The 72,089-nt window shown below is 35.7% G+C and overlaps 2 pseudogenes; both read right to left on the bottom strand.

Annotated features, from left to right (window-relative positions):
• Positions 1-31,036: 31,036 nt before the first annotated feature.
• LOC143649150 (serine/threonine-protein kinase PLK4-like) lies at positions 31,037-35,229 on the bottom strand (annotated as a pseudogene).
• A 16,415-nt stretch (positions 35,230-51,644) lies between these two features.
• LOC143651062 (U6 spliceosomal RNA) lies at positions 51,645-51,745 on the bottom strand (annotated as a pseudogene).
• Positions 51,746-72,089: the final 20,344 nt, after the last annotated feature.

Genomic DNA, 72,089 nt, shown 5'->3' on the forward strand with positions numbered 1-72,089 from the left:
TTAATGTATTTATTCTTTTCTGGGATACATGACTCCATCTGCCATACTTACGCAAATGTTCTAATTTCACCTCATACATGTAGATGTGTAACTGAAGTTTGAACAAGGTATTTCCAGATCTGTATTTTGTGATTTTTCAACTCAAATTAAATGCATCAAAGGCAATGTGAGCTATGGCTTCATTTCCATATTTTGATAGCATTTCTATACTCACCCTCTCCCAGGGCCCCACCCCTTCTAATGAAGTGAAAAGAAATATTTGTTTGTGATGCTTACATAATTCCCATAAAAAAATCCATGGAGGCTGTTCTAGTTTGCTAGCTGCTAGAATGCAATATACCAGAAACAGAATGGCTTTTAAAAGGGGAATTTAATAAGTTGTTAGTTTACAGTTCTAAGGCCGAGAAAATGTCCCAATTAAAGCAAGTCTATAGAAATGTCTGCTCTAAGGCATCCAGGGAAAGATAGCTTGGTTCAAGAAGGCTGATAACGTTCAGGGTTTCCCTCGTACCTGGAATGGCACGTGGTAAGCACAGTCAGGGTTCCTCTCTCATCTGGAAGAGCACATAGTGAACACGGCATCATCTGCTAGCTTCTTCTCCTGGCTTCCTGTTTCATGAAGCTCCCGAGGAGGCGTTTTCCTTCTTCATCTCCAAAGGTCGCTAACTGGTGGACTCTGCTTCTCGTGGCTATGTCATTCTTCTCTGATCTCTCTGAATCGCTTTCATTCTCCAAAATGTTTCCTCTTTTATAGGACTCCAGGAACTTATCAAAACCCACCCAAATGGTTGGAGACGTGTCATCACTTAATCCAGTTTAACAACCACTCGACTAAATCACATCATCCAGGGACATGATCTGATTACAGTTTCAAACATATAGTATTGAATAGGGAATGGGATTTTGATTAAAACATGGCTTTTCTAGGGGACATACAACCAGCATAGAGGCGAAGCTCAGAGGAACCCCACCATCTAGCCGTCCAGTGTCCACTGAGCAAACTGTGGATAGTCCATATAGACTGTGGACCCAGCAATGCAATCACCACTGCAGAGAAGAGACCGTCCGCATGGGGCTTACATCCTAATGTGGGGGAGAGGCAGTCAACAGACCACAGACAAGAAAACAAAAGAGCCAAGCAAACAAAAATAAGAATATATTGATATTTATAAGTTAAAAATGAAGAATGGTGATGAAAGCTGACTCTGTTGGGAAGAGATTATTTGGGCTGAGAATGGAAGAACACAAAAGAATCCTGTCGAGCAGAGAAGGAGGAAAAGTGCATTTTGAGAGGACGAGTCACACATTTGCAACCAAAGTTCTTTTCAACAGGTAAGGTAAATGTGTACGCCTTTCTTTGTCTCTAATTTTAAAACATTTCATCTCCACCGCATGGTGAAGGAAGCAATATCTTATTTGGACGCTGTCTGCTTCATTATGTAGACTCACGTGGTTTAAATCAGAAGCTTATTAAATGGATACTGGTAAGTCAAGGTCAATCATTAAATCAGCAATAGTAAAAAATAAAAAGCTAAAACACTAAGGCCAAGAAGCAAATATTGGGTTTTGATTTGCGATCATCATTCAATGTTTAGTTTACCAAAATCAGTATCCTACAACCAAGAACTATCGACTTTTCAGAACTAGAATCTCTATTAAATATTTTAAAAGGTCAAATATAACATCAATATCACTAGTGGAAAATGTAATATTCACTGGGTTCTATTATCTTAAAGTCTCCATGAGAACCAAGGTCCTGGGAGAGACAACATATGATCAAGTGCAAGAAAAAATCATAGAGGGTGATCTGTATTTCCCTAGAGTTAACCCAGGGTGAAAGGGGAATAGAAAATTCAATGCAGAAATTTGAAATATATGAGGCACTTGCTTTGAAAACCAATGCCTGAAAGAGTTCCTGTTAGAAATACACGTTCCTTTTCAGCAGGCAAAACAGCCAGCCACGTCCTAAACGCATCCTTGGCCAGATAAGCATTTCCTGAAATTCTTTATCTACGAAATCTCTTTTTTTCTTAGATTAGAGCTTTATCACCTTCCCAAAGGACAAAAAAATGTGGAAAGTGTGATATAAACAATTATCAGTCTCTCATAACTCCACATTAATTAGTCTACAAAACTTTCCCCGCAGACAAAGTTTTAACAGACTGAAAAAAGGAGATTAGCAGTGTGTTAATATTCAGAAATGTCACAGCACTCAAGAGGAGACAGAGGGTGGGAAATTTATAGGCTGTTTCCTTTACAACAGCCTCAATTCTGGGTTTCCTATAGGAGTAAATGAAAGATAAAGTTGCAAAGCTCTATATCATACAATCAGGCAAGCAAAACTCTTTTGTATTACTGCCCTCTGTGCTAAATATATGATAATCCAATGACAAATTGCCTAGATTATCTGGTTCTATCTCTCCCTTTGAACATGCTCTGGAAGGATATGCAATGATAACTGCGATTATCTTAAAAGGATGAATACAAGAAGATCATTTGGATCTAAAAGATAGCGTTACATCAATTCCATTTACTTGTGGATGCATTGATTTTCAGTTACTGAATTACGACAGCAGAGAAAGACTAACCAAGGGATTAGTTTATGTCCCCGGAGATTGATAGGAGCTGCGGCAGCGGGTCTTTGTGAACAGCGGGCAGCTAGCCCTGTGTTGCATTCAAGCCGAAGTGGGTTCTGGGTGAGGCTGCTCAAATGTTGACAATGAGGAGGAAAGCTCTTTTTTTCTGTCACCTGCTTCAAGGGACCTCCCTGTTACATTGTGATGTGGGTAAATAAGGACGCATCAATCAGCTTCTCACAAAAGACCATCCAGGTCAAAATTTTGTTTCTGACAGACCCTAATTTTTTAAAACTGTATTTTAAATGATTAATAGTAAAAATAACAATGGATGATGAAAATCTTCAAGAAAATAGTACTGCAGTGAAAATGCTATTAGCATAATCACCGTGGGATTTAAATTACAGGGGTGAAAAAATGCCACACGTAATATTGAACAGCAGTCGCCTTGGGTATACATAATTCGCTTGCCCACATCTCTGACAGATTATTTTAACAAGAAATGTACATCTTTTGATAGAGCTGTCTTTGGATACTCCTGGAGAAAAGAGTAAGATGTGGCTTTACAAAAAGTAGAGATGAATTGTTTTTTATTTTCCCTTGCATTAGTGACATGCCTGGTGGCATAATAAAGGTTCAAGACCAGATAATCCAAGAGAAAATGCTCCCAAAGTTCCTATCTTTTGCCAAGAAATCCTGTGGGAAAGAGAGATTAATAATTGTGACATGTTACATAGGTTCATCCTCTCTCTGGAACTTTCTAGGCAGTAATTCTGTGAATTCAATTATAGTTGTATCAGTCTCACAATCCCTAGAAATGATTCATCTGTAGGATACCATAAAGCAGAGTAAGTATAGACAAAGCATTGCACAGAATAACTCTGGGTCTTTCCTAAATCATCTGTTGTTCTGTGTAGATATAGCCAAGTGTTGATAACTTGAAATAGTATTTCATTATAAATTCAATAGAATTGCCTTTTATTGAACACTGAATTTTTACTTACTATTTGGATGCAATTTCAAACGTAGAGAACAACCATTAAAATAAGCCCAACAGAGAACTCCAGTATACACCAACCCTCTCACCCAAATTTACCCATTTTTAACACTTTACTGCAGTTGTTATATCATTCTATCTATCCATCGCTCTAGCTAGTTGGTTTTCCAGAATCCTTTTTCTATCTATATAGCTTCAAAACATTTGAGACAAAGTTCTATATTTCATGCTCTTGGAACACTTAATATGTCCATGTATATTTCCTAGGAACATGATACACACTCGTATGACCCCACAAAGTAAATTATCAAAAAAGTGGACATTGATATAAAGTATACAATTTATATTCCATTTTTCAATTGTCCCAATGATGTCCTTTTAAGCATTTTCACCTCCATTATTAGATAAAATCTAGGATCATGTATTGTCTCTTTCTCATCATCTCTTTAGTTTCTCTCTCTCTATCTTTTATATACAATTAAAATTTCCAATCTCCATCACACCCAACGCCAATAGGCTTTTATCAATGAGCAGTGGCAGACCACTTGCTGGCAAGCTTCCAATCCGTGTTAATTGGATACGGCTACATTCTTTGTCCTTGTAGATAGAGAGCAAAGAGGAACCATGGTGGCAGTGGATTGGAGATGAAAGGATTTCAGTTTGGGGGCCAATCGCTATAATTGTACAACACCCTTGAATGAGTCACTTCACTTTTTACTGAACCTCAGGTTTTTAATATATGAAATTCCTGCCTAAAGAATTTGACTAAGAAAGTGTTTAAGGAATTCTGGTGAGAATTCACCATGGCACTTAAGTAATGTGCCAAAGTACATTACCTGGTGCATAAATATTTAGTAAGTACTAGTTTCCTACCTTTCAGCACAACTTAAGTTCCTATTTATACATTTCATAAACTAGTTTGGTAAATGAAGACACATTCCCTGAAACACATTAGACTGGCCTACTTCATTCAGTTATAATGCAGCAATTTGTGTCTTATATCAGAAGTGAAGCTTTGTTAAGAATAAATTATGTAAGGGAGGAGCCTTCTCACAAGAATACTATGAAAGAACCTCTTAAAAAAATCACTTGTCATTTCCAAGTGTGAAATGCTCTAAGTCCTAGATTTCCTTTAAAATCTGTTGGCATGCTTCAATGTCATATTGTTCTAACAGAAGGAAGAACCTACACAAAATAAAGATGAACCAATTTGTCCCCAAGAGAACTTGTGGAAACCATCCACCCATCCCCAACCTTTGTGATGAATGGAACTGGTTGGGTGAAACAGGCATACATCTTATCTCCAGAATCCCTTCTCATCCTATCAGTATTTTGGACTTAACCTTATGTTAAACTTTAGAGCGTTGGTCATGTTTTGTTCCTTAGTCTGGGAGCACGGATTTTTTTAAAATTCAGTGGGCTATATTAATGATAGGTACAGTTTATCTGATGTATTTTATACATCAATTTTTAAAAAAATACTTATAAAAGGACCCAGTAGCCAGATTGTAGAGGCTCTCACTGGCCAAAAATGGTCAAATTGTAAACATCAATGTGTCTTAACTGCAGTGAACTGAATACAATATGTTCAAATCTGTTTGTTTCTTAAAAAATTCTAAAAGAAATACTGAAATAACCTTTTTGGTCATCTTGTCTGGGTACTATGGAACCCTCTCACTGGTTTGAAAACTGGTAATGAAAAGAAAAAAAAAAATCAAGCAATTTATCTTGCCCTACTTTTATGAAACGGATCTTAGTATAAACAAATGTTATGAGACATTTTCTTGATAGAAATGTCTCAGCTGATTAATAATGAACAAATAAATAATAAAGAATCAAATGATCATTATTTATGACATCCAATGAAATAAAGAATCAAGACTATAAACCTGAGTGGATGCTCTTATGTCAAAAGAAAGATAACCAGGCATTTTGTGATTCCTGATGGAAGTAGCCAACACCATCTAAAAAGCATTCTGCCAAAATGTGTATTTGAATTCAGAGTGAGCCTCTAGGTCTAACTGCCAATTTACAGGAAATCAGGAACAGGAACATATGAAAGAGTCTCGCAGGGATGCAATGGGCAGTTTCCCCCACAACGGTCTACTGGGCAAATGACCCAATTTAATCAACACATAACATTTCAAGGAAAAGAAAATGAAGGGGTCATATACATTTAAAGAGACTCAAGAGTCACATCCCCGAACTTCAAAATGAAGGAGCCATATAGATTTAAAGAGACTTAAGGGTCACATCCACTAACTTCATTGTGTCAGTATCATTTTTATACTGATTTGAAAAATTTACATTGAAAATGTATAACACAGCTGAACACTCACCAGGTGAGTGTTAATATTAAAATTTGTGTTACTGTTTTATATGTGATAATAACATTGCCATAAATTTATTAAAAAGTCCTTATCTTTTAGAGATTCATATTGAAATTTTTGCAGATTTAATAATTTGATCTCTTGGATTTGACTTTTAAAAATCTTGGATATAGAACAATTGTGTATGTGTTGTTCTATGAGGATGAAACAAGATTAAACAAGTTGACAATTTTGGAAGTGCTGTGCTTAGTATGTAGGAACTTCCTACTTTTCTGCGTGTTTGTAATTTTCTATAATAAAAATACAGAAGATTGCTAATCTTTTTCAAAAATAAGTAAAAAATATCCTTTGCATAGTGAAATATCCTTTGTGACTTGACTTCACGTTGCAAACGCCACTCTTCCCAGATGTCTTTTGTTCATATCGCACATTATCACTTGTTCTTCCACAATCATGTCATGCCTCCTCTTAGCTGCGCTCTCTGCCTTGCTGCACTCCAATGAGAACGTCCATCTCTTCCCTGTGCACTCGTTTATAAAGCTCACATCAAATAATATGTCTTCTTCCTTCAGTTCCTGCAATATCTCTCCCCCCACACCAATAAGTACTATTTGTTTATGCCTTTAAGTTGTGTAGCTATTTATATTCTCTGTAGTTACCGTTTTGCCATATTGCATCTTAATGATCTAGTTATGCGTATGCCCCGCTTGGAGCTCTGAGCTCCTTGAGAGAAAGCAGAATTGCCTATAGGAATGATGGGTATGCCAATTCCAGAATCACCTTTTTCCTACACTCGTAGGTACCCATGTGCACCCCTGCAAATACTGCAAAATCCTGGGGTGTCCTGCCAAAGGAATTTTGATTCTGATTTTGATTCTGGTACACCTGATTTTCATTATAAAATGAACAATGCTCCTTATACGACAGACAATTTGCTTCTAAAAGCGGTTCCCAGGCTGCACTCTAAGGGAATGAAATGTAAGCCTTCTTTGTACAGAATCTTATTATGCTTGCTTTATCCTGCAGGCAACCCAGGTGAAGCAGTCTGCCTTCCGAGTAAATGTTGGTATGTCTGAAATTGGCCTGAAAATATAGTGGAATCAGATTCCTTAGTTCTGATGTGTTTGTGACAAGACCTCTCTGCCTACGAGTCATAACCGTGACATATATTAGAAGCTGTTCCTTTAATTCCTGTCACAGGGAGCCAGACACTCTCACTCTCAAGGGCTTTTTCTAGAGCCTGATATTAAATGTGGTTCAGCCAAGGGGCAAAGTTAGAAAGTTTAGGTGGAATTCACATCATATAAACATACCTAAAATAAGAGTCTACAGACAGATGGCACGGCTCTGGAGGTAAGCAGTCCTGTTCCCATCAGCCTGTTTATTCTTTCCCAGGGATTTAAATCCCAGTGCAGTGGCTCATACAAATTGCAGCACTAAATGGGGTAGTGGTAAAGCATAATGCTTGATTTTTTAAATATAGCTGTTATAAATGTATATACTTTTATATAGAGTATAGTTTCTTACTAATTATAAACCAACAAATATCTGCTAAAAGAGTATTAAAATATTAATAAATGAGTACATAATCCATTAAACTGGTCAAGTAAGTAAAGTAAAATAATAAATATATCTGCCATTCAATTATATTGGCCCAATTTCATTTTTTAAAAATAGCACTTTATTGCGCTATAATTTAAATACCGTATTTTCAGATTTTAAAGTTTATGTTTCAGTTACTTTCAGTTTATTCAAGAGTTGTGTAGCCATCACGGCTATCTAATTTCAGAATATTTCCATGACCCCCCAAAAAAATCCATACTCATTAGCAGTCACTTCCCAACCCCACCAATACCCACCCCCAATCACAGCCACCACTTCTCTGCCTTTTGTCTCTGTGGAATTGCCTATTCTGGACCCTTCATATAAATGAAATGATACAATATTTGGTCTTTTATGACTGGGTTCTTCCAGGTAGCATAAGGTTTTCGAGGATCATTCATGTCGTAAAGTGTAATAGTACTTCATTACTTTTTATTGCCAAATAATATTCCATTGCATGGATATGCCACATTTTATTTCTTTAGTTATCATTGAAGGAACATGTAATTGTTTCCACCTTTTGTCTCCTATGGATAATACTGCTATGACTATTCCCATACAGAATTTTATGTGGACATGTGTTTTCTGTCCTCTTGAGTATATGCTAGGAGTGGGATTACTGGGTCATTGATAACTCTATGTATAACATTTTTGGGAACTGATAAACTATTTTCCAATGTGGCTTCATCAATTTATAGTCACAGTAACAATGCACCAGGGTTCCAATTTCTCCATATCCTTGCCTATATTTGTTACTGTCTATTTTTCCCCCAATGGCTATGAAGTGCTATCTCCTTGTGGTTTCCATTTGCATTGCCCTAATAACTAAGGATGGTGGACATGTTTGTACATGCTTCTTGAGAAATGTTTTTTCAAATTTTCAGAATTTTTCAAATTTTCAAAGTTTCAGAATTTCAGAGAAATGTTTATTCAAATTCTTGTCCCATTTTTAATTGGGTTATTTGTCCTTTATTGTTGTGTTGTCAGAGTTCTTTATAGATCTGGATAAAAGTTTCTTTCCAGATATATGATTTGCAAAGATTTTCTCCCAATGTATGGATTGTCACTACTTTTGCAGTGGTGCCTTTGAAGGACAAATGTTTTTAATTTTGAGGAAGTCCAATTTATCTGTTTTTTTCTTTTGCCACTTTTGCTTTTGGTTTCATATATTAGAGACAATTGCCAAATTAAATAAATGGAGATTTATCTCTATGTTTTTGCCCAAGAGTTTTATAATTTTAGCTCTTACAATTTGGTCTATGATGCAGTTTGAGTTAATTTTTGTATAAGTTTTTGGGTAAGGATTCAAATTCATTCTTTTGTATTTTGATATCTAGTTTTCCTAGTAGTATTGGATGAAAAATATTCTTTCTCTTATATTGACTTAGCACCCTTGTTGAAAATCAATTGACCGTAAATGTAAAGGTTTGTTTCTGGGCTCTCAATTCCACTCCATTGCTTTCTTCATTTACTTTTTAAATTATACAGAAAAAAGAGAGACGTTACAATTCATACCCGAAGTACAATAATGCCAGCTTTTATACTTACCTGTAAGTTTATCCTTTTTTTTTTTTCTTATGGCTTTAAGTTACTATCTAGTGTCCTATCATTTCAGCCTGAAGAGACCCTTTACAATTTCTTGTAGAGTAGATTTACTGTTTATGGACTACCTCATCTTTTGTTTATCTGGAAGTGTTTTAATTTTGTCCTTACTCTTGAAAGATAGTTTGCTAGGTATAGAATATTGGTTGACAAAGTTTTTTTCTTTCAGTGCTTAAATGTTTTATCCCACTGCCTTCTGCCTCCAACAATTCTGGGAATATATCAGCTATTAAGCTTGTTGAGGACCCCTTCTATGTGACAACTCACTTCTCCCTGCTTTCAAAATATTCTCTTTGACCTTGGTTTCAACAATTTGAGTATAATGTGTCTCAGCATGTGTCTCTTTGAGTTTATCCTATTTAAACACTGTTGAGATTCTTGAATGTGTATATGTGTATATGTTTCAGCCAACATTTATTCAGATATATTTTAAATATGTATATATATATACACACATATATATACACATATACACACTTCCAGAGAAACAAAAGATGAGGTAGTCCATAAACAGTAAATCTACTCTACAAGAAATTGTAAAGGTTCTCTTCAATAAAGGGTTTTATTGAGATACATGCACACACCATACAATCCATCCAAAGTATACAATCAATGGCTCAGAGTATAGAGTTGTGTATATATCACCACAATCAAATTTAGAACATTTTCATTACTCCAAAAATAAAAGTCTATACCTCTTAAAAGTAAATCAATAAATAAAAAATAAAAAATTAAAAATATCTCTTATTTTCCCTATTAACCCTTAATATTGGTGTTGTACATTTGTTACAGTTGATGAAAGAATATTAAAATATTACTATTAACTATAGTTCATAGCTTGCATTAGGTACATTTCCCCACATAACACTGAATTATTAACTCCTTAATGTACATTATGATGTACATTTATTTAGCTCATGAAAGAATATACTTATATTTGTACTTTTATCCACAGTCATTGTCCAGAACAGAGTGCACTTATTCAGTCCCATATTTAATGCTCTAGCTTTCCTTCTGGTGACATACACAACCCTGAATTTCCCCTTTCAACCACAATCATACCCAAAATACAGTGCTGCTAATTGCACACACCCTAATGTGCTGCCATCACCTCTATCCATTTCCAAACAGTTACATTCAACCTAATTAAAACTTTTGCACAAACTAAGCATCTGGTCCCCCTTCTCTATCTCCTGTCTATCTTCTGGCAACCAATATTCTACATTTTAACTCTATGAGTTTGCTTATTATATTCGTTCACATCAGTGAGATCATACCATACATTATTTGTTCTTTTGTGTCTGGCTTATTTCACTCAGCATATGTCCTCAAGGTTCATCCATGTGGCAGCACACATCAGGACTTCGTTCCTTCTCACAGATGGGTAGTATTCCATCATATGTAGGCACCACAGTTTGTTTATCCATTCATTGGTTGATATAAAGTTTGGTTGTTTCTATCTTTTAACAATTGTTCATCATACTGCTGTGAACATCGGCGTGCAAATGTTTGTTCATGTCCCTGCTTTCCATTCTTCTGAGTATATATGTGGTAGCAAGGTTGTCAGATCATGTGGTAACTCTATACTTAGCTTTCCGAGGAATGGCCAAACTGTCTTCTTAAGTAACTGCATCATTTCATGTGTTCCTGTTTCTCTACATCCTCTTCCACACTCTGTTTGTTTAATAGTAACCACTCTAGTGGGTGTGAAATGACATTTCATTGTGGTTCTGATTTGCATTTCCCTAACAGCTAGTGATGTTGAACATATTTTTATGTGGTGTTTAGCTTCCTGTATTTCCTCTTTGGAAAAATGTCTAGTCAAAGACTTTTACCCGTTTTTTAATTGAGTTTTTGTCTTTTTATTGTCGCTTTCAAATTATTTTTTCTTCCCATTTCTCTCTTCTTTTCCTGGGGCTCCTCTGATGCCTATGTTGCTACTTTTGATGACATCCCACAAGTTCCTTATTTTCTGTTCATTTCCCCTCATCCCTTTTTCCTTATGTTCACAGACTGGTTAACTTCAAGTGTTTTATCTTCAAGTACACTGATCCCATATTCTTTTATTTTGCCCTTGGTCTTCCTTAACTGATTGAACATATTTGAAATAGTTGACCTAATATATTTTATTAATTGTTTCATTGTAGGGGCTTCCTCATGGATAATTTTGTGAAATTATTTTTTATCGGTGAAGGGGCCATCATTTCCTGTATGTTTGTATGTTTTCTGTTTTTGTTTTGTTTTTTTTTTTTTTGGTTGAGAACTGGACATTCTGAGTATTAATTTGTAGTAACTCTGGAAATCTAATTCATCTATTCCCATGGTATCACTGATTTTCATTTATTGAGGACTGGAGATGTTCATCTGTGACATCCTCAATAAGGAAAAGAAAAAAAAATGCATTGTGTCTTTACTTCTTACCATATGCAGGGGTTGAAACAACAGGCACCCCTCTGGTGGCCCCACCATGATCAAAAGCACTATCAGCGATCAAAACACAAAAACCCAAATTTTGGCACACGAGGCCTTTAGTCCTACCAAGGCACCAGAAGGCTCACCAGGGACGTGGGCTCTAGTGTCCACAAATGGTGGCCATGCAGTTGAAACATGGTGGTGGTCACCACCATTCCAAAAGGGAAGGGTCACTGACCTGTACTGGCCGCTTCCTCCAGCTCTTCCCTGGGCTCAGCAGCGTCCCACTAGTCTCCAAAACACCAGTATCCCCAATTCAGACTGCTCCTGCCAACCCATAGCTGTTTCAGTGACTCCTGGAGTTTTCTCACCATCTTCTCACCGTCATCTTTGCCATCACTTAAAACACTTTTCATTCTTGAGATCAGTCTCTTTTTCTGGTCTCACTAACATATATTATTGATGTAAGCTACTGATTGTATTTTTTTATTTCAATATCCTATATTACATTTTGCCTGTTACAAAAATTCTTTGGGACTACCTGCTGACCTTTGGAATACAATATAAACAAAACAAAAAATATCTGGCAGATTCTGATACATTCAGGGTAGTTTGAGTTTCAAAATTTTGATATTTTAAAATGTGTTCAATGGTAACACTCTCTGGCACACTGAAGGATCTGAAATATGGCGCAAGTTGTGGCTGAATATTTATGTGGTGGCCAGTTTATCAATGTAAGATTTTACACATTTGATTGTTACTATGTTAATTGTGACCTCTTTTGTCGACGAGTGAAAGTTGCCCATTTTACTGTATAAAGATAGAACACATAAGCAGTTTGAAAGTAAATTACATGGGGGAAAATATAGAAGGAGGGATTTATTCTGATGAAAATTTTCACACATATTTTAGGAGCTTTTATGAATCTCAATAACAAGCAACGCATGGCATTTCTCCAATTCAATTTAAGAATGTACTGATTGTACACATTCCACTTGCTAGGAATGGTGGCAGATGCTGAAGTGAAAAGAAAGTTATAAGATATGGTCCCTCCCTTCAAGCAATTTACAACTTCATTTGTGACAGACATATAAAATCTGATTTCTGCATAGGAAATGTGAATCTGACCGGAAGATTTGTAATAGAAATGTAAGCTTATAGATACTTCTTATTCAAATGGAAGTACCTCCAATGTAATGTGCAGCACTTGGGTTTTTTAAAGTATTGAAGCATGAGATGAAAATTCCATAAATAAATACAAAGTATTGTTACATTTTCAACTAAAGAACATTTTCTATAACTTCTCCTATTAATTGTCTACAATGCACAAGACAGTGTATAGCTTATAAAAGGGCTTACTAGTCTATATATTTCAATTGAAAAAACAGTGATGGTGATTTTGATCACTGGTTATTATGTAGAAAAATATGAATACATATTTTGAGATAGTTTATGGGGCAACTCTATTAAAAATTAGACATCTTTTTCTTTAATTGAAGTTATGATATTAAACCCAATTAACTATCTTCATAAAATGGAAGGGACTATGTTCTACAAAATATGCAGTAATAATATTTAAATGATATTAAGTGTCACACTAGCACATAAGTTAAACAAAACTAAATATTTTAATATTTGATATTAAAATTATGTAGCTTGAGTAGAATTCTTATTTGATCCATTCAGTTGAGAAGGTTCATATCTGGAGTTAAATACAATACTTAGTTAGCACTCAGCATACTGAGGACTCAATTATTCTCTCCATTCTTAGATGAAGGAACTGAGGCAGAGAGACATACAATAACTTACAAAAGGTCACATGGATAATAATTTGTAGATGTGAATAGAATGCAGATGGTCTTTCTCAGAGGTACATTCTCTTATTTAATTTTTTTGGATAATAAACATTGATCTAATTAGTCATTAAGGCAAATAAAAATCATTATGTGATTTGTAATTTTTAAGTACGTTCAAAATGAAAAGGGATCAGAAATTGGAACCTGTATAGACTTATTTTCATTCCACATTATGTTGCTAAGAATCATCCAGTTGTGTTTGGATGGGGCCTAGTTTTCACTCCTCGTATAATAAACCGCCATTCCCTTATATATCCTCCAATTGATTTACATTTCTATAGCTGCAAATTTTCTTTTTCTATTATGCAGAGAGCTGCTTCAGACACACTTGCATTATATTCATTGTACTTATGTGCAACCCATTCTCTTTGGTATGTTTATAGAAGTAGAATCCGTGGGTGAATGAGTGTGTCTTGCAAGTTAGAATTAAATGATTTTCCAAAGTAATTGTTTGAATTTATCCTTCCAACAGCAAAGGACATGATAGTCTGCTGATCCACGTCCACTATGACATGAAAATACTGTCAAATCTCTTATTTTTTGACAATAAATTGTATCCAAAATAGTATTTCTTTGTGATATTATCTCTGCATTTATTATTTATTAGGAATTTATGATTTCTACTTGTAAAATTCCTGTTCAGGCATTCTATTCAAATTATATTAGTCTGTGATCCTTTCTTGTTGATAGTAGGAGCTCTTTATGTATTCCTGATATCAATCCTTCGTCAGATGATGACTTGCATTTTTGGTAATATTGAAATATTGTTGGATAAACAGTGGTTCTTCTTTAACAGTGAGAGCTTTCCTCATGTTCAGAAAGATATTCATTCAGATTTTCTACTGACATTTCCTTCAACACCTAAGACCTTCACAGAAGCATTATATGTGCACAGGTGTGGGTTAAGTTATGGATCTATTTGCAAGTTTTCCTTTGTATACATATATTGAATAGACCTTGCTTTCCACACAAATGATGTGTTATCAGTGATATGTTGTTCATTTATGAAAATTCCACATATTTATCATTCTATTTCTGAACTCTGTTAAATTGGCCTGTTTTTCTACTTCTTAACAATGTATTGCTGTCTTAATTACTATTACTTGGCTCAAGACAAATATTGATGTTTACTCAGGCACCATCCTTGATTCCTCTTCTGAAATATCTTGGATTTTGGTCTTCCATATGGATTCTGTAATCACTTGTCAACTTCATAAAAAATCTATTGAGGTTTTAAATAGAGTCATATTGCATCTCCAGAACCATTTTGGAAGAATTGACATCTTTACGATATCAAATCATTCTGTCCACAAACAAGGGATCCATCTATATCTTTATAATGGTTGTAATAAAGGGCTATAATTTTCTGTGTAGAGGTCTTGCATATCTTTTATTATATTTATTTCCAGGGTATTTATGTTTTTGCTGCTTAGTCAATTATATTTTAAAATCTTTATTTTGCAACTTAATATTCAGCTAAGCTGATTGCCTTGTTAAACTTTTCAATTATGTTTAAGTATTTGACTGTTTGAGTTTCTACATAGAAAATCATTTCATTTGCAAATGACAGTTTCATTTTCTACTTCCAAATCCTTAGTCCTATAATTTTTCGTGATGAATTTTTTCTCCCTTTTCCTGAATTATTATTTCAAGTACAAAGCTGAACTGAATGACAGTGAACATTAGATTCCTGACTTCAATGAACACACTACTAACAATTTTCAAAGACTTCTTTGCCAACTCTGACATCATAATGATTTTGTAGTTATATTCTTAAAGTTTCCTATATGTTTTGAAGTTACATAATCTTAGCGTTTTACATTTAAATTTATGATCTATTTCAACTTAGTTTTGAATCTAGTGCTAAATAAAGGTCAATTTGCTATTTTTCCAATACAGATTCCATCATGGTTTGTTGAAGTATTTAATTTCCATCATTGAATTAACTTATAGCTTTGTCAACAATCAATGGGCCATTTTTACATGAGTCTGTTTCTGGGTATTCTGTTCTTTTGATCTGTATGTTTACCTGTACCATTACCATAACCTCTCGGTTATTGCAGATTTATAGGACATCGTGAAATCAGGTCATATAAGCCCTCCAACTTAGTTCATATTCTTCAAAAATTATTTTGTATAGGTCTATAACTTTTGCATTTCTCTGTAAGTTTTAGGAACATATTAATGATTTGTTTTTAAAAATGAAAAAAAGGAAAGGACAAAAATGAGAGAAAATCAGTGGAGATTTTGGTTGGGATTGTGTTGGCTCTGTAGACTAACTTAAAAAGAAATATTTACGTTATGGAGTCTCATCATCACTGAACATAGTATATCTCTGCATTTATTTAGTTCTCCATTGATGGCACTCGGCAATGAATTGCAACTTTCAGTGCACAGGTCTGAAACATATTTTACTAAATTTAACCCTTAGCAGTTCATAAGATTTGAAACTACAGAAATAGTATTTTTACTTTTCTAATGTCTATTGTTACTACATAGAATTACAAATGATTTTGTTTATATTAGCCTTGTATATTGCTTGTATATTGTAACCTTACTAAATATACTTAGTTATTCTAGTATATTTTAAAAATTCTTCACGTAGGTGATCATGTAGCCTCTTAATAAAGTTGGTATATATTTTCCTTTCTAAGAATATGTCATTTGTTTCTTTTCATTGTCTTATTGCCCTGGCCAAGTCCTCTAGTTAAATGACAAAACAGAAAAATGAGCATGGTCTTGCCTTATTCCTAACATTAAAGGGAAAACATTCATACTTTCACCATTAAATATGAAGTTATAGGCATTAATATAATCACTGCATATTTCTAATAATTAGGTTTTTTGTTTATTTGTATGCTGTCTGGCTGGGTCACATTTCATTATTTTTCCATGTGAGTGTCCCATTATTGCCACACCATTTGTTGAATTTGTGTTTGTTGGTTGGTTTGTTTTGCTGGCTTAGTTTTTGGGAAGTGCATGGACCGGGAGTTGAACCCAGGTCTCCAGCACGGCAGGCAAGAATTCTACCACTGAACTACCCTTGCCCCACCCCCATGATAATTAGTTTTTACAAGTCACATATCTTCCTATTATTTTATCTTTTATCTGTGTCTTTATATTAAAAGTGTTTTTGTTTTGGTAAACAAAATTTAGTCAGAGTTTGCTTTTTATCTAGTCACTTAGTCACTTTCTGCCTTTGCATTGAAGGGTTTAGTTCACAGTCACATTTAATGTAATTGTTTCTATATTTGGACTTACTTTGACTCTATTACTAATGATCTACTTGTTCTTTATTACTTTTTCTCTTTCCCTGCCTTCTTTTGGATTAATTGTGTACTTTCATTCGTTCTACTTTATCTTCACTATTGGCTTATAAGCTATCTCTCTTTTTTTAATGGCTACCCCTGTTTTGCTCTATTTTTGTTTTTGTTTGCTGTATGGTGCCGTCACATTTCATTTGTTTTCCATGAGACTATCCTGTTCTTGCAGCTCCATTTGTAGAGTTTTTGTTTGTTTGTTTTGTTTGTTTGTTTGTTTGTTTTTGGGGGAAGTGCATGGGCTGGGAATCAAACCCAGGTCTCCTGCATGGTCAGCTAGAATTCTACCACTGAATGAGCCTTCTCCCCCTACCCATGAGCTTTTCATATATGTATTTTCTTATCACAGTCCCCCCTCAAGTACCACATCATGAATGATGTAAATATATTGAAATAGTGTAGTTTATTCTTCCCCTCCCATCAATGCGCTATTGGTGTCATGAAATGTAATTCTATGTATCACATAAGCGTCACCATATATTGTTATTTGTGCTTTAAAATGTCAATTATATTTCAAAGGAATTAACAAATAGCATATTTTTTCTGGTAATTACCCATATAATTTTACCTTCTCCAGCATTTCTCATTAATCATTGTATATCTGAATTTCCAATTATTATTGTTTTCCTGCAGCCTGAAACACTTCTTGTACCATTTCATTTAAAAGAAGTCTGATGGACACCCCAAATCTCACAACAGTGCTAAACCTAGTTATTAGTTTTAGTAATGCTTGTATATTATTTGGGATTTTTACCAATGAAACTGATAAATTCTAGCCAGAGCAACCAAGAAGAAAAAGAAAACACCAATTACAAATGCCATTAGTGAAAAGGGGGTCACCACTAAAGAGCCAAAAACCTGAAAGATGTGAAGGTGGGAACATCGTGGTTTTCTGGGGGGAAATTATTTAGGTGATGAGACACCTGAGGCAAAGGCTCTGATGCAGGGGCATTACAGTGTTTGAAGAAAAAGTTCAGAGTCCACTTTAACTGCGATGAAGTTAAAATAAAAGAAAGTCATTGAGATCAGAAAGGTAATGTCCAGGTAATGATAAAAGGCCATATTCCAGGGGTTTTAGAACATTGTAAAGAGTATGGCTTTCATTCAAAGTGAGCGAGAAATAACAAGAAACCCTCCTGTTCTTCACACACTGTGATTGAATTAGGTTTTTGTGGGGTTTTTTTTTGTTTGTTTTTTTCTTTTTTTACATGGGCAAGCACCGGGAATCGAACCCGGATCTCTGTGAATTAGTTTTTAAGAAAAACTATTTAGGAAGTCACTTCAATAATTCGAGGAAGAGGAGATAGTTTTGTGGCCCAGTGTTATAGAGTAGATGTCATGCGGCATGGTCAAATTTTATGATATTTTGAGGATAGATCCAAAATAATTTGTATTCAGGGGTGAGGGATTGGTAAGAGCCAAAGACGACACCAACATTTTTGGCCCTAGCAACTGAAAAATTGATTAAGCATTTTCAAAAACATGGAAGATAGTGACAGCATGCCATTTGTTTGCATTTGAAACTTTTAAGTTTGTGATATCTACTAGACATTCAAGTGGAGATGTCCAAGCACACCCATGTAAGAATTCTCAGCAGCATTCATTACAGAGAGCAATAGGGCTGCATAAAAAGTTTTGCTGGCAAGATGTGACTGAAGATTTCTGTTGTCTTTCAAAAGATTCATTTCCATCAGAAGTTAACAGAAATATGTTCCCAGATATTTGAAGAAAACTCAATTATTCTTAAACACTTCATAGGGGTTATGAGTCTGGAATAATCTTGATAATATGCCAGAGAGAAGAAACCAAAAATATGAGCTGTGGTTGCTTTGTCCTCTATCACCTTAGCTATGCTGGAACTATGGCTCGCAGAATTCCATGCCTTGTATGACTCTAAATTGTGTTTGGCTGCAAGAGAACTTGTGTAAGATTTGGAAGGTCAAGGTGCAGGAGTTGAATTCCCCTCTGAAGAGCCGTGTAGGAGGAATACAGAACAGGTGACCTTATATCTAAAATCAGAGAAACTTATATGAAATGATATATATCACAGGAGGCTAGGAATACAATAGATTAAAATTGGATAACCAATAAAGTCTGGGAAAAAAAAGGTAATCTTCTGAAAAAATTGTCAGATCTCTACCACAAATCATAAGCAAAAGACTAGATGAAAGACTGAAACTGAAAATCAACATGTTAAAATTTTAGAGGCAAAACTACAGATAATATTTACATGATTTCAGTGTCATAAAGTTTTATATTGAAAAATTTGATATGATGAGAACTTTTTAAGTGGTAATTTTATAGTTCTTGACAAATTAGTATTTCTTAACCTAGGCACTGGGTTATTTTACTTTTTTAAATAACATGTTAGACATCTGGAAAGTTCTTCAATTAAAAATAAATTTGTAATGAAAGTAATAACCTATTATAGAGAAGAGCAAAACAAAAAAAAAGATGAAATTTTTAAAATACAATTCACTCATGAACTTAAGACAAAATTTTGATCACTCTTAATCAGTACAAATAAAGCAAAGCCAGGTAACATTTTTACCTTTTATACTGGCAAAGCTTCCTGCAATAATAAGAGAACTGGCACCGCTCCTCGGAGAGGTAGCCTCATATATTGGGGTTCCCTAGGCAATGTTTTTGGAACACCGAAAGAATGACAGCATTGGGTGGGCCACGGTGGCTCAGCAGACAGAGTTCTCGCCTGCCATGCCGAAGACCTGGGTTTGATTCCCGGTGCCTGACCATGTGAAATAAAAGAATAACAGTACTAACTCTGGATGGCATAAAGTGGTTGTCTTTTTATATGTTTCTTCCATTTTTCTATTTTATTTATAATTATATAATGCTTACACACACATATATATATGTATATATACATTTGTATAATGCTTTTAGAATTGAAAATAAAATAACTGCTGTAAAATAAAATTTGGTGTATAAATCTGGATTAATACTAATAGTGGTATTATCTTATAATGGAAAGAGAAGAAATAGTTAATGCTATTTAACAAAATCAAATCGTATTTCTCACTCCTACAAAGCATAGTTTGCTTAGGCCTGCCTTTCTCTTTCTCGCATCTGTGGCAGATGTCAAATGTGGCCACTGAGGAAGAGAAACACTGAGGAGGCACCTGTTCTCTGCCTTCTGGGACTTGTCACTGGCCTGAGCTCCTCATGCAGGGCACCGCCAAGAAATGTTGGGGAGCTTGGGGGTCTTCGGGGAGCATTTACTTGTCCTCCCACAAATGGTGATTGCTTACTTGTAAAAGTATTGAAAGAAAATAACAATGGCATAATCATAAAAAATATTTCCTCTCTCCTTACATGAAGCAAATGTTCTCAAAGTTCTACACTGGGGAAATAGATTATTTTTGTTATTTTATACATTCACAGAACTCAGGGATGTTTTACAGATTTAGTCGTTAGTAAGTAAGAAAAACAAGTGCACATGACAGCAATAAGTTTGCTCTTCTCTATTTTGTTCCATCTTTATAACATTTAAAGAGAATTTAAAACAAAGTATATAAATAACATGAAAGAATAAAACATGAACTCCACTGAAATGACAACAAAATTAAAAATTGGGCTCTTATTTTATATCCAGCAGTCTATATATTTTTAAAAAAAACTATTAGAGGAAGAATGAACTGACTGATTTTATACCAAACAGATAAATCTCATTATATTTAAGTGTCTTTTATACATTATTATTAAAAATCTGGAGAAAAGCAAAGCACATCTTAAGGTATTAGATATAATTCCACTCCATACCTACAAACAATACTATATGAAGACTGGTAAGTAAAAAATATTTATATATATTTATATATATACACAAACACACACACAGACACACACACACACACACACACGACTGACATTTGCTTTGTCATTAATCAAGGCAAACTTTCCTCTTTTCTCTCTACTATTCCTTTCTCTGCATCCTCTCAAGACACCTTTGTGATATAACAGTTTGTATATTTAAGTAAAGTAGGAAATTTAGAAAATAACTGGTATTATCTTATAATGAAAAGAGAAGAAATAGAGAGCAGTTTAGTGATTTCCCTACGATACAAGATGGTTGAAAATTAGTCGTAATGTAGAGAATGGAAAAAAGAAATGGGCACTAAATCACCATTTGTATAGTGATTAATTTCCCCAAGTTATTAACCTGCATCCAGATCAAAATGCAGAGGCATTTTGATGATAGGAGAATTAAGGTTGTAAACAATGAAACCTTTAAAATAAACACATGAAAATATATGGAGTATCCTAGATTGATGATGATGAACAAATTAATTTTTCAACGTTAACGTCATTTGCTTGCAGATCATGTTGGGTGACTCTCTAAACACTGAGCTGTGTGTAATACGAGTGTGATGTTCCTAAAAGACCAGCTCCTTACGTGCAGTTCTACTGAGCCTGGTGAATGGATAGGAAATAAGAGATTTTTATCATGTGTATGAATTTGAACCCACATTTTCCTTTAATGCTTCTAATGAAGCTAGTTTTAAAACTAGATTTATCATTCAGTACTTCATATCCAAATTCCCAGATGATTCGTTATTGTACAATAATGGGAGGGACTTTTTAAGCTATACAAGCCAAAAAAAATTGGTTTCAAGTGCATATTGAAGGACTTTGGTTGTTGTCGCCACCCCAATTTCCCTGTCCTTTTATTCAGTTAATAGTGATCTTTGCTTTGAGGGACAAGTGTTTCTCTGGTCCAGGCACTGAGGCAGAGAAGGCGAATGCAACTCAGGTCTGGCCAATGAATAACTGAACTCCCCTAGCCAAATGATTTAGTGATGATACATGAGCCAGGATCTGACAAATAGTGCAATTCCGTTCCCCTGGACCCAATTCGGTCCCCTGAGAGTGAAGCCCAGGGCACGTCTGAAGCCACCAGGCAGAGGCTTGTCCGTCCTGGCTGACCTCAAACTTTTGGCTCTGGGCTTAAATGGAGTCTGAGACTACAGTTAATGGAGGTAAAGGTAATCTGAGATTGAAGCCATACCAGATGACATTTAAATCTCTGGCTTGAGCCATACCTGGAGCCAGCTTCTTTTGTCACTGGAATCAATAGATCGTTTTTTGAATTAAGCCAAGCCAGGTTGATTTCCTATACTTTACACTACCATTTCAATTATTTGTATCGAAAGGTTATATACTTGTTACACTGAAGCTGCCACTGTTCAAAGAGATTTTATAACATTTCAGAGGGAGTCAACTTCCAGAACAGTTTATAAGACACAGATAAAGTAAATTTTATTATTCTGTAGACACATCTAACATTCACTCTCATATAGTGTTTATGGGCTGGCCAAAAGCACCATTTGTTCTAAATAATAATAGGATGCACACACAAAAAGAAAAAAGAAAAAAGAAATGAAAAAGTTTGTCACTACTTAGATTATTCAGACAAATGTATTTCAGGTTCCGAAGAAACTTTTGCAGTTATTCTAAATATGCCCTGAATAATGGCAGCATAATCATAACAAGATTGGCAGATGCAGAAAGCATCTCTAAATAATAATTTTCTACGTGAAAGGTAACAATCATTTTAATATGCAAATTCTATGTTTATTTAAAAATCTGTCTTTTTGTAAGCTGAGCTGATAGACTATCACTTCACCTGGAAATTCACTGGTTCTTTCTGGATTAGATGATTTGGCCTTTTCAAGAAATTTACAGGTTTTACTAAACACATATGAAAAATAGGCTGCCAATAAAGGTCAGAAGTTGCAGTTTACAAGAAAAAACTTAAGTAAAGACCAAAGAAAGTGTTTCTCTAGAGTAGTTTTATATCTGGCAAATAAGGTTATTATTTAATTATTTTATTTGTTGAACATTTATGAAAAATAACTGGACCAGCAAAATAAATAGTTGCTCACCATCCAGATGCTTGAATCCTCATAGGTAAATTTATTGTAACAATTCAATAGGAAGATGAATTAACAAAAATTAGCAAAGGCTTAATAAAAGAAAAAATAAAAATAATCTCAGGATAAATACACATGCAAGTTTTGCAACTAGTTTCAAGAATGAATTTTCCAATTGATCATAATTAGAAAGAGTAACATTTAAAAAATCCATTCCAACCTTGTAAAATCTTTCCTTTCAAATATTCATATCCATTAATAAACATAGCAATGTGTTTATATAACTAGGTCATTTCTATTAAAACACATGTTCATCTTAATGAATTTTTAACTGGGAATATTCTTCAGTAATTTGATCAACTTTGGTGACTGAGTTCCTGTTGCATATGGTCCCTACTTTATTAGAATTCTGAAAGTTTTAAACTATGTTTAATGTCATTATTGTGTCAAGTATATTTTAGGATTTTATAATTTCACATTTGTTAGATGTCTAATGGGAAAAAAATGAAATGGATTTTGCTTTGTTTCCTAGGCTGCTCAAGCAAATACTATAAAATGGGTTGGCTTAAATCATGGGAATTTATTAAGTCCAAATTAAGGCATCATCAAAGCAATGCTTTCTCCTCAAATACTGGCATTCTGAGTCTGGCTGCCAGCAACCGTTGGCAACTCTATCAGACAATATAGGCATCTGCCGGATCTGCTGATCTCACCTTCTCTTCTGAGTTATGTTGATCTCAGCTTCTTGCTTTGCCAGCTTTCTTCCTTTCTTCTGAATTTCATTCCCCTTCTAAAGGACCCCAGTAATATGATTAAGACCCATCTTGATTGGGCTGGGCTTCACCTTCATAAATGAAGTAACTGAATCAAAAAGTCCTACTTACAATGGATTCATCCACAAACATAGGATTGCATTAATTCGGAGGCATACTTTCCTGGAGCACATAAAGCTTCAAACACCGTACTGCCCTCTGGACACGAAAAAGATATGTCCTTTCTATATGCAAAATACATTCACTCCATCACAATATACCAAAAGCCTTAAGTCATTTCAGTAAGGATACTAAATAGGAAACATCCAGGGAATCAGTTTTGGGTGTGGTCTGTCCTGGGCACAGTTCCCCTCTGTCTGTTGACCTGTGATATCTGGAGAACAAATTATCTGCTTCTAATATACAACAGAGGGGCAGGCATGGGATAGACATTCCCCTTCCTGGAAGGAAAACAGGGCCCTGCTCAAGCAATAGTGAAACTCAGCAGGACCTGCACAATTAGATCTCAAGTTCTGAGAGTCATCTATAGAGCCAGGTTTTGTCTTCCAGACCTGATGGAGTGGCAGCTCTACCCCTTCCAAGTTCGCGTGCAGTGACCATACTCTCCTGCTCCACTCTCTGCCAGCATCCAGATGGTGTCTGGACACAGGTTACACACTCTCAGAGCACCGGGGTCATGGCCAGGTTTTCCACAATCCCAGGGCACATGCTCCACCCTCTTCAAGCCAGCATCCAGATGGTGTCTGGACACAGGGTACACACTCTCAGAGCACTGGGGTGGTGGCCAGGTTTTCCACAATCCCAGGGCACGTGCTCCACCCTCTCCAAGCATGGGGTAAACTCACCCTTCCCATACACATCAGTGGCTCTGCTCTCTTGACCTGAGAAGATATCTTCAGTCTGGATGCCAGTTTCCATTGTTCTGCCTTAAAGTGGTTTTTACTTCAATTTGTCCCTTCCCTGTCCCTTTTAATCCAGACTGGCAGCAGTCCCATTTCTATAGATTTCACAAGAAATATATTGGTTTTGCATGTAGTTCACAGGGGTCCAAACCATCAGACAAAAGAACCCTCCACAGAAGGTTCTCTTCCTGAATAACTGCATTTCCAATCCTCAATTCCACAGAAATTGCTGACTGGTACCAAGTACAATTAAACCCTCACATGGAGATTATGTTCTGGGGACTCACTTGCCAAAAACACAGAATTTCCTAAGCCTTCAGTTTCTGATTTCTTTGTGCTTAGGAGTTCAGTTCATAGCTTATTCCCTTCCTCTCCTATTTTACTATAATCTACAAGGAGAAACAAGGTTGCACTTTTTGGCATGTAGCTTGGAAATCTCCTCAGCTAAATAGCCAAGTTCATTACCTTCAAATTCTGCCTTCCCTCCAACATGACAACTCAATTTTGCCAAGTCTTCTGAATTTTAAAACAACGATTGCCTTTTCTCCAGTTTCCAATAACACATTCATCATTTCCTTCAGGCCTATCAGAAGTAGCGTTAGAATCCATATTTCTACCAACAGTCTCTTCAAAGCAATCAAGGCTTCTCACTCAATCACCTCACAATCGGAGTGGGTAGTTGAATAAGAGAGGATATAAACATGAGCTACAGCTGGTGACCAGTTACCGAAACAAAGACTTTGTTTTCTTCCCATTTTATCCCCTTATTATATGACAAAAGTTGCATTAATAGCACATTGCAGTATTTAAGTTATAGGTTATCAGGTCTGAGAGTGAATATTACCCAAAAACTTGCATCATATTCTGGGGAAAGTTAGTGTGTTTCTGATTGTATACAAGGCACTTGAGTATTGTTAGGTGAAAATATAACAATATGACTATTATTTTTTATCTAGAGATTTAGAGATTAAGTATGATTTAAGGAGAGGTGTGTAGATGCCAAGTTGAGAAGAGCTGGACTGTGAAAGTTAAGTTCACGTGTCAACTTGGCCACATGTAAGTATCAAGTTGTCTGGTCAAGCAAACACTGGTCTGATTATTACTGTGAGGATATTTCATGGATTTAAATCATCAGTAAGTTGATTGCATCTATGGCTGATGACACTTACAATCAACTGAGGAAATTGCCTTCAGCAGTGAGAGAAGTCTCATCCAATCAGCAGAAGGTTTTAAAAGCAGTGATGATTTCAGCAGTCAGAAGAGAGAAGTTCCATCTCTACTTTGACCAACCTGCTTCTCCTGGGGAATTTATTGAAAACAGCTTGCAGAGTGTCCTATGGACTTAAACCATCCCTACAGCCGTGTGAGACAATTCTTATAAAATCTCATTATACATATAAATTTATAGTGAGATATACAGATATATAGATATCATGTTGGTTCTGTTCCCATAGAGAAGCCTGACTAATATAGATCTCTATGCACAAAAATAAGGCACATAAATACTAGAATAGAAAGTTAATATGACATCTACTCTGATGAGAAAACAGAAACAAAGGACAAGAAGAAACCAACACAATACATCTCAGTATGAGAAGAACAAACCAAGCCCCATTGCATTTTTCCCTCTATATGTAGCTTTTATCATTTATATGATACAATATAGCATCAATGCTGAATAGCATGATTATTTGCATTACATAAAGTATCCATAAACATCTGCAAATCTAAGAGCTAAGGTACATAAAACAAAGCAGAACATAATGTTGTAAGAACAGAAGTTAAAACTAGGACTGAACATTGTAATAAATTAGAAGTATTGCCTTCTGCAGAAACATAAGTATTTACAGATGAAAACAGGCATTATCTCAAGACAAATTTAACTGTACTCATTTATATATTAAAAAGAAAAACACAAGTTTCATATATCAGAAAAATCTTCCATGATAATACAGAAGTGATATGACCAGACCAGCATTTGGGAAACATATCGCCTTTTCTGGCTTCTATTTCACACAGCTGTAGATAATGCTGCCCATGCATTTACAGCTGAGAAGACAAGTGTTACACCCTTAGTACATTAAAGTGGTCAAGAGGCCCCGCAGATGGTGCTGGAACGAGGAAGGCGTCTGCTGCAGCCTTGTGGGTTATGGCTTTCCATGCAGAGAAGCATGGTTACATCAAGTACTGAAGTCTTTGGAGGCTTTAAGCATTTTCCCTTGAACCAAAACTTTGAACAGAAATGCACATGAGAAATTAACAGTTAGATATCTTTGCCACTTAAAACTCAGTCTATTTGATAGCGATTCTGTATGTGAAAATCAAATGCAGAGCTTTAATTCTAATTCCCATTTTAAAACAAAACAACAACCAAATACTACTCTGCCCAGTCTATTACCCATGCAGACCTTGTATGCATTTTCACTGGAATCTAGAATGACAGAGGGTTATGGTGCATTTATAAACATGTAAATTTTCAGAAAAGGAAAATAGTGAGCTACTCTGAATGGGGTGATGAAAGTAAGTGGGCACACACCACAAGCCCCAAGCAGAATCGCTAAGCAGAAGCAAGAAAGACTTACCCTATGAAGAGTCAGCAGGGAACCAAGCAGAAAGGAGCAGCAGAAAGGAGAGGTGAATTGTGCAGGATGTTGGACTTGCTAGAGGATTTGGATAAAATCCTACAGACAATGGAGCCATCGTTTTCGCAGCAGAGAAGTGATGACATGGCCATCAGAGGCATGGAGATGGGGCTTTCGTGTTTGCTGAAGTGCAAAGGAGCTGGAGGAGGGAACATCTCAGAGGGTCTGCAGTCACTGGTGACAAACACTACAGGTTGTGTGTGCTTCTTCCGGTTTGTTTTCACTAGTAAGGTACAGTGACCTAAAGAATGTTTTAGCTTTCCACATTCAGGCCTGGCATTTTCACCCTGTCCCAAGGTATTTTTTCAGACAATGTCTTTTACCCCTCCACGTGCTCTGTTCCTGCAATGGTGTTATCTACACACGTATTTTAATTCTCTCAAATCTTTTTGCAAAATTCAAATAAAAGAATCTGAAAACTAACAAAAAGCAAAATTTAAGAAGAATCAGTCTGACAGTGATACCATGTGGGGACACCTAGTCAGCAGAGTTTAATGTGTGTGCAATTCAGCCCCATAACATTGGCTATGCCCACGTGCTGTGTATCCACAACCCGGAAATCCCAGGCACCCAGTCTGCAGGCAGCGCGGGTTTCCAGGGTGGGTCCATCAGAGGAAGACCACTCAGGGGACAGCCAGGGGAGGCAGCCTCATCCCAGCTGCATCGGTGGGAGGCCCACTGCCCTGAGTTTTAGGTTTTATGGGCAGGAGTGTGCGGTGATAGAAGAAAGCAGGACTTTGGAGAGTTATAAGCCACTCCCCATGTGCAGCTTGTGGGTTTCTGAAATAAAGTGCCTGAAAGAGCCGAACTCCAAGTTCATTGAAATTCATAGATAAGCTACATACACAGCAGAACACAAGCTATTTAGGACACTTTAATTACTTACCCAAAGTAATAAAATATTTATGAGAATAGAAAGTATCCAGCAAGTCCATAAAGTAAACAAACTGACTAATTAATTAGAACTTAATAACAAGAGATTTCTATCAATTGCCGAAAGCACTGCCAATTACTCATGGAATAAACTTTTTTTTTTCACTTCTGTTAGCACTCTCAGTAACTATTTTTTGGTCATTACTCATAATTTTTTAAAGTGTACAGCATGATTAGTAACATATGACATTAATAATCTTAGAAATAGAATCCAGAATGTAATTTTCCACTTCTAATATTGGCCTGGTCATATGCTTTGATAAATAGAAAGAATGGTCAAGCACCTGAAATGACCTCTTTTTCTTCACAAATATTACATTCAAAAGATAAATATCTAAAATTGTGAAGAAATAAGCCATTATTGCATGCCAGCACCCCATGGTACATAATGTTAGGAAACCATTTTTCATTTTTGAGAGTTCTTTAAGAAGCCAGCCACCATGGGTCCTTGGAAATTTCAGATCAATAGAATATGACAACAAATCTCAATTAGGATTGCTTCGGGAAAAAATATGAGTGAAACATGATGAATTTAAAATTATTTTTAAATTAGTTCATCACCAAATGAGATGAAGTCCTGAAATTCAGGGAAGCTTTATTTTTAGAAAAATAATTAAAACAATGCCTTATTACTAGGTTAAATGATAAAAGCAATATGGTAATAGATACTATGAAGGCACTTGGGAAAATTCTTTAATGATGATAGCAACAGGAACAAAAAACGAAACCAAAACATCGATAGCTTCATAATCGCCTCTCTCAGTTGCTCTTTTCTAACTGTTTTTCTCCTCTCTGTTCCTCCCTCTCCCTCTCTCTGCCTCTCTCCCTCCTTTCCTCTCTCTCTCTCTCTCTCTCTCTCTCTCTCTCTCTCACACACACACACACACACACACACACACACAAAATACACTCAAACATATTTAAATCTACAACCAGGTTTAAAGTCAAAACACTCTGACATTGCCATTGACACTTGGACCAATAGGAAAATAGCCATTATTAGCATATCATTTAACTTAATTATGGCTGTAACAACCAGTATAATTAGCTCAGAGACAGAACTTTTTAAAACATAGCCAACAGAATGAAGACAATGAAACTTATATTAATGTAAATTTATGAAAAAATATATATGCAGGAACCTGAGAGAATAAACCAAAACTGTTAGAGAATGTTTATAGAGAAACTATAAAGGTGACAGATTCTAAAATTATATAAAAATATTAATTTTATATAAAATTAATATTTTTCCATATACCATCAATGGTCAGTTAGAAAGTTTTATTAAAATTCAAGAAAATGATGTTGATCCTTTTTATTTTTCTAACTGTACCACTGCATTGCTTTCATGTAATCATCTTTAATTGTTCATAATAATAATCTGGGTTTAGCATTAAGGACTGATTTTTGTTTTCTTCTTTAGACTTCTTTCTCTTAAAACATATTCATATGATTTAAAAATTTAAAATAACATGATGTTTCTCATATGGGAGGCATCAGTCTAAACAAAAATTTTAGATTAACAGTAACATGGCATTAATAAAACCAACGTATCTTACAGTTTGAGGGAATCCTTAAAAATCTGTTTTACTTATTTATTCCAAAACATATTTGTCAGGTCTTTTGTTTTAAGTATTAAAATAATGGTTTGGCCCCATAAGAATGCAGCTCCTGTCAAAAGGTCAATTATCTTATAAGAGAGACATATATTATAAATTACAAAGCTAGTTAATGGGGTTGTAAGCAAATTGTTTTCAGTAAGAGGACCCCTTACAATTGCATGTCTGAAATAAACAGAAAATTTCCCAATACATTCCACCAAAGTACCTGGCCTCTCTGACCTGATATTTATATTCAAACCAAGAAACCCACTCTGTGGGTACAGCTTTAATCAATAAGCTGGGTTTGAATTTGGTTGGTCCATTAATTCTTTTCTCTTTTCTATTGTCCTCATGTATTCACTGTTGTTTTTTTTTTAACTTGTTGTGATAGCAAACATACATTTACTATTTCCCATTTTAACCACTTCTGCGCATACAATTCAGGGGTGTTAATGACATTCTCAATACTGTGCCACCTTCACCAACATCCATTACCCAAAACTGTCACCACCTGGAACAGAAACTCTGAACCCATTAGCAGTGCATCTCCATTCCCACGCACCCAGGCTCCCGGTGACCCCTAACCTACTTTTGTCTCTTATTTCTAGGTACCATCTAAGTGAGGTCATATGATATTTTTCCTTTTGTATCTGGCTTATTTCACTCAACATGATGTCTTCAAGGGTCCTCCATGCAGTTTCATGTGTCAGAACTTCATTTTTCTGGCTAATGTTCAATTGTGTGTATCCCACATTTTGTTTATCCATTCCTCTGTTAACCGGCACAGGTTGCTTCCACCTTGCTGCTGTTGTGAATAATGCTGCTACTATGAGTATTGGTGTACAAATAACTGTTCAGCCTTTCTTTCATTTGTTTTAGGTTTGTGCCAAGAAGTAGGATTTCTGGACTATATGGTAATTTCACGTTCAATTTTCTGAGAAACTGCCAAACTGATTTCAATCCCACCAAAAATGTAGAAGGATTCCACCTACCCTGCATTCTCACCAGTACTTGTTATTTCCTCTTCTTTTTAAATGTTAGAATAAACATTTAATTAAATAAATCAAATGATAAAGTAATTTATCACAGCATGCATTAGCTTTTGCAAAATGCATCAGAAACTGGTGCTACAAAAAATGTATATTTGTTTCACACTTGTAACATAAATACACACTATTTTTGTGTATTTTTTTATATTTATTTTATCTGTAACCTAAATACACATTATTTACATGTTCAAAAATTAGTCTGTCAGGTTTTGTCTATGATACCCAACATGTCTGAGATATAGGTAAAAAAATAAAAGCATAAATATAGCACACACCATTATATTTTTCCTTTTAAAAGGTGGGTCAATACAAATACATGAACATATTAGGTTTGGGGGTACGTTCTAAGAATAAAGTTAGGTTTCTTATCTATTTTACACTGTGACCTATTACATTTTGTAAGCGAACTGGGTTTCATTCTTCTTTCTTCTCTCGTTAAAATGCATACAGGATGGTATAGATTAAAATTCTCTTTTGCAGAAAGGCTTTCTGGAGTAAGAAATTATATTAAAATGTCACTTTATTTGAAAGCCAATAAAAGTTATTAAACTTACATATCTAAAAGGAATTTTAATTGAGGGAAACTAGGGTTTGGATTAGAAAATATCAAAAGGATAAGAGAAAAGCACTGTAATTTCTGTTTCGTGTAGTTGGGTAGCTTTTCACTTTCTCCATACCTGGTTGTTTGACCATTTTGGGATGTAGAACTGATAGAAGACATTCCCGTCTGCACAACCAGTGGGATCCATCATTAAACTGAACCCACACAGCTCCACTTGTTAACTGTGTAGCCCAACCAACATTTTTCACAAAAACAGTTTTCAAAAAACTGTGCTGATCAGGAAGACAAGCTTTCAGACAATAGAAGAAATGTTTGCTCCAGAAGCTGTAGCTGTAAAGCCAAGTACTTCATTGGCAACCATGAAAGGACTAGATACTGGTGCCTTTTTAAACAATGCAGCAGTACTCATGATCCTTCTATTCAAAGATGGCACATGTCTCATTGGATAGTTTGGAACCACAGAAGAAGGAGGTGATAAGGTCTTAGAAGAACTAGTATGCCAGGTTTTCTTCCTCCAATTATTGGGGGAAAGGGAGCACTTCCACTTTTCTTCCTCTTCTGAAATTACGGATTCCAGTACTAAACAAATATGATGGCCCTCATTAGCATAGTCCATATACATTTTTATTTCCTCTTTCAAGCTATTAACTTTACTTTCACTTTTCAGGGCATAAGATTTCACATTGTTTTCAACCCCCTGAATTAGATCTTCTGTCTTGTGTATTTTTGCTCCATCATAAAAGAAAACCTCAAAATCAGCACCAGGAGAATCCTCCATCAAAACGCATTTAACATATCCTGTAAAATAAGTGATTTGGGGAGATTTAGATCTTACAAGCTGTACAAATCTGGAAGCATGTTGATATTTTCTCTAGTACATTTCTGGTAAATTGTCAAAGCTGAACCTACTGATGTTAGGTGAGACTGATGCATCACCGAAAGGAAAAACTCTTCCATCATTGGGACAAGAAATAGTGATCATATTTCTATCTCTGGATATTCGAAGAACTTCTTTTGCATGTTTCTGAGATGTATGCTCCTTTAGAATCTCTACACACACCTCCTGAGTCAAGTAAACTCATCACAGCCCTTTTGGCTTTCTGTTTGATTGCTGTGTGTTTTTTTATTTTGTTTTGTTTTGTTTGGCACGGGCAGGCACCAGGAATCAAACCTGGGTCTCCAGCATGGCAAGCAAGAACTCTGCCTGCTGAGCCACCGTGGCCCACCCTGTCTGGTTGGATTTAACCTGAGCAGTCGAGGGAGATGTAATGCTTCATTTTTTCATAATCAAGTGATGGATCCATACCCCTGGTATTGCTTTTTCAGAAAGAAGTTCTAAGCCAAAAAGAGACCCTTGGTAAATCATCTCAGGTTTACTGTGAAGCAGAGTCATATATTTCATGGTATGCAGTTGCTTTAGGGAATGTACATTATTGAAAGTATCTGAGTTCTTTTTGGCTCTTATAATTGTCCAGTTATTTCTTGACATACTTTTCTGCAAATCTGCGTGGCTCTGGAAATCTCTGTTACAGCTATTGTTGTTGTATTCAGTGGGTTCTCTTAAAAGATTATTCGTATGCAGATTCCAAACTGCTGTTGCACCATTTTGGTATGAGGTGTCTGGTCTGAAATTGGAAAAGTAACTTTGCCTGGGCAAAGGTGACTGGAGAGTGCTTAATTGCCATCAGGTCTTTCCAAAGATCCAGAATTACTGGGTGTCATTTCTTTAGAGAATTGAAAAATATTGGCATTGCTATGTACACATTGCATCCCTCACTATTTTCATGGATTCCTGATCGTTTGGATTGTGAAAGCGCTTCTGCTGAACGACATCTTTCCACTGTATATGTTCTTTCTGGGGACTGCCTGCTGAAAGTGTCAGATCTTTGGACTCTACAAAGGGATCAAGAATGTGGTCTTCCTTCTGCATCTTGGATTGCTCTTCTTTTTCCACTGTTACTGGTTTCTTGTTCTTGATGTCCCCACTGAGTATAAAAACTGCTTCTATCTCCTGAAAAAGAAAACTCACTTGAACTTTTATTCTTTGGAAATACAGTCATTTTATTTGGGAGTGGCTAACCAATCAAAAGTTGGCTTGTATCTGATAACTACCATAATTATCAGATAATATATAATATATCTAATATATTATCAGATAATATAATACCATGTATACTGGTACTGGAAGAAGGCATAATTGCAGCAGAAATTGTCGCATGTCCATTATCAATTGAGACTTCTACAGTTCCTAAATCTTTACTTTTTATTGAAGAATTCCAGGTCATAAAAGGATGCTCTAATACTGAAGATACTGGATTTCTACGAAGTAATTGGCGAATAAGAACCTTGGCTTCTTTTAGTAAAAATGGTGGCATTTCATAATCTGCTAATACTATTTTATTTAATGTGCTCTTGACTGTGTCCGTGTCAAAACATCAGATTCAGGTCCAGGTGTCGGTTGCAATTTCTGGTGAAATAAGGCATCCTACATCTTGCATAGGGCTTTTCATGTGGCATTCTCAATTGAGTTGTCAGCCCCAAATCAGCAATTTTGATGTTCATTTTACATGTAAGGAAAAGGTTAGAAAATGTGAGATCACAGTGCAATATGCATGTCACTGAAGATACAATATCCCTGTGATAATCTGGTGCATGAAGTGTCCAGCTTTGAATTTCTGAGAACGGTTTCATTCTGTTCTTCAGGTATCTGTTCATTTCTCCATCATGGCCCATTTCTAATACCAGGTGCTCATAACTACTATCTCCAATGTAAACATTAATCTCCAAGATAGAAAGGTGTATCCACTGGCAATTTTGGACTCTGTATGCCATTTCCGCTTTGTACATGACTTTCTTATCTATCATTTTGATTGCAACATCCAAGCCAGTATGAATGGACTCAGCCCTGTAGACAACAGCAAATGATCCCTTACTGAGCAGGTTTCCAACTTTAAAATCCTTGATCTTCTCCCTGCACAGGTCGCCATTATTCCACTCCCAGCCTCTGGTCCCTGGATTAGCTCTTTTTACGCAGTCCCTTTGTGGCAATGTTCCAAGCAGTCAGCAGGTTTGGTGTCCATTAATCATGGCTTTGTAGACCTCCGAAGGTCACCTGGGCACCTTTCAAAGCCTGGGCGTCAGCTCCATGCTCCTATTTTGGAAATGTGACAGTTGTTGTCCAAAAAATTCCTGTTGCTTTTTTAATGACAAGTATGATGTAATATCTCATTGAGGGTTTTGATTTGCATTCCCCAATAACCATTAAGTCTGAGTATGTTTTCAATGGATCATTTGTGTATCTTTGAACAAATGTGTACTCAAGTCCTTTACCCATTTTTAATTGTATTTGTCTTTTTATGTTCAATTGTAGCTGTTCTTAACATATTTGGGTATTATTCCCTTATGAGATAATTATTTTCTCTCATTCTGAAGGTTTTCTTTTCACTGGTATTATAATGTCTTTTGATGCATAAAATATTTTAATTTTGATAAAGTTCATTTTACCTTTGTTTTGATGCTCATGCTTTTGGTATCATTTCCAAGAAATCACTGAAAAATTCAAGGTTTTACCCTATATTTTCTTCAAAGACTTTTATGGTTTTATCTCTACTGTTGATGTTTTTTATCCATTTGAGTTCATTTCTGTATATGGTATGAAGTAGGGGTCTAACGTCATTATTTTGCATGTAGAAATCCAATTTTCCCAACAGCTTTTGTCCAAGAGACTAATCTTTCCCTATTTAATGTACTTGGCACTCTTGCCAAAAATCAGTTGGCCATAGATATGTAAGTTCATTTCTGGATTCTTAATTCAGTGTCATTGGTCTTTATGTCTCTCTTAATGCCACTACCACACTGTTTTAGTTACAGTGGCTTTGTAGTAAATCTTGAAATCAGGAAAAGTGAGACCTCCAACTTTATTCTTCATCTTCCAGATAGGTTTGACTGTTCAGGACCCCTTGTGATCCCACATGCATTTTAGGTTGGGCTTTTCCATTACTGCAAAAGAGGTTGCTGGGAATAAGTTAGTGTTTACATGGAATCTGTAGATCGCTTTGGGTAGTACTGACATTTTATCAATAATGAGTCTTCCTAGCCATGCTCATGAATGTCTTGCAATTTATTTAGGTCTTCCTTAATTACTTTCAGTACGTTTTGAAGTTTTCAGTGTAGAAGTCCATCATTTCCTTGGTTAAATTTATTCATGGACAGTTTATTCTTTTAGATGCTGTTCTGAATGGAATTGTTCTTAATTACCATTTCATATTCTTCTTTGATTTGCACATTAATCTTGTCTGAAACTTTGCTAAATTTATTAGCTCTATTCGTTTTCTTATCAATTCTTTGGGAATTGCTATATAAATGATCATGTCATCTGTAGAGAGAATTTTACCTTTTCCTTTCCAATTGGGGTACTTTTTGCCTCTTTTTCTTGCATAAATTGCTCTGACTAGAATTTCCAGTATAATGTGGAATAGCAATGCTGAAAATAGACATCTTCATATTGTTCTTGGTATTTAGGGGAAAGTTTTCAGTCTATCACTGAGCATGATATCAGATGTGGATTTTTTATGTATGCCATTCATCATGTCAAGGAAATCAGTGTCTGATCCCATTTTTCTGAGATTTTTGTTTGTTTCTTTATTTGTTTTGCATGGGCAGACACTGGGAATCGAACCCAGGTCTCCAACATGGTAGGCGAGAACTCTGCCTGCTGAGTCACCGTGGCCTGCCCTTTCTAAGATTTTTTTTAACGTGAGTTTGGATTTTGTCAAAGGCCTTTTCTGTGTCAGTTGAGATGATCCTGTGATATCTTATCCTTCATTCAATAAATACATTGTATTATATTAACTGAGTTTCTTAAGTTGAATAACCTATACATTCTTGGGATAAATCCCACTGGTAATGGTGTATAAAATGTTTAACATACTATTGGACTGGATTTGGTCACTTAAATTTTTAGGATTTCACATCTGAATTTGTAAGGGGATTTGGTTGGCACTTTTCTTTTCTTGTAATGTCATTATCGTGCTTTGGTATGAGAGCAATGCTAGCCTCAAAGAATGAATTAGTAATAGCTCCTTCCTGTCCAATTTTTTGGAAGAGTTAAAGAGTTTTGGTGTTACTTCTTAAAGGTTTGGTAGAATTCACCAGTGTAGGCATCTGTATTTGTGCTTTTATTTTTGGGGAGGTTTTTGATGACTGGTTAAACTTCCTTACTTGCTATATGTCTGTCAGGATCTATTTCTACATGGATTTGTTTAGGTTAGAGTTTCTAGAATTTGCCAATTTCCTCTAAAATATCGATATGTTGACATACAATTGTTCATAGCATTCTCTTATAATCCTTTAAATTTTTGCAATATCAGTAGTAATGCTCCTGCTTTCATTTATGATTTTAGGTATTTGTATCTTTTCTTTTTTTTGTGTTTGTCAGTCTAAATGAGGTTTGTCCATTTCATTAATCTTTTCAAAGACCCAGCTTTTGGTTTAGTTGATTATCTTGATTATTATTTTAGTCTCCATTTCATTTACCCTCTTTTCAACCATTATTCTTTCCTTCTTCTAACTTTAAGTTTGTTTGGCTCCTCCTTTTCCAGTCCCTCCAGTTTATTGACATGAGATCTTTATTATTTTTAATATCGAGGCTTACAGCTACAAATTTACTTCTGAATATCACTTTTTCTGAAACCCATAAACTGTATGTTGCACTTTCACCTTTATTTGTCTCTGTGAATTTTCTGATTTCCCTTGTGATTGCTTCCTTGGTCCAGTGGTTAAGAGTGTCCAGCTCAGTTTCCACATATTTGTGTATTTTTCGGTTTTCCTTTCATCATTGATTTCTAATTTCATTTCATTGTAGTCAAAAGAGACATTTTGTATGATTAAATATTTCAAATTACTGAGACTTCTTTTGTGGCCTTACATGTAATCTGTCCTGTATAATGAGGCATGTGCATTTGAAAAGGATATGTTGTTTTGGGTGTCATGTTCTCTATATTTATGTTAGCCTTATCACTTTATTGTACTAATCAAGTCATCTGTTTCCTTGCTGATTTTCTCTTTAAATGTTCTATCTGTTTTTGAAAGTGGTATATTGAAGTCTCTGGCTATCATTGTAGAACTGTCTATTTTTCCCATCAGTTTTTGTCATTCTTTCCTTCCTTTGTTTTGGTTTTCTGTGTGATTACCATAGTGTTTATATTCAACACCCTAACTCTCTATCAATCTAGTTAGAATTGATGACAACTTAACTTCAATAGCATGCACAATCTCTGCTCCTGCTGCCCTTCTCCCACACCTCTTTATGGTGTTCTTGTCACAAATTGCTTCTTTATTTTGTGTATCCAACTACATAAAAATAGAATTTTATGCATATGTACTTCATATGCTTTAAGCAATAAACACTGGTTTTACATACTGACAGTACAATAATATTGATATTTATATTTACTTATGTAGTTACCTTTACTGGAGTGATTATTTCTTCACCATATCTCTAGCTACTGTCTCACATAATATCTGTCAACCTTAAGAAATCTCTTTAGTATTTCTTTTAAGAGAGATCTAGTGGCAATGAACCTCATCTTTTCTTTACTAACAAGTCTTAACCTCTCTCTCTTTTTTTGAAGAATAGTTTTGCAGGATACAGAATTCTTGGCTGGCAGTTTTTCTAATGCCTTTTGACAGTAGTTTATAGAATTATCATTTTAAATGAATAATATTATATTCAAATTACCCATTCAAAAGGTATGTACAGTAATGGGCAAATTAAACTAAACATTATTTTCAAGTCCCCTTTAGATTGGGATTTCCAATAAAATGTTAAGTTGTAGCTACAGAATAAAGTACAGAAGGCTCTTTAGTGTTGCCTTACTGATGTGGTAAATATTATTTTATACTTCTCCCTACCCTGCTTCTTCATGCCCAGTTATGATGAGAGTTCTCACATCCACCTTGTTAACCATGAGGTTACTAAAAAGAAACAAACAAGTCCCTGGGATTTGGGGAGCAAATACTTGCCATCTGGGGCATGGACTGTATCATGTACCTGCCAGTCATTCCTGGGCACCTTACTTTATATAATGATCTACAATCCCATGCACCTGAACTTCAATAACTCTTGCAATTCCAGAGAGAGAACGTCAGTGCCATACAGGAGCAGTTCTCAAATAAGCAAACAAAGCAAATTCAGTGTGGTGTCAAAATATCACCACCCGACTACAGTGATCTACAATCCCATGCATCTGAACTTCAATAACTTGTGTAATTCTAGAGAGAGAATATCAGTGCCATAGAGCAGTAGTTTTCAAATAAGCCAGAAAGGCAGATTTGGTGTGGGGTCAAAATATCAACACACAACTGCATTCAGTCTCATACAAAGCAATATTCCAAACAGGTACAACCATATTGTATGTAATACAGACTCGAAGCATAATTGAATTTCAGGAGGAAGAGAAAAGAAAAAGAATCCTAGAAAGAAAGATAGTCGTTCATCTGAAAATCAAAACCTGCTGCTTCCAAAGTTATGTGTTAGCTACACCCCATAGCTTCCATAACCAATTATATAAACTGCCTGTGGATCACAACCTCTCCTATTGGGCATATCTGTGAGTGCACATCTTAATGGCTGCAATAGCTCCATCCTGGGACATATTTAAAACAGCCATCCACGAAGGAGAGGATATGTGATATTGTCCCACAGAGAAGAAATGTGTCCTTAAATGGCTTATATGTGTGTGCATTAAAATCTTTATTTCATGTGTAAGACGTAACACTTTTGTCATCAAACCCATTGTTTCTAGGCAATGGTATCAATTGCTATAAAGAAGTATTTCACCTGAAAAATAAGACACTTCTGAGATGGAGAAAATGGAAGATTTTCACATTATGAAAGAAATACAATATCAAAAGCTTATGTTTTAACTGTCTTGATTGCACAGGAAATTAACCATCTCAATTTAAGTGCTATTATCATTTGTTTCACCATTATGTGAGGAAAACAAAGGCTTAGAATTAAATAAATCACTGAGCAAAATGCCGTGCATGGCACAATTTTTCAGCTTATCCTCTTTTAAGGTCTTAGCTTCAACCTAATAAACGTCCCCACCTTTGGAGGGACCAGAACTTGTCTGTAATGTTCATGGGGTCAGGTATTTGAAGATGTATGAAATGTCTTCCTGTCTTCGATAAAAGCCACCTGAGGACTAAAACCATTGTCATTTGTGTATGTGTGTTTGTGAGTGTGTTTATGTGTGTGTGTTCTGATTGTATTCCTCTGGGACCCAGCACAGAGCTAACTGTAGAGTAAGTGTCCCCTCATCCCCCCCGACCTTCACAGGAGGAAAGAAACTGTCAAACTATGCTGAGTCTCCCTCACATGATATTATAATGAAATGCTAAACAGTCAGTGTTAAGGATAGAACTGTCTGGTGGTAAACAAAGCAGCCTTACACTGTATGACCTGGCTTAACCACTCACACCATTCTCCAGAGGCTGCAGATACCACCTGAATAACTCTACACAAAAGTCTCTCAGTCATGATGAGGAGCTTAATTCCCAATTTGATGACTGGTTTGTATCAGTAAATGCACTAGGCACACATAAGAGTTTAGTGATATGTTGATTTCCAGATGGAACCACACGTTTTCATCTTTTCACCATGCCTGTGCTGAAATCAATGTTATCCATATGCATAGAGGAAAAGTATATTTGAGAATACTTTTTTTGTAAGACAATTTCATGACAGTTTCAGAAATTGGAAAGTATGTATTTAAACAAACAACTCAAAATCAAAGTAATTATAGAAGTATCCAATGTCCTTATAATTTGTAACAATGCATGTATAACACATAAGCATGCTCTATGATTACTACACATTGATTATTATAAGAGAGGAAACTCTGTTTCTTTTGCAACATAAGTCTGGGCCACTTGAAAATTTTTAAGGCTCTTCATTTTTCAGAATTTAGGTTACCATTTGTTACTTGGTTAAGTTGACATTCCTCAAAGAAAGTAAACAAGCAAGGGTGGTCTTGAGATTCCTCTCAGAGGAAGCTGTGATAGTGAAAAGGTTAGAACTGGAAGAAATAAATTAGGAATACATTTATACCTCTACTAATTTGCATAATATATCCCTTTGTGCTTTGACTATGTGCATATTAAATAGAAATGGATTTCCATAGCTTATAAATACAGTCTGAATTATATAAAATATCTCTATAGTTAAACTGTTAATACAACCATACAGTTTTCCTCAAAATCACAAAACATTAGAACTATCAAAAAGGCTACATAAACCATCGTAATAATTTTCCTATTAAAAACAAATGCAAAACTTGATAAGAACTCGAGTTAACCAATTTTCCCAGCTTACACACAAATAAAGAATAACAAATAGAGGATTAGAACTTGAATATTTTCACTCCCAGTTCAGTACATTTTCAACGATCTATTTTCCATTCTTTTTAAAGCTACAAAAAAAAAGGTTTTAATGGGAAGAGTAATTGAAAACAATCAACAAATGAAATGAGTCCATAATAATATGGCCAACAACTTAAGCAATAGATCTCTATGGGCCTTTCCTCTCTCAGGCTATTTTAAGACTTTGGTTTCGTTTTTATCAGAGGGTCACTATCCTTAGTCAAAGACATTCTTACACATCAAGCAAAGCTAAAAAAGCTGCTAATAGCTCACACTGCTGAGAAGAAATAGTACACAGGACTTTATAACGTTAACATCTGTATACTCACTCAGTAATTACTGAATTGGGGAAGATACAGTTTATCAGCAAAGCTATTCAGATTAGATTTGTCCACTTCTTTAAAACATTCAAATGTATTGATGTAAAATTCACATGAAACCATCTTATGATCTTTTTATTGTCTATAGAATCTTCAATAATGTCCTCTTTGTATTCCCTAGATTTGGAATTTGAGTCTTTTCTCATTTACCCTTGTTAGGTTTTCTAAGCAATTTTAAAAATAATGTGTATTCCTTATTTTTTGTAAATAGTAAATTTGGAAATATATCTATATAGATATATATAGTGTCTGTCAATTGGGTTGTTCATGAATTCTTTTTTATTTTTAATTATTTTTAAATTGTGAAAAATAATCTATATGCAAAAAAGCAATACATTTCCAAGTACATTCTAACAAGTGGTTATAGAACAGATTTTAGTTTGGCGTGGGTTACAGTTCCACAATTTTTCATTTTTTGCTTTTAGCTGCTCCAAAACAATAGAGACTAAAAGAAATATCAATATAATGATTCAGCAGTTATAGCGATTTGTTGAATCCTATATTCTCTGTTATACTCCTTTTTCTTCTTTTTTGTTTAAAATAACGTACATACAAAAAAGCAATACATTTCAAAGCATATAGCAACAATTAGTTGTAGAACACATTTCAGAGTTTGGTATAGGTTACGGTTCCACAATTTTAGGTTTTAACTTCTAACTGCTCTAAGGTACTGGAGACTAAAAGAATAAACAGTATAATGATTATCAGCAATCATACTCATTTGTTAAGCCTTACCTTCTCTGTATAACTCCACTTTGATCTTTCCCCCACTCTTTAGGGGTATTTGTACTATGCCCATTCTAACTTTTTCATGTTGGAAGGGGCTGTCAATAATATGGGATTGGGAGATGGAACTAGTTGATGCTCTGGAAGGGCTGGGCCCTCTGCACTTCAGGACTCATCTGGTCCAGGGACCCATCTGGAGGACGTAAGTTTGGGAAAGTTACCCTAGTGCAAGGAGCCTTTGTTAAGTCTTATATAATGCCCTAAGAATTCTTTAAAATTGGCAGGAATGGTTTTGGTTGGGGTTTGGCAAGTGTGGTAGTTAGATTCAGTTGTCAACTTGGCCAGGTAAAGGCACCTAGTTCTGTTGCTGTGGACATGAGCCAATGGTATGTGAACCTCATCTGTTGTTGATTACATTTGCAGTCGGCTACGAGGCGTGCCTGTTGCAATGAATGATGTTGACTTAATTAGCTGGTGCTTAAATGAGAGACTCAATGTAGCACAGCCCAAGCAGCTTAGCATACCTCATCTCAGCACTCACAGCTCAGCCCAGGCCTTTGGAGATGCAGAAAGAAGTCACTCCGGGGAAAGTTGTTAGAACCCAGAGGCCTGGAGAGAAGGCCAGCTGAGATCACCCCGTGCCTTCCCACGTAAGTAAGAACCTCAGTTGAAAGTTAGCTGCCTTTCCTCTGAAGAACTAATGAAATAAATCCCCTTTTGTTAAAAGCCAATCCATCTCTGGTGTGTTGCATTCTGGCAGCTACCAAACTAGAACAGCAAGTTATAAGAGGTAGCAATGTCTAAATGAAGCATGTTTAACAGTGACTTCCACTGTAACCTCTCCACTCTATTTGAACTCTATCAGTCACTGATGTCTTGTTTGTTACACTTCTGTTCCCCTTTTTTGTCAGTATGGCATTGTTGATCCCATGGTGTCAGGGCCAGGCTCATTTCTGGGAGTCATCTCCCATGCTGCCAGGGAGACTTTCACCCCTGGATGTTATGTCCCATGTAGGGAGGAGAACAATGGTTTCACTTGCAGAGTTGGGCTTAGAGAGAGAAAGACCACATCTGAACAACAAAAGAGGTCCTCTGGAGGTGACTCTTAGGCATACCTGTAAGTGGGGTAACTTCTCTGTTACATACAAAAGTTTCACAAGAGTAAGCCTCAAGATCAAGGGCATGGCCTATTGATTTGGGGGTCCCTAATGTTTGGCACAGTATCAGGGGATTCCCTGATGGCAAAGTTTAATAGTTTCATATTTTTTCTTCCATCCCTCAAGAGACTTTGCCAATACTTTTTGATTATCTGCTTAATACACTCTGGAATATATCCATGCATTACATTAAGCTATGCAGGATTGATGACTCTCATTCTCATTCTGGGTTCCCTGATTTTGAATTGCTTAAATGATTTATCCAAACAGGTTGAGTTAGATTATGTGCTTCAGAAAATTTAAGTTCTAGACATAACAAAACTTACTTCCTTCAGTCTCAAAGAGTAGGTGAGGTTCTAAAATATAGGCAATGTCTTCTTTACTCTTGAGTTCTAAATTACCTTAATCCCAACCTGATCAGTTTCATTCTTACCTCTAAATACCAGGTTATACATATATAAAATGGCCAAATAAGAAATTCAAGTCTCCCCCTAATTCTTATCCCCTCCCCCATTATGTACCCCTGGTATTGCTGTGGCACTATTGATGGTTTTTTGTTGTCGTTGTTAAACATAGCCCAATGCATGCAGTAGCATTTTCCCCCTATACCCTGAAATTATACACTCTTTGTACAATATTCATTCTTTACAGTAGTTTATGCAAGAACTTATTTAGATTTGTAATGTAAATTGCTGGGACGCATGAGTTTATACAACCACTTTCAATCATGTTCACCTTCAACATGGTAATATTACTTACACACCCACTAGTGAACTGCCTTCGCTTCTCTCTATTCCCTTACAATTAAGTTCAACCTCATTAGCAAACTGTTTACCCATCTCAAGCTTCTGTGTACCTCTAGGTGCCTTATATTCTGTATTATTAGCCTCAAATTTGACCTTTACCATATTCATAAAAGTGGAATCACACAGTATTTATCCTTTTACTTCTGGCTTATTTCACTCAACATTATGTCCTCAAGCCTCATCCATCTTGTCATGTGGTTCAGGATGCCATTTCATCTTACTACTGCATAATATTCCATCGTATGCATATGCCACATTTTGTTTATCCACTCATCTGTTGATGGGCACTTGGATTGTTTCCATCTTTTAGAATAATGCTGCTATGAACATTAGTGTGCAAATGTCTATTTGTGTCACTACTTTCAGCTCTTCTGGGTAAATACCAAGTAGTTCTACTACTAGGTAATAAGGCAACCCAATATTTTGTTTCCTAAGGAACCACCAAACTGTCTTCCATAGCAGTTGTGCCGTTATACATTCCCATCAGCAGTGCATAAGTGCTACGATTTCTCTACATCTTCTCCAACATTTGTAGTTTTCTGTTTGTTTAATAAATAGCAGCCATTCTTATAGGTGTAAGGTGGTATCTCATTATATTCTTGATCTGCATTTACCCTATAGCTAATGAAAATGAGCATCTCTTCATGTGCTTTTTAGTTATCTCTATTTGCTTTTCAGAAAAATGTCTATTTATTTTTAGCTCTCTTCATAATTTGGTTCCTTGTTCTTTTGTTGTTGAGTTGTATGATTTCTTTATATACACAGTATATAAAACCTTGATCTGATGTGTGATTTTCAAATCTTCTCTCCCATTCAGTTGGCCGCCTCTTCATCTTTTGAAGCACAAAAGCACATGATTTTGAGATGTTCCCATTATCTAATTTTTCTTTTGTTGGTTGTACTGTGGTTATAAAGTTTAGGAAGCTTCTGCCTATTACTAGGTTTTAAAGATGCTTCTCTACATTTTCTTCCAGGAGCTTTATGGTGCTGGTTTTAATATATTCAAGTATTCTTTATTATTTTTTTCTATTTACATATCTATCCATCTATTCCTTTTTGTTTATTTATCATAAGCAATGGGTTTTTAATCACAGTCAATAGTTTTTTGGAAGAAATCAGGTATCTTCCAGAATTATCAGGAAATCTCACAAGTTAGAGTCAGAAACCATGGTGTTAGAGGTGACAGTCTCCTCATTTAGAAAACATCGCCAACCAGCCAAGCTCCTAGATGTTTCTACCCCTGAGTAATTTCAGCTACAACAAGGGAGTTGCCATCTTGGCATTGAAAAATATTTAACTCACATGATGAGTTTCTAAGAGAAGACTAATAAATAAGCTACTAGGTCTGTGGATTTAGAACTTTTTTTCATGTAACTGCATTATTTTTGTTTTATATGCTTAAATCTTCTTTGATTAATGCATACACTTTGATAATGCTATCTCTTCTTTGTTGATTTTTTGTTGTTGTTGTTATTTGGTTTTTTTGGTGGGGGTACATAGTCCAGGAGTCAAACCCGGGTCTCCCACATGGAAGCCAAGCATTCTACCACTGAACCACCCATGCATCTGATTTTTTTAATCTTTATATGGTGTCCCACTTTATCCCTGTTTTGGCTTACATATTTTTTATACTTTGTAATATTTCTATGATGTTTCCTTTTCTTACCATTTCTTGGTATACTTTTTCAACCCTTTAATTATCAATATTTTACCAAAAAAATTGTTTTCCTTTAAGTAATTCTTCTAGTCAGCATAGAGATACTTTTTTTAAAATACCTCAGTCTCTGCCTTCTAATGCATTCATTAATCCATTTATCTTTTTTGTGATTACTGACTTATCTGACATTTACACCACCTTCTTTTGGAGGTTATATTTACCAGACTTTATTTTTTCCATTTTAGGATAATTCCTTTTAACTTCCATTTACACAGGGTTCTGTTGCTAAGACTTTTCTCAGAGTATGGCGTTAGAAAAATGATGCCAGCTATTATGAATTTTTGGTTTCAATTCCCCTGAGCATCCTGGCCTTAGACCTACATCTATCTCTGACTTTAAATTCCCTCGTTAATACTGAAACTTGGAATTTTTCCTATTGTTTTTAGCTCAGTCTTAAATTTAGTCAGTCATTCTATTTGAAGCGAAAAGAAGAATTCCTAAAAACAGTTCAATGTGCTTCTAGACTTGTAACTATTTTCAGCTGATGAATCTTTTGATATATTTTAATATATATTTCCATTTTTGATATTGACCAGTCAATAATATTTTATCATTAAAATATACTAAAGCATTAACCATCAAGTAACTCTCCTTCATCAAATGGAAAAAATCAGATAATCTTTAAAAATGCTATTCCTTAAAAATTTCCATCTTGATATTTATTTCCATCAGAGGCATAGGAGATATGAGTGGCAGCACTTCTTAGTATATTTAACAACCCTGGTGTAGGTGAAAGGCTAGATGGAAGAAATTAGAGTTAGAATTGAAAAGGGACTTGTGCCTAATGGGAGGTGAATTGTGAGCAAAGAAGAAAATTCAAATATGGATCCTATTTAAAGTGTGTGTGACTGAGGGAATAATAACACTAATGATCAAAACAGAAGATCCAGGAAAGTGATCTGAGTTAAAGGTTGGAACAGTTATTATGAAATATTGACAATGAAGAGGAGTGGGGCTTCTAAATTGACATACTACAAGAAATTAAAATTATAAGTGTGAAACTCTATATTCCTAGATGTGATTAGGAGCACCATTATTTGAAATTATGGGAACGCCAAGCAATATAAGTGCAAATATATCTTTATATTATATAAATATTGACTGAGGACAAATTATGTGTCAGGCATTCTTCTAAGTGCTGGATATACAATTGTTAACAAGTTCATTCCAAAGCCTCAATAAATCTTTATATTTTAGATATGAAGTCAGACCTTAAGCAAGCAAACAAAATGATTATATATTATAATGATACACTATGCTAAAATAAATTGATTTCTGAAATAGAGAATAATGGCATTAAGTATTACTCAGAAAAAGTCTCTCCAAGAAGTAGTTTATATGGACACCTGACAGAGGAGAAAGAGACAGCTATGAGGATAGAAGGGAGAAGAGCATTTTAGGTACAGGGCTCGGTACATGCAAATGCCTAAAGTACAAAGGGACTCATTTTGTGGAACGGAATAAGAAGCTGGTATGGTGGGATATCATGATCAGTGGAGCAAAAGGAGGGTTGGAACATCAAAAAAAATCATATTTGAAATTGGAAGGATAGAAGGAAGATAGATATTTGCAGGGCCTCACAGGCTATTTAAAAAGATTGATTTTAGGTGCAGGGTTCTGAGCTGAAGTTGCCTAATAAGATAACTATTTTTAAAGGTCACTATGGCTTCTGCATAAGAATGGATTCTGGAAGGAGGGGCAAGATGGGAGGAGAAGCACAAGCAAGAGGTTCATTGGAGCACTCAGAGAAGAAAGAACTTTGGCTTTGAGTGGATGGATATTTTGGTTTGCAAGCTGCCAGAATGCAATATACCAGAACTGGAATGGCTTTTAAAACAAGGAATTAAGTAAGTTGCAAGTTTACATTTCTAAGACCATGAAAATGTGCAAACTAAGGCATCCAGAAAAAGATACCTTAATCCAAGGAAGGCTGATGGGTGAGAATCAGCTCTGTCAGCTGGGTAGTTGTGTGGCTGGCATCTGCTGGTCCCTTGCTCCAGGGCTCCATTGCTTTCAGCCTCTGTTCCTGTGGGGGTTCCTCACCTTGCTTTTCTGGGGATGGTGTTCATCTCTTGGCTTTGCTTGACTCTCTCCAAGTTCTGGCTTGCTTAATATATCGTGGGAAGGCACACAGCAACATCTGCTGAGCTCCAAGCATCTCCAAACATCTGGGTCTCTGTTCTGCAAGTGTCAGCACCTGTGTCAGTTCTTCTCTGAAGTTTTTGTTGGCTCTGTTGTTTCCTGTCATTTCTGCCTTTCTGAGGTTTCTCCAAAATGTTTCCTCTTTTAAAGGATTCCAGTAAACTAACCAAGACCTACCTGGAATGGGTGCAGCCATTATCTCTGTCTAATCAAAAGATCATACCCGCAATTGGGTGTGTCACATCTCCATGGAGATAATCTAATCCAAAGACTCCAATCTACAGTGTCGAATCAGAATTAAAAGAAATGGCTGCTCATATGACATTGGACCAGATTCAGACGTGGACTTTTCTGGAGTATATAAATATTTTCAAACTAGCACAGTGGAGAAAATGAATTCATCTCTTTAATTCCATATACTGAGAGCAGTGCCTGAGACCTAGTGTATAATAGTTCAACATACTATTTGCTATGTGTACATTTATGTGATTTGATTTACTGGGTAGTCTGAGGAAGATAAGAAATAAAAGAAGACAGTTGATCAGAGAAGCAAGAATACATAATAAAAATGAAACCCCATAAGCCAAGAAAGGGGTCAGGTTAATGTATATGAAATTCTGGTCCATAATTGCCTATGGCTGGATTAGTGGTGATCAGATTCCTAGGGAAGGGAATAATGATATAAATTTATATCATTATATAAATTTATTAGAAACTAAGAAGCCTGAATCAAAATGATTTTCCACAGAGCAGGGAAAGTATGTTTGTTATTCAAGGATGAACTTCCTTCACTTGTAAAAGCCTGTCAATAATTTATATCTAGAATGTTTTGTGTGCCCCACTAATTATTCATTTATTCATTTACCACTTTCCTGTTTAACCATATAGGAAGTGAATAAACTACAAATCACAAAGCCCCTTGCTTACCATGTTAACAAGAGGGAAGAGAGCGTAGACTCAGTATCCTAAACTGATGTCTTCAAGAATCATAGTATATTAAATACTAGGTCTCAATTTAAAGCAATATGGGAAAAGAACAAATAAATAAATAGTTCCTAAAATAATTCTTATGCAAACATTTTGGCCACAGTTAGTTGTGATATGCTTCATTTCTCAAACACCTGAGGAATACTCAATTTTTTATTTTAGACATTTTTAGATATACAGGAAAAAATGTAAAAATAATAGAGTTCCCATTTAGCCCATACCCAGAGTCCTCATTCTTAGCATTTTATATTAGTATGCTATATTGGTTATAATTAATGAACAACTTTTGATGTATTACTGTCATGCCATCTGCTAATAAAGACAGTTTTATTTCTTCCCTTTCAGTCACTATTCTTTTATTTTCCTTCTGTCTTATTTAACTGGACAGACTCCCAGCATGATGAGAACTAGAAGTGGTGATAGAGGATATGGCTTGCTTTGTCCATGATCTTAGGAAGAAAGTGTCCTGTTTCTCAATCATTAAGTATAATGTTAGTTAGGTTTTTTTGTAGGTTGAGAAAACTTATTCCTAGTTTGCTGAGAGTTTTCTTTATGAATGGGTTTGGGATTTTATTAATTGCTTTGTCTGCATCAATTGATATGATCAGATGACGTTTTCTTCTTTAGTCTGTTGATATGCTAGATTACTTTGATTTTTGAATGTTGAATGAACTTTACATTCCTGGAATAAATCCCACTTCGCTGTGGTGTATAATTCTTGTTTTTGGTATTCCTGTACTTGATCAGCGAATATTTTGTCAAGGAACTGTGCATCTATGTTCATGAGAAATATTGGTTTGTAGTTTTCTTGAATTTTAATATCTTTACCTGATTTTGGTATTAGGGTCACAGTCAATCGATTGAATGAGTTTGAACCATTCTCTCTGCTTTTACAGTGCGTAGGAGATTGTAGAAAATTGGTGTCATTTCTTCCTTAAGTTTCAGTTTAGTGGAATTCACCAGTGAAGGCCTATGGGCCTAGCATTTTCTCTTTTAGAAGGTTATTAATTGTTAATTCAATTTCTTTAATATATATGGGCATATTCACACCATGAATATCTCCTTGTGTTAGCTTTAGCAGTTTGTTTCTATCTAGAAAGTGGTTCTTTTCATTGAAATTATATTTGTGGTAAATTTCGATTGAAATGCTGGTGATCAGTGAGGGAAGGAGTGGGGGGTATGGTATACATGAATTTTTTTCTGTTTTCTTTTTATTTCTTTTTCTGAATAGATGCAAATGTTCCAAGAAATGATCATGATGATGAATATGTAACTATGTGATGATATTGTGAATTACTGATTATATATATAGAACGGAATGATCGAAAGTTATAAATGTTTGCGTTTGGTGTTTTTTTGGTATTTTTTTTTTTAATTTAAGTTAATAAAAAAAATTATATCTGTGGGCATGGAACAGTTCTTAATTCGCCTTTATTATCTTTTTAATATTCTTAGGATCAGGAGAGTTAGCCCCTTTTCATTTGGATATTGGTCACTTGAGTCTTCTCTATTTATTCTTGATTATTCTAGCTAGAGGTGTATTGATCTCCTTAAAGAATCAACTTTTGCTTTCATTACTTTTTTTCCCATTGTTACCCTGTTTTAAATTCAATTTATTTTTGCTCTACTTTTTATTTGTCTTATTTCGTTTCTGTTAGGCTTAAATAGCTCTTCTTTTTCCAGTTTCTTAAGGTAAATAATATCAGCTTATTGATTTTAGATGTCTTTTTTTTTCTGATATTTGCATTTAGTGCTATAAATTTCCCTCCAAGCAGATTTTGCTGCATTCTTGAAATTTTGATACCATATTTTATTTTCATTTGCTCCAGAATATTTTTTTTAATTTCTCTTGAATTTTCTTCTTTGATCTATAAACCATATGGTAGTGCTTCATGTAAACCCCAAGAATTTGAGGACTTCCAAATTAGTTTTCTATTATTGGTTTCTAGTTTAATTCTATTATTATCTGTGAAGATAATTCATAAGGTTTATATTCCTTTAAATTTGTTATGGTGTGTTTGATGTCCCAGGATATGGTTTACCTTGGTGATTGTTTCATTAGTTCAAGAAGAATGTGTATACTTCTGTTCTGGATGAAATAGTCTGTAAGTTTCAACTCAATCATGTTTGTTAATAGTTCTGTTCAGGTCATTTATAGTCTTACTGACTTTCTGTCTGCTGAATCTGTTGATTATTGATGGAAAGGTGTTGAATTCTACAATTATAATAGTGAATTTGTATGCATCTCCTTGACATTCTAACAGTTTCTGCTTTACAAATTTTGATGCTCTGTTGTTAGGTATGTACTCTTTTAAGATTCTTATGACTTCTTAGAGAATTCACCCATTCGTTACTTCATTACTATGCAGAGTCCTCTAGCTTTCAGAATTTTCCTTACTCTGTGGTCTGCTAGGTTGAAAATAATACTCCAGCTTTCTTTTGATTAGTGTTAGCACAGTTTATCTTCCCCATCCCTACATTTTTAACCTATTTGTGTCTTTATATTTAAAGTGGGTAGATCACATATAATTGGATCTTGTGTGTGTTTTATATATGTTTTATCTGCCTCTGATAGTACTGGTCTTTTAATTGGTACAATTAAACCATTCCAATTTAATGTGATTCTGGATATATTTGGACTTATAGTTATCATGTTCTTAGTTGGTTTGTGTTCATTTTCTTGCTCTTATTTTCTTTATTATCTTTCCTTCTTTTTCTGCCTTCTCTGGTGTTAACTGAGCATTTTATGTGACTATTTTCTCTCCTCTCGATATTTCAATTATACTTCTTTTTTTAAAATTTTTGAGTGGTTACCATAGAGTTTAAATATATAGTTACAACTATTCACAGTTCCCTATGAAATGACATTATACCACTTCACAGTGAGTGCAGGTACCTTCCAACCAGGTATTCCCAATTTCTCCCTCACACCCTTGTAATACTGATATCATTCATCTCACTTCTTCATATGCTGTAACCACCTAATACTACTAACTATTGTTATTTTTGAACAGTTATCTATTGGATCAATTAATAATAACAAAAATAAAATATTTAATTTTACCTTCACTAATTCCTTCTTTGACACTCTTTCTTTCCTTATATAGATCTGAGTTTCTAACATGCATAATTTTCCATCTCCCTGGAGAAATTCTTTTAGCATTTCTTGCAGGGCAGATCAGCTGACAATAAATATCCTCAGGTTTTGTTTGCCTCAGAAAGTATTTGTTTCTCTTTCCCTTTTGTTTCTTTTTTAAGAAAAATATGGAACACTTCACGAATTTGTGTGTCATCCTTGCACAGGAGCCATGCTTCTTTGTATTGTTCCATTTTAGTATATGTGCTGCTGAAGTGAGCACTCTCACTTTTGAAGTACAATTTTGCTGGATATAGAATTCTAAGTTGTTTTTTTTCCTTTCATCACCTTAAGTAGTTCATTTTATTCTCATCTTGCTTGTGTTTTGTCTGAAAAGGGTCTACTGTAATTATTATCCTTCTATAGATATCTTTTTTTCCGGCTTCTTTGAAGATTTTCTCTTTGCGTTTGATTTTCTACATTTTAAATATGATAGAGTTATTTGTAGTTTTTTGGTATTTACCTTGCCTGACATTCCCTTAGCTTCATAGTTCTGCAGTATGGTGTCTGTCATTAATTTTGGAAAATTCTTGATCATTATTAATTCAAATATTTCTTCCTTCTTTCTTCTTCTTGTACTCCAATTCCTTGTATTCCATTTTTTAAATTGTCCCACAGTTCCTGAATAATCTGTTCTGTTATTGTACTCATTTTCTTTTTGCATTTCAGTTTGGGAAGCTTCTAATGACGTATCTTCCAGATCGCTATTTCTTTCATCAGCTATTCTCAGTGTACTGATGAGCCCATCAAAGCATTTCTTTTACAGTGTTCTAGATTTCTGTTATTTCCTTTTGATTATTCTCTTAGAAGTTTCAACTCTCTGCTTATATTGTTTTTCCATTCTTACATGGTTTCTGTTTCATTAGAGTCCTTAACATATTAATCACAGGTATTTTAGATGCCTAATCCAGTAATTCCAACCTTGGTCCTATCTGTCTAATGCTGATGCTTGCTTCGTCTTTCTAGACTTGGGTTTCTTTTTGTTTTTTTTCCCCCCTTAGTATGTCTGGCAATATTTTTGTTGAAATCCAGACCTGATGTAATTGATAAGAGGAACTGTTGTCTTAGGCTTTTCATGTGAGGTTTTATGTTCATTTGGATAATATTTTGGTTAATATTTGCTATAGCTTCAGCTGTTAGAAGCTTAAAATTCTTCTAGTGTCCTTTTTTTCCCTCAACTGTTGAATTTGGGCTTTCCTAAGTGCTTTTCCTGAGAAGGAGCCTACATCTTGCAACTCTTTCAGTCATAGTCCTCTGCTGTAATGAAGACCTGTTGTTGCGGCTGTATCATGTGGAGGAGGAAAAGCACTCTAAAATCATATGATTAAATCACAGTCTTCTTTACAAAGCTGTTTTATTGACATACCTTTACCTACCATACAATCCACTCAAAGCATACAATCAGTGGCTTTTAGAATAATCACAGTGCTGTGCATTCATCACCACAGTCAATTTTAGAGCATTTTCATGACTCCAAAAAGAAAAACCCCCAACCCTTAGCAGTCACCTCTCAATGCCTCTACCCTTCCCAAGCCCTTCATAATCATTAATTTATAAATCTATAGATTTTTTATTTGTATTTTATTATAAATGGAATCCTATAATATATAGTATTTTGAGCCTGATTTCTTTCATTTAGCATAATATTTTTAAAATTGTTTTTTTAATTAGAGAAGTTGTAGGTCTACACAAAAGTCATGTAAAAAGTACAATGTTCCGATATACCCCCATTGTTGACAGTGCATTGGCATGATACTTTTGCTGCAGTTGATGAAAGAATATTAAAGTGCTACTGTGAACTATAGTCCATAGTTTACATTAGATGCACATTTTCCCATACACCACCTTATTATCAGCACCTTCTAAGAATGGCAAACATTTGCAAAATTCATGAAGGAACGTTCTTATATTTGTGCTATTAACATGGTCATTGTCCACAGCAGGGTTCGCTATGCTACACGACCCCATGTTTAATTAGTTCATATCATTGAGGTCTTATATTTGTTCTTTTGTATATGGCTTATTTCATTCAACATAATGTCCTCAAGCTTTATCTATGTTGTCCCAAGAAGGACTTCACTCCTTCTTACTGCTGAATGATATCCCATCATATGTATATACCACATTTAGTCTATCAATTCATCACTTGAGGGACACAGGTTGTTTCAATCTTTGGCAACTGTGAATAATGCAGCTAAAAACATCAGGTGCAAATGTCTGTCTGAAAGGTGTCCCTGCTTTCAGTTCTTCTGGGTATATACCTAGTAGCAGGATTGCCAGATCATATGAAATTCTATACTTAGCTTCCTAAGAAACAGCAATTGCACCATTTTACATTTCCACCAGCAGTGAACGAGTGTTCCTACACCCTCCCCAACCTTTGTAGTTTTCTGTTGTTTTAATAGTGGCCATTCTAATAGGTGTGAAATTACAACTCACTATAATTTTGATTTGCATTTCCCTAATAGCTAGGGAAATGAGCATCTTTTCATGTGCTTTTTAGCCATTTGGAGTTCCTCTAGCGGGAAATGTCCATTCAAGTCTTTTGCCCATTTTTCATTGAGTTGTTTGTCTGTTTACTGCTGATTTGTAGGGTTTATATTTGTATTTTCTGGATTTTAAACCCTTATCATAAATGTGATTTCCAAATATTTTCTTCCATTGAGTAGGTTGTCTTTTCACTTTTTTGACAAAGTTCTTGAAGCTTTTCAGTTCTGAGGAAGTCCCATTTATATAATTTTCTCTCAAGTTTCTGGTGCTTTGGGTGTTAAGTCCAAGAAACCATTGTCTACCACAAGATCTTGAAGATGCTTCCAGAACTTCTTCTAGGACCTTTATGGTTCTGGCCATTGTATTTAGTTCTTTGATTGATTTTGAGTTAACTTTTTAAGGTTTGAGATTGGGGTCCTCTATCATTCTTTTGCATATGAAAATCCAGTTCTCCCAGCACCATTTGTTGAGGAGACTGTTCTTGTCTAAGTTGAGTGTAAGGTCAAGCCTGTCAAATGTCAACTGGCCATAGATATGATGATATATTTTTGAACTCTCAAAATTGATTCAGTTTACCAATGTATCTCTCTTTATGGCAGTACCATGCTGTATTGACCACTTAAGCTTTGTAATATGCTTTAAAGTCAGGAACTATGAGGCATCCAATGTTGTTTACTTCATTTTCCATTCTCAAGATCTTTGAGGCCATTGGGGCCCTCACCTTTCCAAATAAATTTGATGCTTGGTTTTTCCATTTCTTTAAAGGAGGATATTGGAATTTTCAATGGTTTTGCTTTGAATCTGCAAATCAATTTGGGAATTGGCATCTTAACTATATTTAGACTTCCAATCCATGAACATGGAATATCCTTTCATTTATTTAGCTTTTCTTTTATTTATTTTAGCAATGGTTTGTAGTTTTCTGTTTATGAGTCCTTTACATATTTGGTTAAATTTATTCCTAGATATTTAATTATTTTAGTAGCTCTTGTAAATGAATTTTTTTCTTGATTTCCACCTCATGTTACTAATGTATAAAGCAGTACTGATTTTTGCAGGTTGATATAGTGCCCCATCACTTCGCTGACTTCATTTATTAGCTCCAGAAGCTTTGTTATAGAGTTTTGGGGACTTTCTATGTATAAGATCATTTCATCTTTAAAGGGAGAATGTTTTATTTCTCCCATTCCTATGTTGATGCATTTTATTTCTTTTTATTGCCTAACTGCTAGGACTTTCAGTATACTATTGAATAAAAGTGGTGACAGTGGACATTCTTGTCTTATTCCATATATTAGAGGGAAAGCTTTCAGTCTTTCACCATTCAGTATGATGTTAGTTATGGGTTTTTCATTTACACCCTTTATCATGTGGAGGAGGTTTCTATCTATTCCTGTTTCAAAGTGTTCTTATCAAGAAAGGATGCTGGATTTGTTGAACTTTCCTGCATCAATTAAGATGTAGTGAAATTAATTGATTTTCTACTGTTGAACCACTCATTTTTGCACATCTAGGATAAAACTCATTTAATCATGGTGTATAATTCTTTTGATAGCCTATTGGATTCAATTTGCAAGTATTTTGTTGAGGATTTTTTCATCTATATTCATTAGAGAAATTGTCTTGGAATTTTCTTTTCTTGTAGTATCTTTTTCTCCCTTTGGTATTAGGGTGATGTTGGCTTCATAGAATAAGTTAGGTAGTGTTCCCCCATCTTCAAATTTTTGGAAAAGTTTGATCAGGATTAGTATTAATTCTTCTTGGAATGACTGCTAGAATTCACCTGTGAAGTCATCTGGTCCTGGGTTTTTCTTTCTTGGGAGAATTTTGATGATTGATTCAGTCTCTTTTCTTGTAATATGTCTATTAAGGTCTTTGATTTCTTCTAGAGTCTGTGTAGATTGTTCATGTGTTTCTAATAATTTTTTCTTTTTATCCAGATTGCCTAATTTGTTGGTATACAGTTGTTCATAGTTTCCCTTTATGATCCTTTTTAATTCTGCAGGGTCAGTAGTAATGCCTCCCTCACATGTATGATTTTCTTTATTTGTATATCATCTCCTTTTCTCTTTGTCAGTCTAACTAATAGTTTGTCAATTTTATTGACCTTCTCAAAGGACCAACTTTTGGTTTTGTCAGTACTCACTACTGTTTATTTATTTTCATTTATTTCTGTTCTAATCCTTATTTTTTCTTTCCACCTGCTTGCTTAGTGGTTAGTTTGCTGTTCTTTTTCTAGTTCCTACAGGTGTGCAGTTAGGTCTTTGATTTTAGCTCTTTCTTCTTTTTATTGTAGGCGCTTATGTCTATAAATTTCCCTCTTAGAGAGATCCTTTACTGCATCCCATAAGTTTTGATAAGTTGTGTTCCTGTTTTCATTTGTCTCAAGAATATACTGATTTCTCTTGCAATTTTTTGACCTTCAAATTAAGATTGTGCTGTTTAACTTTCATATATTTGTGGGTTTTCCAGTTTTGTGCCTAATATTACTTTCCAGTTTCATTCCCTTATGATCAGAGAAAGTGCTTTGCATAATCTCAATCTTTTAAAATGTATTGAGATGCTACATGTAGTCTATGCTGTAGAAAGATCCAAGAGCATTTGTGAAGAATGTACATCTTGCTGTTTTAAGGTTCAATGTTTTGCATACATCTGTTAGGTCTAGTTCAATTACATTATTCAACTTCTTTATTTTCTTATTGTTATCTGTCTAGATGTTCTATTCATTGATGAGAATTGGTGTATTGAAGTCTCCAACTATTATTTTAGAAGTGTCTATTTCTCCCTTCAATTTGCCAGTGTTTTCCTCAGGTATCATTGGCACTACAGTAAGATGCATAAAAATTTATAATTGTTATTTCTTCTTGGTATTGGTTGACCCTGTTAGTCATATATGGTGTCCTTCTTTGTCTCCTATAACAGCTTTGTATTTAAAGTCTGTTTTTTCTGATATTGGTATAGCAACTACAGCACTCTTTTGCTTACTTTCTGCATGGAATATCTTTTACCATCTTTTCATTTTCAACCTATTTGGATTATCGAGTGTAAGGTGAGTCTCCTGTAGACGGCATATAGATGGACTATACCTTTATATTTATTCTGAAAATCTATGTCTTTTGATTGTAGAACTTTTCTATTAACTTTCAATGTTATTAGTATAAAGACAATAGATACTTCAGCCATTTTAGTCTTTGGTTTGGTCTAAGTCTATGCCATGCCTTATTTTTGTCTGTCTTTTTACCTCTTAGTTACTGTGATGGTTTGAAGCTATTATGTACCCCAGAAAAGCCATGTCCTTTATTCCTCATTCTGTATTGCTGGGTGGAATCTTCTTTGCTATTTCCATTGAGATATGACACACCCAACTGTGGGTGGTAACTTTTGATTATGTGGTATCCATGGAGATGTGTCTCCAACCATTCAAGCTGGGGGTACTTACTGGAGCCCTTTAAGAGGGAACCATTTTGGATACAGCTTGAGAGCCACCAGAACCAACAGAGCTCATGCAGCCAGAGGCCTTTGGAGATGAATAAAGAAAATCCTCCTGGGGGAGCTTCATGAAACAAGAAGCCAGGAGAGAAAGCTAGCAGGCATAGCCATGTGCCCTCCCAATTGAGAGTGAAACCCCGAACTTAATCAGCCTTTCTTGAGTGAAGGTAACCTCTTGTTGGTGCCTTAATTTAAACATTTTCATGGCCTTAGAACTGTAAACTTTCAACTTAATAAATTACACTTTTTAAAAGCTATTCCATTTCTGGCATATTGCATTCTGACAACTTACAGACTGGAACAGTTACCCTTACTGATAATATTAATTTCTCCACACTACCCCAAGCCTCTCACTCTTGTCTTTTCTTCTCAGCCTACATAATTCCCTTTAGTATTTCTTGCAGGGCAGGTCTCTTGTTGACTGCCTCTCTCAGTTTCTGTTTATCTGTGAATATTTTAAACTATTCCTCACTATTGAAGGAATTTGGGGCTGAAGGATAAAGAACCTTCGCTGGCAGCTTTTGCTTTCAAAAACGTAAATATATCACATCACTCACTTCTTGCCTCTATGGTTTCTGATAAGAAATCTACCCTTAGTCTTATTGAGGATCCCTTACATGTTTTCAATCACTTTTCTCTTGCTGATTTTTAAAATTTTCTCTTTATCTTTGGCATTTGACATTCTGATTAGTATGTGCCTTGGGATTTGTTCTGTTTAGAGTATGTTGCACTTTGGAGATGTATATTTTTATTTTTCATAAAAGCTTGCAAATTTTTGGTCATTATTTCCTCAAATATTCTTTCTGTCCATTTTCCCTTGTTTCCTCTTCCTGGGATGCTCATGATAAATATCTTTTGTGTTTCATGCTGTCATTCAAATCCCTGACACCCTGCTCAGTTTTTCCATAGTTCTACTATCCTTTTGTCTGTAAGATTTTGTTTGTTCAAACTTTGTTTGCTGATTCATTCTTCCGCCTGTTCAGATCTGCTCTTGTTTGCCTCCAGCATACTTTTAATCTCTTCTATTGTGCCTTTCATTCCCATAATTTCTGCAATATTTCTTGTCATCCTTTCAAATTCTTCTTTATTCTCACTCAGTGTTTTTTAAATATCATTTATCTCTTTAGCCATATTTTCCTCCATCTCCTTGAATTGATTCAGGGGATGTGTTTGAACATTTTAATTAAATGTTCTAAATTCTATGTGTTCTCTAAAGTTTTCATTTGTTCCTTGGACTATTCAATATATTCTTGTTTCTTAATATAGCTTGTAATTTTTTGCTAATATCTATGTATCTTATTAACTTGATGTGTTTATTCTTAACGAGTTTGTCTCTCTTGACTAGCATTTTATTTTTTATTTACCTTTTGTTAAGATTCTTCTTTGAGTCTAGTTTCAATTTATTCTAGACCTTACAGTCACCAATGTTTAACTGATCACATTTTTTTCATCTCTTCTTCATTTGATTCTTTCCCTGGATTTGTGGTATAGTTTTCAAGAATGCACTGTTTGTATGATTGCATCACTCCCAAGAGACAGCTTCCTTTCCTCTGTTCCTTCTCCAAGAAACTTGGTCTGTTTGTTTTTGTTTTGACTCTATGGTTTTTTTCTTTACACTCCTTTTGTTACCTCTAGCTGTTTTTGCCTGGAAGGCCTATTCTGGAAGGAGGGTCACTCTGAATAGGACTTTCTCAATTTAGTATTCCACAGCCAAAAAAGGGCTAGGAATAAGAACCCTGTGGAATGGGTCATAAAAGATACCCAAAAGCCTTTTGCATGATTCCCCTATGGAGGTGCTGTTTAAATTTCTACTGGCTCTGTTCCTGTCAAAAGCAGGGTTGAAATAACAGCCACAACTCTCTTTGTCCAGATGGGCTGAAACAGCAGCTAAAAACCAGGACCCACAATATGAATTTGCTAATCAAAAGTTGTGACCAGTAATCATCTACTCACCCACCCCAACTCTTGGGAAAGAGAACTTCCACATCCTCCTGTGTCCACAACACCCAGTCCCAGTCAGGGATTGGTCCCCAAAACAGCTCACCTTGAGAATGAGGGAATGGATCCCAGCAGCTACTGTGCAGAGAGAGCTGCTCATACTTCTTTACTGCAATTTCTTCCCACACTTCCCTGGATGCTGGAAAATGCTCCCCTGGCCTCCGGAGCCCAAGGAAAGTTGCTTGAGACAGTTCTTGTCTGTCCACTGCTCTTTTTTGAGATGGAGTGAGTCCTGGCACTAGCTTCTCTTCCATCTTCCTAAAAGTCTTTTGAATCTCAGTCTTTTAGGGCTCCGAGTCCCTGGGCTGTGGCCTTCTCAAGTGTTTCTTAGTTACCTGCCCTCTTAGGTAAAACAGGAAATCTAGAAGGGCCAATACAGAAAGACATGTCCTTTCCCCAGGTAGAATAAGGCTCTGGTAATGTCTCTTCCCTGGGAAGGAGGTCTTTGTTATGGAGGCCTCCGTGAGTGAACCTGACAATATTATTCTTTCTTTTCCCATGATGCAGCCATAGGCATCTTTCTCAGCTCTTTACTGTGGGACCCTGTGGGCTTCCTGGAAGTAAGAGCCTCCTAAGGAATGGGCCACCCCCAAGTCTGTGACCCCAGGGTTTTTCCTCTCATTCTAATCCACACTCAGCCTCCTGCAGCAATTTAACCAAATTACCATTTTCCTGTTCTTACTGATTTGGGGCTCCAGCAGCTTCTCTTCAAGGTGAGCAGAAATGAGTTGTAACTCTCCGGATTTGACTGTCTCCAGATTTTGCAATTCTCTGATGAATCCAAGAAAACTCACTGATTCCCAATTTGTTCATCTTTTTTGTTGTTGTTATAAGAATGGAACTACTTCCAACCTCTTTATATGCTGCAATTTAAACTGGAAATGCTAGGTAGTCTCACTTTTTATCTAGAAATTACTCTAACTTTACTATATACATCAGCCCCTTCTAAATTCACTAGTAGTGTGGGAATAAAAGCAATATGGCATAAAGTCATGTACCTCCACTTCATGAGAATTGCCAAAAGACAATGGCTTCCTTTCTGAGAGTAGAATACAATTTCATCTTCATTAGATTAATCTGTCTTTTGTGGTATTAACAATCATTTACAAAGCTGAGAACTTGATATTAAGATACAGTATTGGAAATGGATGTATCATAATGTAGAATCTGGCAGAAGCAAATTAACTATGACAAGAGAGGAAAGGCTGAAAGGGAAAACAAAAAGGAACTTGACCTACTTATTGACATGCACCAGACACTGAAGAGAAAGCACCTAGATCAAGTTGAAAGTGTCAACCGCCCAAAGAGTCTGCTAAAATAGTGATGTTAAAAGACTCCAACATGATTTGCTACTGGGTGTGTGGAGGCAGCAGGTAATTTTAACAATAGTATCAGGTCAATCCAGCTACAAATTCCAACGTGGGTTAAGGATTAGGGACAGAACTCAGTCTGGGGGTGGGGCTAGGCGGAATGTTCATATAGAAGGTATTTATTAGGAGTGAAGCACATCTAGAAGGACTTAGAGACTCAGCACGTTTCTGAAGAGGTGTAAAAAGGTGGAAGCCAAATTCTCAGAATTTAGTAAATAGCCAGGTGTACTGGTTTGAAAGGGTGTATGTGTCCTAGAAACGCCATGTTTTAATCTTAATCCCATTTTGTAAAGGCAGCCATTTCTTCTGATCCCTATTCGGTGTTGTATGTTTGAACTATAATTAGGTCATCTCCCTGGAGATGTAACTCAATCAAATGTGTTTGTTAAGCTGGATTAGGTGGAGACGTGTCTCCACCGATTCGGGTGAGTCTTGGTTAGTTTACTGGAATCCTATAAAAGAGGAAACATTTTGGAGAATGAGAGAGATTCTGAGAGAGCAAAATGATGTAGCCATGAGAAGCAGAGAGCCACCAGTCAGCAACCTTTGGAGATGAAGAAGGAAAACGCCTCCTGGGAAGCTTCATGAAAGGAAGCCAGGAGAGGAAGCTAGCAGATGACACCGAGTTCACCATGTGCCTTTCCAGATCAGAAAGGAACCCTGACCCTGTCTGCCCTGTGCTTTCTCACTTGAAAGAGAAATCCTGAACTTCATTGGCCTTCTTGAATCAAGGTATCTGTCCCTGGATGCCTTAGAATGGACATTTCTATAGACCAGTTTTAATTGGGCCATTGTCTCAGTCTTACAACTGAAAACTAGCAACTCATTAAATTCCCCCTTTTAAAAACCATTCCGTTTCTGGTATATTGCATTCCAGCAGCTAGCAAACTAGAACATCAGGGGTCTACTAAAATCAAATTCTATGCTTGAGAGATAGATAAAATAAAAGTCATTTAGGTACAGTTAAAATTAATCCTTAAATTAGAGGTGAGACTCACCCTGTAAGTATGGATTAGGTGGCCCTAAGCACAAAAGCAATTAGATCATAAAGGCTGGGATATAGTGTCTAACAACAAATAAAAATATGCTGTTGTTGTGTTCTCTATTATATCAGTTCTCATATAAATACATATGAGAGGGAGAGTGGGGAAACAGAAAGAGAAACAGAGACAGAGACAGAGAGGGAGAGAGAGAGAATGTTCATCCTTACTGGATTTGTTATTTTATTGCCCTTTTGGCCATTTGTGTTAATGTCTAACCTTACTCAGCAAGCTACTTCAGTAGAAAGACAACTATTTTTTTCTAAAATCACAGTGGTTCATAAAGCCATAGTTTCATATAATAAGCAACTTTTTGTATCTGAGACCTATAATGTTTTGTGAACAAACGGTAAACTTCTAAAACTTCAAATGTGAAAAGGTGAAGCAGTTTGCAGTTTAAAATGTTCTTTGACCCATTTTACAGGAAAAGAGCAAAAGTTAAAATTTTTTGAGATGTTTAAGCTAGAAAATATTGACCTATGGGAAAGGTTGCAATTTCCTTCAAATAAGAATCACCTGAAAGTTAAAAACAATACCAGTTTTAGCCAAGGTTTTATAGACATGAAAAGAACTTTTATTCTTCCATATTTTTAAAATGAAAACAAAATTTCAAGGATCTCTAAGACCATCTGAGTTCATTTATAACAACTCACTGATCAGATGTAATTACCTGATCTGAGCTCCTCAATGGCAAAATTTATTTTATTTTGCCAGGAGAAGAGAAACATTTCCTTATTTAATCATTTATTAAAATTATGTTCTATGGATATTTTCACATCTTCTCTCACGTAATTTTCAAAAAATCCGTAAAGTAATAATTATTTACATTTTAAAGTCAAAGGAAATAAATGGATTTTGATTAGATAGCTCCTCGAGATCATACAGAGAGTAAGAGGTAGAACAGGTATTTAAATTTAAATCCATCTACTTTACTGTAAAGTTTACCAGTTAATCTTCATAAAATGTCATTCTCAGACAAATCAGGTATTAATAGCATTAACAAAATCACCCCAAGTAAATACATTTATTATGCATAGTCACCCATGACACCTTTCTTAAATCCTCATGAACAATGAATACACAGCAAGACGAGAGTGACATAGATAACCTAATGTCAGACTAAAGTAGAAAGTGATAGTAGATGTAAGGCAGATTAGAATGCTTAAAGGAAAACCCAGCTACTTGCAGCTCATGTCACCATCAATTTGAAATTATAAATGAAAGAAAAGATTTTAAAATTATGTTTTACCAGTAATTACAAAAGGAAAGCAAAGTCCACAATACAGGATTAAAAAAAACCTGATTAAATCAGAAAACAGATTCATTCTACATTGATAAAAGCAAAATAAAGGAGTATTCATGAATAGAATATCATTGCAAAATCTATTAGAAATACAAGAAAAATTGAAAGCAATATACTTCTCAAGTGCAAACTCAGGTGTCTCATTTAGAACAGGATTGATCCTTCCTGAAGCCAAGACTGCAGTTGGTTTCTATGCCCTTGGATCTCTTGAATTCTACCTCCTAAGGTCATACCGAGCTTATATTTTTCCTAATAAATAGTGTTCTCCTGAAAAGGAATTCTGGAAAATAAAATCTTCTAATTCTTGTTACACAAAACTTCAACAACAGCAGCAGCAAAACTTAACCAAAATATTGGAACAGAATAGAAAGTCCCCCCCCCCCCAAAAAAGATAATTTAATATTCAACAAAGGAAATGGTATGTGCCATCTCAAATCAATGATAATGGGCAATACTTTAAAAATGGTTTTTGGAGCCAACGAAACAATCCCCCCAAAGTATGAAACTGTAGATTCTCCTGTTATGTCACCTGTATAGTATTTATATGATTAAAGATTTAAATATATACAAAAACAAAATGTTTGAAGAAAATATAGTTGATATCTATATAATCTCAGGGATGTTATAGAAATTTTCTTGCTGCTTTGTTTTCTGTTAACATCTACATTAGCACTAATATGTAATGTATAGAGCTTGAGGTAGTCTGAGGTACATAAAGAAAAGCCACAGATGCTTACTAAACACATAAATGCTGTAAAAACCACAGTCTCACTAGTAACCAATCAATGAAGTTAATAATGAGGCATCTTTTAATGGAAAGCTTTCTCCCTTAGAAAATACCTAACATTTGTGAGAAGAAATGAAAAATGGCACCAAAATGCAATTTTCATGGTACAAATTGGCATGGGCTTTCTGGAGGACAGCTTGGTAGCACACATCAAATGATTTTCAAAATTAAGCATCTTCTGAAGCAACAATTCTACTTCTCGTGATTTTTATCCTAAAGAACTAGTTAGACAGGTACACAATTGTATAGTAAATGAATGGACAATGGCTACCATTTACAAAGCATTTACTACTTTCCATGAAAGTGCTAAGCACCTTAGGTATAATATTTAAGTTCAACCTCACAAAATCTGTCCTAGTTTGCTAAGTGCTGGAATGCAATATACCAGAAATGGAATGGCTTTTAAAACGGGGAATTTAATAAGTTGCTAGTTTACAGTTCTAAGGCCGAGAAAATGTCCCAATTAAAACAAGTCTATAGAAATGTCCAATCTAAGGTATCCATCCAGGGGAAGATACCTTGGTTCAAGAAGTTCAATGAAGTTCAGGTTTTCTCTCTCAAGTGAGAAGGCACATGGTGAACACAGTCAGGGCTTCTCTATTGGCTGGAAGGGCACATGGCGAACACAACATCATGTGCTAGCTTTCTCTCCTGGCTTCCGGTTTCATGAAGCTCCCCGGGAGGCATTTTCCTTCTTCATCTGCAAAGGCCTCTGGCTGGTAGACTCTCTGCTTCATGGTGCTGCAGCATTCTCTGCTCTCTCTGAATCTCTTATTCTTCCAAATGTTTCCTCTTTTATAGAACTCCAGGAAATCAATCAAGACCCACCCAAATTGGTGGAGACATGTTGTCACCTAACCCAGTTTAACAACCACTCTTGACTAAATCACATCATCCAAGGAGATGATCTGATTACAGTTTCAAACATGCAGTACTGAATAGGGATTATTCTACCTTCATGAAATGAGACTTTGATTAAAACATGGATTTTCTAGGGGGCATACTTCCTTTCAAACCAGCACAATGGCCATTTCACAGATGAGTAATCTGAAGGCTTAAAGCAGCTACGAAACATGCCCAAGTTCTCATACCTAGGTGGAGTGAAGATTTCTATTTACTACACCATACAGCCTTCCTTTATGGAGGTTTACTGCACTAGTATTTAAATAGCAGAAGAAGAAAGAGGAGAAAGGAGAGAAGAAGGAAAAGAAAAAGCAAAGTCAAGGGCAACAGGATATTTATCAAATATTTCATAGAGAATCATGCAATTTTATAAGAAACAACCATTAAGAATGATGCTATGAATTTATATGCATTAATCAGAAAGTAAGTTTCTAATACACATGCAGCAATGAACAGAAATGTTATATATGGTAAATATCTACATTATAATGTTTGAAATTCTATACAGTATAAACTGAGAATTTTATAGTTTATTTGTATTATCCTATTATATTTTTCCAAAGAAGATATATTTCTTATATCATAAACAAATGATGAAAGGTTTTAACATGCTAGATACTGTGGAACAAAAATTAAGGGATCAGAGTCACTAGCTATCTGAAATCCATCCAAGCATTTTCTGAACTCATGCATTATTACACTCCAGCCCCATGTTACTAGTCGCTAGTGAATTTTAATTGACTTTCCCCCAAAATTAGGTAGACAAGTTAAGGGGAAAAAATGGCATTTCAGTTTCTAGGTTTCTTTTTTCTTTCTTCATTTCTAGAAATGCTTCTAAATTTAAATATCTCCTCACTTCTCTTTTATTTAAGAAAATTTTCTTTAAAATATAAGAAATAGATTTGCTCTTAAATTGATTTCTTTGGTTCATATATGAGTTGAAAAGTATTTATGCCAAATCTCTGAGCAGAAATTCAGTGACCCTTTCACGCTATCTCCCCATGTCCTGGAGGAGTAACCATAAAGGAGGTGAAGATCCAAACTAGCTGACCTTCTCCAGCTTGCTCTATCCATGTCTTGTTTTTCCACCCTGTGCTTTTAATAACCCTGCCGTGGAGAGGAGAGAAGGCTATCAGTGCCTTTTGTGTCTGTTCCTTGGGAAAGGATTCCAGAGGAGTAAAACTGGTGATTTACTGGCCATTAACAAGTGCTAATAAGCTGCAAGAAAAAAAGCCTCCACCAGCCTGCCCTGGCCCTCTGCTCAGCTCTCTGTCCTGTGTAGGTGCTGGGAGCTAATGAACCTTTTTATATTGCCAGTCGTAAAAAGGGCCAATGACTCTCCATGCGGTAATGGACTCCACAGTGAAACCTGCCTAACGGGCTTCACACGCAACTGTGAAAAAATCAATTGCCTCCTTGAGGTCAGTCTCGCCAGCTTTGCAGCAGAATAATCTAGTAGAGGTCAATCCACTGCTATTTCATGGGTATTAAAAACAGGTTTAGAACTGCAAGTCCCCCTCAATTTTGAAAGAGGGCAAAAATACTTTTCCCGTTCCTCAGTAATCATAGTCTATACCCTAAGTCAAAAACAAGCAGAAAAAAAAATCATAACCAGAAAAGGATGAGGAGCATAATGATGTTCTGTGTTCATCTGTATAAAGGTACTAAAATCTTTTATATTCATGGTGTTTCCCACTTCTTTGGTCAGCTATTCTTCAACAACTTGAGAAGGAGTTACCACTCTCTGTTTTACACATGAAGCCCCAAATCTGTCACTGATGGAGAATCTAGAGTAGACCCAGGTCAATTACTTCCAATTGAAGTGAGGAGTATTTTTTTTGATCCATTCCGATTCAGATAGTTGGTGAGACAAATGCTTCTCTGTCTCAGGGAATGTTTATGGCAGGAAGGAAAGGTGAAGTGCTTGGAACCAAAGGCTTTTGGAGAACGATGTAAAAGACTAAATTCCTTGAAGATGTGACTCTTTGTGCCTTACAGCAGAAGAAGAGGTCAAACACTCTTTTTAGAAAGGATTAAGAGGTGGAAATACAAGATTTTCCTGAAACTAGACAGGTGTACCCTCTCCATTCTGGATGACTATGCTCTGAGGTTACAGATAGGGACACTGTAGACATAGAGAAACAGAGAGATGCAAGTGTGTGAAGTAATGCTTTGGTCAGTTGAAGAACAGCTCCTATTTTCAAGTAAATGCCATGAAACGGTCAATGTGAACAATGAGATTGCATTTGCATAGGGTTTTGAGACTAAAAGGAAGTGCAAATCAAGGCAATGCTTTCTTCCTTGGGGCTGGCTGCCAGTGGTCCTTGGTTCTTAGTTTGTGACATGGCTGGACACATGGCAGAGTCTCCTGATCTCTCCCTTCTCTTCTGGGTTCTCTTCCAGTTTCTTGCTTTCTGTGGCTTTCTCTATATTTATCTGAATTTCTTATAAAGGACTCTAGCAATAGGATAAAGGTCCATCCTGACTGAGGTGGGTCATGCCTTACCTGAAGTGACCTCATCAATGGTTCTACTTACAATGGGTTCACACCCACGGAAATGGAATGACTTTAAAAGCATGTTTCTCTGGGGTACAAACAGTTCCAAACCCACCCCCTCAAAAGAAGCCCAAGTCCTCCCAAGAAGCTGTGAATGTTACCTGACACAACCAAAGGAACTAGCAGATGTGACGAAGATAAGGACCCCAAGATGGGAGATTATCTTGTATGATCCACATGTGCCCTAAATGTAATCACTGGTGTCCATTAAGAGCAGTGCAGAGGGACATTTGGGATCAAGACAGGAGATTTGGTTGGAAGCTGGAAGCAGGAGGTGGAGTGATATGAAGAAGTGGCCATGAGCCAAGGAACGCTGGCAGCCTCTAGAAGTTGTAAAAGGCAGGGGCACCTCCTCTCCCTGAGAGCTCCAGAATGAACCCAGGCCTTCCAGCACCATGGTCCTAGACTCAGACCTCCAGCACAGTCATTGCACAACTGTAGGGTGCGACACCACTAAGTTTGTGGTCATTTGCTTTATAAGCAATGTGAAACTAATACAAATGATGAGTGAGCATGTTTCCCAAACCCTAGATTGAAGAAAGCTGAAAGGGCACGGGCTAAAGAGGGCACAGAGGGCCATGTATGGCACAGAGATTAAAGAACCCTAGACTTGACAAGTCAGGTTGGGATTCAAGACCATCAGAGGCATGAAGAGAACTTCTAAGCTATCAGGGGAAACAGATCCCCTAAAAAGGAAGAGTTTTTAAGTGTCTCTTTAGCTTTGAAACGGCAGCTGAAGGAAGACAATGAAGTGATACTTTCAAAAAGTTGAGGAAGCATTTTGAAGGAACCCAGAACTTTATATCCCTTAAATTATCATTTAAATGTGAGAAGGAAATACATATTTCCTCTCTAAAATAACTTATGGTGGATGCCCCAGGAAGAAATGGAAACCGTTATAGGATATATGGTAAATTAAAAATGAATAAATAATTAAATTAAATTTACAGCTTACTAACTAAAGAATGGGGAATATTTTCATGGAATTTGAGGGCAGTAACAGCAGTAGGGGGTGATGGTGAAAAAAACAATGAGAGACAAATTTGAGAGAATTCTAAAGTATCAAAATTTGTACTTAAAACATGTGCAATCTGGGTGGTGCTTTGGTGGCTCAGTGGCAGAATTCTCACCTGCCATGCCAGAGACCCAGGTTTGATTCCCGGAGCCTGCCACACCAAAAAAACAAAAAAACAAAAAAAAATGTACAATCTTTACCAGCATTGCATAAAAATACTCTACTTATTGAGATTGTCAATTTAAATATCTGTTTAAGGAAATTTCATTTATTAAAGAAAGTTGTCACAAAAGTCATCTAAATTCCAAGTCAGAAAGAAAGCTTCAATAAAATCGAGTATCAACTTCTTATAAGTGTCAATTTCTTATATTTACAGAGCACATTGTCAAACATTTTTTGCTACTGTCTCTTGGTGTGCCAAATTCCCAACAGATAGAACTCTTCGGGATTTAGAGAAGAGAGAACAAAATTCCCCCAGAAGTTCTCAAGAATTCCCGACATTATAAAATATATTGTATTTTGTATAACATTTTATTTATATGTTTTTAAATAATCATGGGTGAGCATATAATAAAGAATAAATCATTTTATGTGATATGATTATACTAAAATCTTCAGAGATTTTCTGTAAAAATAGAAATAATATATAATAATAAGTAACTAAAAGTAATAACCAAAATGAAATTTGCCATTATTATGGCCAAATATAGAGTGGCAAGATTGCATATTCTATTGACATGTAAAAACTATCTCTTTCTGATATACTTGATAAAAGAAAACATGAAAATAAGAGGGCATTAACCCAAAGTAAATGCCAAATCAAAATCATACATTTATTACCTAAAACTTATAAGAGTAAGATTTGAAAACATTAATAATCCACTCCAATAAAGTTGATCTTTCTATTATGGAAAATATTCCACAGAAAGTGAGTTTCATTTTACATTGGCAATATTCAAATTGCTAAGAGTGTTCAAGGCACTTTAAGCTGGGAGTTCTAGTACAGCTTAGTTCGTATCAGATCATTTCCTTTTCTAACATTGAAAGCATTGTGTCTGATTCATTGTTTTGCTTTTGCTCTTAAATCAATATTACTTCTAATTCAGATTTTAAATATTTCTGATTTCATGTCAGAATGTCCCGTAACATTCATATCTTCTCTTTATATTTCTTATGTTTCTATCCCAAACTGTATTCTGTAGCAAAGGTTAAAACACTGGCCAGCAAACAGTCCTGGGTGGAAGTGTTGCTCAACAGAGCATTTAGGCCTCCTAGCAAGGTTAATAGCACTACACAAAAGCAAATGTCAACATTACCAGTTTAACAATTTATTTTGCATTCAAAACTTAATTTTTAGAACATTGCTAATTGAAACTGTATAGAACAACCAATGCATATAAAGTTAGTTACATATTATGACTAATATAAAGTTAGTTATATTACTTTTTTTGAAAGTGGTAGATGGGGTCTTCACCACATTAGTATGAAAGACAGACTGCAACGAAGTCTCACTCAGATTTCGACAGATTTTCTCCAGTCTGACTCTGTCTTGGTTCCCATTAAGTGCGGACCTCACCCTTCCACGTGATGTATTAGATTTTCTTGTTCATGTTTTGATGTGACATCTGTAGATACTGCCCAAACAATAACGTCTCTATGTTATTTGCTAAGTTTTAACTTTCATAGGAGAACCAGAGTACTTTTCTTCCTATCTTCTTGAATTCTTGGCTGATTTTTTTCAGGATTCAAAATTTAGGAAGAGATATAAATTTGTGGTGAAATGTCAGGTAGGAATCCCCACTAATTTTCCAACTGTGGTTCCAATTCTTGATGATTTCAACATACAGACCCAACTCTTTCCAACACTGGCCTGTCTGTTCCTAGAAGTACTTTCCAATTAACTTGAACTGCCCTTACCTGAAACTTGATCTGCCCTGTTTGCTTCTGTACAGAATTTTCTCCCCAGCCCCTGCTTCTTGTTTAAATTCTCTCCCTCACTCAGTGCCTCGCTTTCCTTATGCTTTCCCCTTCTGGGACCCGCCTGTCTTACAGTTCAGTTTAACACACACATACCCTTTCCATTCCCTGAGATGTTTCTGCTTCTGCTTTCTTTCTCCTTAGGGCATCTCAGCTCGGGGGGCCAGGTGGGGTCAACCCAGAAAGGTGGGTTACCCAGAGAAGCCCACTTTGCGTTAGGTGGTCCCGCGGACAGTAACTGGGCTGAGTGGGTGCACCACGTGGCAGCTGCTCATTTTCAGAGGGCTCTCTCTTCCCCATTGGACACCTTTTGTATACAGCCCTCCTCTGTGGCTCCTGGCCACCCAGGGTCGCTGTGAGTTGGTTCCCTGAGCCTGGGTATGCATGGCGGGGAGGGGTCCTACCTGCTGCTGTGGATGGCCTTGGAGTCTGGTCCCTGGTGGGAAGTGGAAGGGGTCCGAGCAGTGCTTCTGAGCAACTCTCCAGCTGTGTGGGACTGAGTGGGGGGCGGGTGGGGGAACCAGTGGTCCTGGATGGAGTTTTCCTACCTGACATTTCTCTTTCTCTGATTCAGTGTTGTGGAGTCCCTCTCCAGTCCCTACCATCACCAGCGTTCTAAGCAAGTGGAATTTCTTTTATCAACTGAATCTCCAGGGAGTTTCTTTCAGGGACTTGCCATTTAATAACATCGCCCCCTCAATTTTTGTTTGCTTGAGAGTATTTATTTCTCCTTTACACTTTTTTTTTAACTTTTTTTATTGTGAAAAATAGCATATACACAAATAAGCGATACATTTCCAAGTACATTTTAACAAGTAGTCATACGACAGATTTTAAAGTTTGGTATGGGTTCCAGTTGCAAGATTTTTCATTTTTCTACTCCAAGAAAAAAATGGAACAGTGTCTGCTCCAAGACACTAGAGACCAAAAGAAACATCACTATATTGATTCGCCAGTCATACGCATTTGTTTAATCTCTCCTTCAGTCTTGAAGGACATTTTGTTATCTATAGAATTCTAATTTGAAAGCCATTTTCTTTTCGGTCTTTAAAAAGTCAATTCATTTTTTCCTGAATCACATTGTTACTGAGAAGTCTGCTGTCATGCTTAGTTTTGTCCTTTCTGTTTGTCTTCTTTACTGGCTGCCTTTGAGATTCTCTTTTTGTCCTTGATTTTCAGCAATTTGAACATATGCTGAGGTGGGATTTTGTCTTATTTTTGTGGGTTTTGTGGGATTTGCATTTTGCTTGTTTGTTGGGGTGGATTTTTTTTTCCCTGCATGCTGTTCTTGGCTATGTAGTTTGGTGCCTATAAAAAGTCTCAGAAAATTCTTGGCTGTCATTTCTTTAAATATTTCCTCAGCTATGTTCTCTTTTACTCATTTTGGTATTCCAATGGCATATATATTAGAGCTCTTAAAAATTTATCACAACTCTGTTAATCTGTGTTTTGTTTCTCACTCATTTTTCTCTGTGTATTTTAATTTGGAGAATTTCCGTTCGCCTATCTCAAATCTCACTTAGTTTGCCTCAGATGTGTTGAGTCCACCTTGAGATTCACAAATGCATTCTTCGTTTCTGTTATAGTGTTTTCCATTTCTCCTTCTTCCAGGTGATTTTTCCTAATATTTTCCATCTT

Source organism: Tamandua tetradactyla, chromosome 11, assembly GCF_023851605.1.
Source record: "Tamandua tetradactyla isolate mTamTet1 chromosome 11, mTamTet1.pri, whole genome shotgun sequence".
Lineage (NCBI taxonomy): Eukaryota > Metazoa > Chordata > Mammalia > Pilosa > Myrmecophagidae > Tamandua > Tamandua tetradactyla.